Source organism: Schistocerca cancellata, chromosome 2 (assembly GCF_023864275.1).
Source record: "Schistocerca cancellata isolate TAMUIC-IGC-003103 chromosome 2, iqSchCanc2.1, whole genome shotgun sequence".
Taxonomy (NCBI): Eukaryota; Metazoa; Arthropoda; class Insecta; order Orthoptera; family Acrididae; genus Schistocerca; species Schistocerca cancellata.
This window is the reverse complement of record NC_064627.1, coordinates 334,477,361-334,533,699: the sequence shown is the minus strand read 5'-3', so window position 1 is coordinate 334,533,699 and position 56,339 is coordinate 334,477,361. Positions and strand designations below refer to the sequence as shown.

The 56,339-nt window shown below is 40.3% G+C and overlaps 1 protein-coding gene across 1 annotated transcript; it reads right to left on the bottom strand.

Moving 5' to 3' along the window:
- Nucleotides 1–14,885: 14,885 nt before the first annotated feature.
- Nucleotides 14,886–56,082, bottom strand: LOC126145525 (probable rRNA-processing protein EBP2 homolog). Its single transcript, XM_049915564.1, has 6 exons — nucleotides 55,886–56,082; nucleotides 55,713–55,799; nucleotides 55,482–55,589; nucleotides 37,994–38,233; nucleotides 20,035–20,294; nucleotides 14,886–15,186 (listed from the first exon to the last, which is right to left on the bottom strand). Exons 1-6 carry the CDS (start codon nucleotides 55,934–55,936, stop codon nucleotides 14,994–14,996), a joined length of 939 nt encoding a protein of 312 aa, XP_049771521.1. The 5' UTR covers nucleotides 55,937–56,082; the 3' UTR covers nucleotides 14,886–14,993.
- Nucleotides 56,083–56,339: the final 257 nt, after the last annotated feature.

Below are 56,339 nucleotides of genomic sequence, written 5' to 3'. Positions count from 1 at the left end.
CATTATTTGTTCTATTTCTTTCAGGAAGTCTTCAGTTTTAGACAACAGCACCTGATGAGTATAAATAGCAGTTACAGAATACAACATATAGATTATATTCTAAGTCGCATACGGATCTTGGTTTGTCAGGAAACACTTCCCAGTTTCTATTTAATGCTTCGTACAGACCTGTTTTCTGATCTTGTGAGATAATGAGTGTTATTTATGATTTTGTAGTGTTCATCTTACTTGTGATTAACCTAACACACATGGTAGTTTTCACATCAGCTACCTTTTTCATTTTTGTCAGTCATGGTTAACATGTGCAATGATTGGTGTTGTGACACACAGTCATTGAGCTTTTTTTGGTTAAATTTTTGAGTGTAATATAAACATAACCCCCTGTAAATTACACAATAGGCATTTGTCCAAATTTTCATTGCCAAACTAAGAGTGGGAAATGGTAAAATGGGGTATCAAATTGTCCAGCATGAGATCTAAAAAACAAACAAATAAATAAATACATAAATATTAGTTTCATTTGCTTGAAAGAAATCAGGACGATTATGAAAAAACTTATTGACTTGTGTGCTGCTACCACTGTTAACTAAGTACCACAAAGTTAAACCTTTCAAGGTCTAACTGTTTTGTACAGGAAAATTTGCATTGGTGTGATATTTAATTGTCAAAATGGCCTCCTTCAGTCCAAGCACAACTTCCAGGAGATTTCAAAACAAAAAGACACTATGAAAGCAATTTTGTTAATGTCTCTGTGGTAACAACTCTGTGTTGTTGCAGCTATGTTGGTAACTATTGTTTCTCCTAAAGCCATCACTACATCACAGTTGAAAGCTGGCAATTGTATTGTCAGGGATGATCTTACAGACTTGGTTATATAATGTCTCAAGCATCGCCATAACATGTTCTCTGCAGCTCAGCCCATCATGTGTCCTGAAGCAATTCTTTCCAACCCACTGGCATTAATTTCAGTGACTTCCCAAATTTGTGAAAGTGACTGTTAGATCAAATTCTAAGCTGCAAAGGTCTCAAAGGTAATGTATATATTTATTTACTGTGTGACAAATAATTCAAATATGTTATTGCCTCCGTTCGGCCCTCCAGTTATCTGATAACAATTTTGAACTTGTTTTTGTAGTACATTAAAATACACACACCATCATTTGTGAGTGCCAGCAGGCAAGAACAGCTGTTTTAAGGTATGTAGCAAAATACTGTTTACGGTTATGAGATGATTGTTTATCTTCTATAATAATTATGGTTGATCACCAGTTGTAATCATGTTCATTGCATATTTAGCTAGAGATGGATCCATCTACAACTGGGCTGCCAGTAACAATGAAACAAAGATGTAGTACACCATTAGACGAGGGACTATGCTACTACCTAAAGTACTATCTAAATGAAAGTGGCTCCAATGACTAAGACATCTCACCTGCATCTGACGATGATCCAGTTTACAATCTCCAAGGTTTGAGATCCTCTTCAGATTTAAATGTAAGGGGTTATCACTCCTATTTTGACGAGGTTCATGATAATGTATGTAACTCTAATCATGTTTATGGCATTGATGAAAATAATATCCCAATTTGGAAATCAACTGGACAAAATGTAACGTATAATTTGTAATTAGGATTTGAAAATTAATATTTCCACTAATTTTGACATCCCTTCTGATGTTTACAAAATATTGGTAACTTAAGGTATTTAAGAATACAGTGTTGGAAATCAAACGCATATTCAACACGGAAGATGCCCAAAACACCAAGCAAAAAAGACGTCAACTGGCCAAGTTGTTAGATAAAAATATGCTTATCAGTGGAACAACATGCCCAAGTAGAGCAAGACTACCCAAGGATTTGTGGAGAAGCAGCTTAAAAAGGGGTAAATAAGTGGAGCAGAGAACAATAATGGAGTCAAAATTATTTACTGGGTGGATAAAATGAGAGTTCTAATGATTTCAACAGTTCCTGGATATATTGACGTTTTAGAGGACACTGGGAGAAAGAACAGAAAAGGATAAGTTATAATGAAATCAAAGGCTGTGCTGGAGTACAAGATAAAAAAAGGCACTGACCCCAGTGACTAGATGTCTTCGTATTATCCACCATTGAGAAAGGAGCTGAAATGGTGTGAAAAAGTTCTATGGAACTTCTACTAGGAACCTCTGCAGTAAATGCTTCAATTCTGCTTTAAAAAGAACTTCGAGGAAAGAATGTCATTTTGAATTTTCAAACAGTCCATTGCCTTACTTTTCCATGGAAATCTGCCTGTGCCACTCTTCCATGAAGCAAGCAAGCCCATACTTTGGAGGAAATTGAGACACTGGCAAGAAAATTTCAGCAACACTGCATGCTGTGTTACAAAAGGATCTTCACTCAGGACAGCAAACAAGCAATGAACAACAAGGCCAAGAAAAGTTACAGCCTTCTGCAATGACTGTCCAGGACAATCTGAAACGTGCATCAGTTGTTTCAATGAAAACCACATCCACGAATGACTTTCAGATTGTAATGTTTCAACGGTGCAAAGGTTATGTTAATAACTATTTTTTGTATTGTTTGTACAACTTCTGTGCATGTTTTGCAAATGAATTAGTATGGTAAAATGTCCTTCAACAACAAAAAACAAAACCAAGAAAGACATTTTAAGATTCCAACTGTTAAAGAGTGCAACGTTTATGTGAAAATGATTTTTTTGTGTTGTTTCCTATAGGATATGCATTTACCAAATAAATCTGTATAGTAAAAATGTCAAAAACTGTTTTGTGGTCATTTCGGGGCCTTTCTGGCCACTACTGCAGCAGTTTACGCAGCAATATGTCCCCTTCAGTACAGACAGCCCAGCACGCAACTACATGGTGAAGTGATGTCATACAGAGGTATACTTACACTGGAGGCATTCAGAACACTGATGACCCAAGGTGTATTTCAGTGACATTTTTGTCAGGTCACCTGTGGGCTGATACGCAATATAGGTGGTACATTCCTCCCAGGGAATGTGTTAATAATACTAGAACATCAAGAAAAAAATGGTCAAATGTTTTATGAAATAACTTCTCTAAAAGCAAGAAATAAAACATATCAAGAGATGCCTTTGCTGTGTCTTTGAATGCTGCTCAAAATCATGTACTTTATCGGAAAAACTGAGTGAGCAAGAATAATGATGGCATCAGCACTTGTAAGGGAGATGTTATTCTTTGCACCACAATCATTCTCTTTTCTGATACAGGTATTTTAAGGATTCTCTATTGGAACATTTTTGAGACTGAAAAACTGTACAATTTTTTTCACCCTCAGGTGTATATCATAGAAATATGTCAAAGCTACACAACAGTAGTCTGCACAGTCTACATAATCCACCAGACAAATATCCTCCTGTACTACTTAAAATTGTACAATTCTAAATTAAACATTCAACCAGCACCTTAGTTATTGTACAATATCAGAGAATCATTCAAAGGTGCAGCAAATGTTTCTTTGATGGTTTTATGTGATGTATTGTGACATTTTTCCCCAAGATGAAAAGTTAATGTAGCATTTCAGGAAAAAAATTCCCTTAAATACACATTAAAACATAAGGAGAATATCCTAATGCACAAATACAGTAATTCAGGAGTATATGCAGTAAGCTGTCGGAGCATGTACATTGGCCGAACTGGAAAAACACTGCAATTTCAATTACAGACATATGTGTATTATTGCCTAGTTGAACCTAGAAATTTTCTTGAGTGTCACAGTCGAACTTGCTATAATTCACAATTTTTGTGAAAGAGTTGCTTGGTATAGGCTATCTCTTATGTTCTGTAGGATACTGTTTTTTGAAGAGGGTCATTTGGATTTTGTCACATTTGCAGCCAGAGAACAAAAACTGGAATTTAGTTTCTCAAACATCTGAAACTTCAACCTTCACAGTGTCATGAAACCTGTGCTCACTTGGTATTTTAGAATCAGTTTGTTCAAGCAGAATGTGACAAAATCTGGACTAATTTTTATTACTTATTAGTCAACTTGCAACCGTAGAGAATTATAACATTTATTTGCCGTATTCTATGGACTGTCAGCCTCCCCCCCTGAACCATGGACCTTGCCGTTGGTGGGGAGGCTTGTGTGCCTCAACGGTACAGGTAACCGTACCGTAGGTGCAACCACAACAGAGGCATATCTGTTGAGAGGCCAGACAAACGTGTGGTTCCTGAAGAGGGGCAGCAGTCTGGATGATTGACTGATCTGGCCTTGTAACACTAACCAAAATGGCCTTGCTGTGCTGGTACTGCAAATGGCTGAAAGCAAGGGGAAACTACGGCTGTAATTTTTCCCGAGGGCATGCAGCTTTACTGTATGATTAAATGATGATGGCGTCCTCTTGGGTAAAATATTCTGGAGGTAAAATAGTCGCCCATTCGGATCTCCGGGCGGAGACTACTCAAGAGGACGTCGTTATCAGGAGAAAGAAAAGTGGCGTTCTACGGATCGGAGCGTGGAATGTCAGATCCCTTAATCGAGCAGGTAGGTTAGAAAATTTAAAAACGGAAATGGATAGGTTAAAGTTAGATATAGTGGGAATTAGTGAAGTTCGGTGGCAGGAGGAACAAGACTTTTGATCAGGTGAATACAAGGTTATAAATACAAAATCAAATAGTGGTAACACAGGAGTAGGTTTAATAATGAATAAAAAAAAATAGGAGTACAGGTAAGCTACTACAAACAGCATAGTGAACGCATTATTGTGGCCAAGATAGACACGAAGCCTACACCTACTGCAGTAGTACAAGTTTATATGCCAACTAGCTCTGCAGATGACGAAGAAATTGATGAAATGTATGATGAGATAAAAGAAATTATTCAGGAAGTGAAGGGAGACTAAAATTTAATAGTCATGGGTGACTGGAATTCAAGAATAGGAAAAGCGAGAGAAGGAAACATAGTAGGTGAATATGGATTGGGGCTAAGAAATGAAAGAGGAAGCCGCCTGGTAGAATTTTGTGCAGAGCATAACTTACCGTATTTACTCGAATCTAACCCGCACTTTTTTTCCGATTTTTGTAATCCAAAAAACTGCCTGCGGCTTAGAATCGAGTGCAAAGTAAGCAGAAGTTCTGAAAAATGTTGGTAGGTGCCGCCACAACTAACTTCTGCCGTCGAATATATGTAGCGCTACACAGGCATGCTTTGCAGGCACAAAGATAAATACTGGCGCAAAAACCTCTGCGTCAGTAAATAAATTTAAAAAAAGGTGGAAGACGAGCTTTTTCCTCCGCCCTGAGTTTCGACCACTGCATTTCCAGATATTATCCAACAAAGTAAATACAAATTCCGTATTGTTCATCTTCGAATGTAGCAGCATTTCAATGTCCTACGAAAATCTGACTGGCAAGACTGTTTGGGATGTTTGTCAATATGGCCAACTCTATGTTCTGAATTTTTTCCTAGCTGTGAGAAGAGATGGTTGCTAATAGGAACTTTTATGAATTGTGAATCACATGCAGTATTCTCTTCAACATAAGAATAATAGAAATATTAACATTTTGCCATGTATTCTTTCATGTTTGCTGCTGCCATCTCATTTAAAACCTGTCTGCCTAACAAACTACGAAACTAGAGTGAGACAACAGCAAACGCGGAAGAATATACATATCATGTCATGTTTATATTCATATTATTCTTATGCCTAATAGTGATACAGTCAGAAATGATGCACAGCAGTTGAATAGATTTTTAAATCTAAGATGATTAATTTCTGTGCAGAATGTAATGTACTAAAGAGGCGTCTGCAAAGATTTTCAAACGCAGAGAAATTTTCGCAAAACTCTCGTTCAGAACATCTTCTATCATACGCAGTCTATTATTTTGTTCTTGTTGATCATTATCAAAGAAAGCAGCAGTGTAAGTAACAACTTTTTTTTTTAATTGTAAGCGGCGTTAGCGTGCACAAAAGCAAGCCATGCCTCAAGCAGTGATATGTCCGATATGTTGTTAACACTCATTATCAGAATGCGACAAACAATGCATGACACAGTACAGTAATGCATTTTCAGCTTAGAGTGACGTAAACACCTATAACAAAGAGAACGGCACTTATCAGATCAAAGAAAAATAAGCAATCAATTCAAACTAGATAAGTATGTGAAAAAGGAAGGGTACCCGTATACATACGGACGGAGCGCATGACCCATAGCAATGGCTACCTGGTAAAGCTTACGACTTGAACCAAACTACTGTAGCTGTATCGTCATTCATTCGACCTAAATTGTGTTTCATATTACAATGGACGAACTTTGTTTCGATTTGGAGGTGGGGCCTAAGACTTTTCTCTCCCCTTGAATTTTGAGTCTGAAATTTCAGGTGCAGCTTAGATTCAGGAAATTTTTTTTTCCTTGATTTCGAGTCTCATTTTTCAGGTGCGGCTTAGATTCGAGTAAATACGGTAATCATAGCTAACACTTGGATCAAGGATCATGAAAGAAGATTGTATACATGGAAGAACCCTGGAGATACTAAAAGGTATCAGATACATTATATAATGGTAAGACAGAGATTTACGAACCGGGTTTTAAATTGGAAGACATTTTCAGGGGCAGATGTGGACTCTGATCACAATCTATTGGTTATGAACTGTAGGTTAAAACTGAAGAAATCGCAAAAAGGTGGGAATTTAAGGAGATGGGACCTGGATAAACTGACAAAACCAGAGATTGTACAGAGTTTCATGGAGAGCATAAGGGAACAATTGACAGGAATGGGGGAAAGAAACACTGTAGAAGAAGAATGGGTAGCTTTGAGGGATGAAATAGTGAAGGCAGCAGAGGATCAAATAGGTAAAAAGACGAGGGCTAGTAGAAACCCTTGGGTAACAGAAGAAATATTGAATTTAATTGATGAAAGGAGAAAATATAAAAATGCAGTAAATGAAGCAGCCAAAAAGGAATACAAACATCTCAAAAAAGATATCGACAGGAAGTGCAAAATGGCTAAGCAGGGATGGCTAGAGGACAAATGTATGGATGTAGAGGCTTATCTCACTAGGGGTAAGATAGATACTGCCTACAGGAAAATTAGAGAGACCTTTGGAGAAAGGAGAACCACTTGTATGAATATCAAGAGCTTTGACGGAAACCCAGTTCTAAGCAACGAAGGGAAAGCAGAAAGATGGAAGGGGTATATAGAGGGTCTATACAATGGCGATGTACTTGAGGACAGTATTATGGAAATGGAAGAGGATGTAGATGAAGATGAAATGGTAAATATGATACCGCGTGAAGAGTTTGACAGAGCACTGAATGACCTAAGTCGAAACAAGGCCCCCGGAGTAGACAACACTCCATTAGAACTACTGACAGCCTTGGGAGAGCCAGTCCTGACAAAACTCTACCATCTGGTGAGCAAGATGTATGAGACAGGCAAAATACCCTCAGACTTCAAGAAGAATATAATAATTCCAATCCCAAAGAAAGCACGTGTTGACAGACGTGAAAATTACCGAACTATCAGTTTAATAAGTCACAGCTGCAAAATACTAACATGAACTCTTTACAGACGAATGGAAAAACTGGTAGAAGCCGACCTCGGGGAAGAACAGTTTGGATTCCGTAGAAATGTTGGAACACTTGAGGCAATACTGACCCTATGACTTGTCTTAAAAGAAAGATTAAGGAAAGGCAAACCTACGTTTCTAGCATTTGTAGACTTAGAGAAAGCTTTTGACAATGTTGATTGGAATACTCTCTTTCGAATTCTGAAGGTGGCAGGGGTAAAATACAGGGAGCGAAAGGCTATTTACAATTTGTACAGAGGGCAGATGGCAGTTATAAAGAGTCGAGGGGTATGAAAGGGAAGCAGTGGTTGGGAAGGGAGTGAGACAGGGTTGTAGCCTATCCTCAATGTTATTCAATCTATATATTGAGCAAGCAATAAAGGAAACAAAAGAAAAGTTCAGAGTAGGTATTAAAATCCATGGAGAGGAAATAAAAACTTTGAGGTTCGCCGATGATATTGTAATTCTGTCAGAGACAACAAAGGACTTGGAAGAGCAGTTGAACGGAATGGACAGTGTCTTGAAAGGAGGGTGTAAGATGAACATCAACAAAAGCAAAGGAAAAGGAAGGCAAGGAAAGGGTTTCTGAAGAAGAAAAATTTGTTAACATCGAGTATAGATTTAAATGTCAAGAAGTCTTTTCTGAAAGTATTTGTATGGAGTGTAGCCACGTCTGGAAGTTTATTTATTTATTTTATTTATCGTATGATGTGTACATTGATTTACATTTATATACAATATTTTCAGGACTAAAATGTACAATCACAAGTTCGTACAATTTTACAGCTCTATGTCTAGTTCTTCAATCCACTTGACTGCTTCATCCGATGTACGGTGAATGTCCATTAAAGTTCCTCTGAAAGTACGATGAGGGCAGTCAGCAACAATGTGATGAATCGTCTGTGAGGGGGCACCACAGTCACAATTTGCAGAGCCAACCCATCCCCATTTGTGCAGTAGATAGCCACATCTGCCTTGTCCAGTTCGAATGCGGTTAATGATCCTCCACTGACGCCTTGGAAGATCAAATCCTTGCGTCTGCTTGGAAGGGTCCTCGACTAGATGTTTATTGGCTACTGAAGACTGTTCCCACTGGAGTTTCCATGAACTGTTAATGTTGAAAGCAGATCCTTCAAGGTCGAGTGCTGTGCGCCATGGTGGTTTCCTCGATTTCAAGCGTTGGTGTGTTCCTTGTACAATATCTTGATGGATGGGGAGCTGGGGGTTCTGCTGAATGTTTTTCCACGTCTTTAGGAGAGCTTCTGATCTTCTTAGGGCTGGAGGTGGGATATTGCTTAGAACAGGCAGCCACAGCGTGTTTGTGCTCCGAATACATCCTGTGATTAGTCGCATTGCCTGATTGAGTTGCACGTCTATCTTCTTAGTGTGAACACTGTTGATCCAGGTTGGGCAGCAATATTCAGCAACAGAATATGACAGAGCTAATGCTGTAGATCTCAGGACGTTAGTATTGGCTCCCCATGATGTACCAACAAGCTTCTGAAGAATATTATTTCTAGTTTTAACTTTAGCAGCCACATTTGATAAATGCTGCTTGAAAGACAGAGTTCTATCTAGTGTTAATCCCAGGTACTTTGGTGTACTACAGTATGGCAACACTTGGTCTCTGAATACAACTTCTGGTTTGTAATTTGACTGTCTGTTACGTAGGTGGAATGCAGATATAACTGTTCTCTGAGGATTTAGGTGGAGGCACCATTTCTTGAAATATTTGTCTAAGGCTTCCAGATCAGTGGATAAGATAGTTTCAGCATCAGCAAAATTGGAGCACTGAGTCACCAGACAAATATCATCAGCATATATGAATTTCCTTGAAGATGTTTCTGGTAAGTCGTGTATATACAAATTGAAAAGGAGGGGAGCCAGAACAGACCCTTGAGGTAAGCCGTCATTTAGTTTAAACATTCTGCTCCTATCATTATCTGAGTAGATCTGAAAGTACCTATTGCTTAGCATATTGTTGAGTAAGGCCGTGAGTTTACGACATGGGATAACACTCACAAATTTTAAAAGGAGTCCTTCTCGCCAAACAGTGTCGTAGGCAGCAGATAGATCCAAAAAGGCAGCCACACTTACTGATTTCTTCTCATACCCATTTTCAATGTGCGTAGTGAGAGATAGTACCTGATCGTTACAACTTCTCCCAGGTCTAAATCCTGCTTGCTCGATAGGAATATGATGGTTGATTGTTTCACAGATTCTGTTGTAGATCAGACGCTCAAGGAGTTTATAAGTGATACTTAAGAGTGCTATTGGACGATAGTTTTCCACTTTTGTGGGATCTTTATTTGGTTTCAGTATGGCTAATATTTTTGATTTCTTCATCAGATGTGGGATGTTTCCAGTTTGCAGGATGTTTGAAAGGAAGTTGGTCAACCATTTTACTGTAGCTGGTCCACAGTGAGCCAGGAATTCTGGGTATATTCCATCATATCCAGCTGCTTTTCCAAGTTTCATACTTTTGATTGCAGCTTTAGTTTCCTCTTCTTGAAATGGAGTAGAGAATTCGGAAGACTGTAGGGCTGCTCTTTTCTTGGTGTTCAGCTGTAGTTTGATATCCCTTTTGACTTGCTTGTCCTTTATATTCTTTGTAACTGACACAAGGTGTTTAGTGTAGTCATTCAAATTGATGGCATTTTTTGATCTTTTTGTTGTAGGGTTTGATGAGTCTAATTTCCTGATGATAGACCAGGCTTTTCTGCTAGAATGGGTGTAATCTAGGGACCCCACTGTTTCATGCCAGATCTTTCTTCGATTATCATCCAGGGACTGGAGGAGGCTTGTTGCATTGTCAGAGTTAGGATGGTCTTCATATTCTTTTAGTAACTCCTCACTCTCGGAACTCCAACCAGGGATATACTCTTTACGTGAAATGGAAGTGAAATGTGGACAATAAATAGTTTAGACAAAAAGAGAATAGAAGCTTTCGAAATGTGGTGCTACAGAAGAATGCTGAAGATTTGATGGGTAGATCACATAACTAATGAGGAGGTATTGAATAGAATTGGGGAGAAGAGGAGCTTGTGGCACAACGTGACTAGAAGAAGGGATCGGTTGGTAGGACATGTTCTGAGACATCGAGGGTTCACCAATCTGGTATAGGAGGGCAGCATGGAGGGTAAAAATCGTAGAGGGAGACCAAGAGATGAATACACTAAGCAGATTCAGAAGGATGTAGGCTGCAGTAGGTACTGGGAGATGAGGAAGCTTGCACAGAATAGAGTAGCATGGAGAGCTGCATCAAACTGGTCTCAGGACTGAAGACAACAACAACAACAACAACAGCATGGACTGTCAGATGCTACAGACTGTAAGACGCAATTTAAAAAATAAATAAATAAATAATTTACAATTATTATTATTGTTGTTAGATTGAAAAGTCAGACTAAAAAACATTCTTAGTTTATAAAACCAAACTGACCTTTAAAATTACTGGAAATTGTCATACTAACTTTCTCCTCCTACACCTCCTCCTCCTCCATTGTTGTCCTCTCCATATATAAGGTGGTCTTCACTGCCATCAAGAGCATTACTTATGCCACACTTCTTGGAAGATTTAACAATAATGTCTTCTCTCACACTAGATCATGATTGTTTTATCCATTGACACACTTGTTTGATTGTTGGTTGTTTTAAAGCTCCCTTCAGCATTAATTCAAGTTGGGTTTCATCCACATCTATTTGTTCCATTTCTCTCTCACACACACTTTAAATCGTTTGTTTATCGAGACATCAAGAGGTTGCAATTGTGAAGTAAGTAGTCCTGGAATAAATAGCAAGCTCTGTATTTCCTTGTCTCAGTTTCTCTTTCACAGAAGTTTTCAAATGACTACTAAACTGATCTAGCACAAGAAGAGAACTCTTCAATGAAGCACCTTTCCATCTCTCCCACACTCCATTAATCCATAATTTCATACCAGCATCGTCCATCCGACCCTGTCACGTACATCAACAACAACAACAACAACAACAACAACAACACCTGGCAGTATTTCAGAAGATTTTGGCATTGTTTTGTGCTTGAAAATGATCATTGAATTAAGTTCAGTATCATGAGCACAACATTAAAGGACAACAGTGTAGTGCATTTTTTCATGTCCACTTGTTTTTCATAGTTACATTTTAGCAACTTGCAAGGCAAGACTTTTTTTACCCAGCACATCAAATGTCAGAGGAGTTCTGTCCATATTCACTATTTGGCATAGTTCCACACTTCTTCATTCTCTTGTGACATTTTCTGAGATGTTTTGGTTTGCATGCTATGTCCATGACACTTCATAAACCTGTAGCACCAACCAACTCCACCCATAAAGCCTTTTAAGTTCCACTGCAGCACTAGCTTACGAGTGTCTATTTGCATCATTTTTGTATCCATTCCAATGCTATTTTTACGGTGTCCTTGAATCCATTTCAACTGTCATAATCCAGTTTTGGCCATTTTGCATTCATTCAGTCCTCTATCTGCACATTCAGTCTTCCCCATTTTTTTCAGTGCTTCTTTATCAGTCCACCAATTGTGAATGTTTTTTTTCTGTTGGTGAAGGGCCAAAATGCTGCTCAGTTGCTTCGTTTCCATGTTCTGCATTGTGCCGTTAATTTCAATTTATAGCCCACATCTCATGAATGTCTGCCCCCGGTAGCTGAGTGGTCAGCGCGACAGACTGTCAATCCTAAGGGCCCGGGTTCGATTCCTGGCTGGGTCAGAGATTTTCTCCGCTCAGGGACTAGTTGTTGTGTTGTCCTAATCATTGTCATTTCATCCCCATCGACGCACAAGTCGCCGAAGTGGCGTCAAATCGAAATACTTGCACCAGGCGAACGGTCTACCCGACGGGAGGCCGTCGTCACACGACTTTATTATTTATTATCACATTATAAAACCAGTTACTAACAAAATTGTACTGTTACCCATAAAACAAATCACTTTCAATTCAAGCCACTGGCACTGTAGACTGCAATGACGCAACACAGGTTAGACAGTGTTCTGGATTTTCTGATGGCAGGGCAGGAGGGAGACAGTGTTGGCAAGACAGTAAATCCCCACAACTCATATTCATCGCAATCAGTGCATTGCTACTGCCAGTGGAATGCAATATTGCCAAATAGAGACAGGTTTCCCTTGGCATTGAATATATGGCTAAATACTGGCTAAGACTTGCGGAAATTTTAAATCAGACACTGGATATTTTTATATTAATTTAGAGTATAAGGTGCACCTAAATTCTGGAGCCAATTTTTTGAAGAAAGAAGTGCATCAGAGTCCATAAAATACGGTAGTCATCATTATTTCAACTTATAAGATGTGGAAGCCTTTGAACAAGAACGGTTAATGAATAAATTGAATTATTCCTTTAAGTATTCATCCCATGCTGCCTGCTATTACTTGTTTTGGTCTATTATTTATTAGCGAAACAGCATATAGGGAGAATTTACAAGGTAAGGCCCTCTTTTGGGATGTGGTGCAGTTTGCATGGGGACTCAAAAGTCAGAACATGAAACTTCAAATTGGATATTATCATGAGTTATAGAAGACAGATAGACTCATGTGCAATTAACTGCATAACTATAGCATCCAGAAGCAGACACGGCAGTAGCAGAAGCACCAGTAACAGCAGCAAAAACCATATGACATCAGAGATACAATGCCAGAGTAGGTGTCCAATCACATAAGCACCAACAATGATAATTTACAATTGTTTTTCTTTTCAGAACCAAAACCAATCATGCAGGGCATTAAACAGCCACTTAGTTTGTTTGGGTCAGACAGGAAGGGGAGTTCAAATTCAGACAGAAAAGGAAGCAGTTAATGACACTGTAATTCTGATACAATAACAATTGACACTGTTGAATCGAAATGGGGCAACAGAGAGTAGAATAGAAATGGATATCAGGAAAATTCTGGATGAGAAAACTAACTGGGTTAAAATATGAAACAGGTAAATTAGATACAGTGATCAAATAACAGTAAGGTCAACAGTGTCAAAAATGTTTAAGGGGATGCTTTGATAAAATCAAAAAGTCAGAGATGGCATTCAAGGAGGAAGTAGGATGGGGCACTTTCTGATGTGCAAGCACTTAGTTGCATCGAAACATGGCAAAGTAAAGGTTAAATTGTTAGTAACTGTCCTGTGATTTTAAAGATAGTGACATGGAGTTTCTGAAAGATGATGCTGCACAGCTCTAGCAATGACGTGGACTTTGACCACAAAAAAAAAAATATTTTTTGGGAGTTCAGTGAGAGAATCAAAATATCTTAGTCTTTCTTTTTAAGTTGTACACAAACGACCTGACAAATATGAGCCGAATCAGTTTGCCATGTCTCAGGCCTTCCCCTCATGAGACACTATAGCTGAAAATATGGTAAAAATGTGCAAGATTTTTAGCATAGGTTTTCATATTACAGCTCAGGGCCCAAAGAGTTAACACAAAACCATCAATGTCCTGATCTTATGTCAGAATACGACAATAATTCATCCTCGAAGGAAAAGGTAATGCTACATCAACATCTGAATCCTCATGGTGTGTATTAACAAAGATACTTTCACATACAAAATGCTGCATCTTTAGGTGGAGATTATTGTGCTACACCTCAGTTGTGCTGCACATGCTGGACACTAGTTTTTTCTCACCACACTGTTTCACAAAACAACAGGAATAATGTAGCTAGTGTATTGCACTGTGACTTAAAAGGTGAAAGGATATTAGTAAATTGACACACTGCCTCCGTAAGTGTGTGATAACTGCCTTCCAAGATGCTGTATTAAACAATGAATCCTTTATTACTATGAAACTTCTAGCACTCAGCACAGTGCTTTAATAATCAAAATCTAAGCCCTCGACATGTCCCATATTAAGATGGAATAGAAATAGCTTAATTAACAAAGCTGCCAATCGTTACGACATAAGATTCACATTCAGGAGGAGGAGATTAAGTAGCCACCTGGGCATCCTGATCTGGGTTGCCCAAGTTTTCTTCGAAGTATTGTGAGGCAAATACCAGGATGGCTGCTTTCAAAAGACCATACCAGTTTCTTTCCTTGTTCAGTCTAATTTTCACTCACTTAAGGTTAATGACTTTTCTCCTACATTATGAATGGGGGCTAAAACTGTTTAGCAGTAGAAAAGATGAACATTAGAACTGAGCATAACACATGCAATTAGAAGTGTCACTGAAATTAATACCAGAATTTAATCCAACAAAAGAAACAAAAAAAGAACCCCCCCCCCCCCACACACACACACACACACACACACACACACACACACACTCTGTTCTCAGCAACCTGTAACAGCAATAGGATTGATCTGCAGATGGTAAGAACAAAAACAATGTATTTTTAATGTAAATAATCACTTTACTCATCAAACTGTCCTAGTCACAGCTTAAATACCAACAAAAAAAACTTAATATTTAATTGCAGTCAGTTGCTGTAACAGCATTTTCAGTTCTTTCTACGAGCTTTCTGTTTTATCCTTTTACTTTTCCCAGGTCTTGACTGTTTTTTCATTTTGTTTTTCTTCGATTTTCGGAATTCTGACATGTCAGCAAAACTGTCTTTTGTATTAGTCTTCGAGCCCCTTTTCTTCCCTCCAAATCCAAATTTCTTGTCCTTGTATTTCTTCTTAGCTTGTGCCCTGTTAAAATAAAATTTTAGTGTAAAACAATGTCACATTTAACTGTTTAAAATAGCAGCTACTTCTAGTTTCTCAATTTTGCAGTATTTAGCTCAAAAGTTACAGTTCCACAAACGAAGAAATTCACGTAACTGCTTATTTGTTTGTTTCTCCTATATGTTATTCCTTCCTCTCCCACATTTCATTATAATTACAGTCTTGAGATAACACAGTTGATTACTAATGTAAGTCACTGTCTCTCTAATGTAGTAAGAAAGTAAATTTTTAATGTTTTAACTGAAACTGTTCAAGTTTTGGGAAAATAAACACAATCTAGTTTGAACTGTAATGAAGTTAAAATGACTGTTGAAAAGTGTGAGAAAGACCTGAATTGCTCATTGCATACTCAATAAATTTTTTATTACACCATCCGCAGTGATAGAAATCACGCCAACTATGTTGCAGAATCATGATTATGGAACTCTGTACAGTGTGTAAAGTCCATAAATAATAAATTCAATCATAGTGATATTAAACGGATTCAGAGTCAGTTTTATAAGGTCACTGCAGTAGCTATCAGTATTCTTACACAACATCAAAATGATGGCTGGATATTTGACAAGGCACGCCTATGTGGTTCATCAAATACACACATAAATAAATACTCTAGCAAAAACTAAAATCTGTAGTTAATGATCCACATAAGTAAGTCCTCCCACAAATGCAGGTTTAATGAAAACAACTGACAAAAACACAACTACTGCATCATGCTTCAAACATTGCTGGTACAACAAATAAGCCTCAGCAAAGTTAGATAAGATCAGATTAATACTTGTTCCATAGATCAAGAATGTGAAATGTGTTGATTTATCAAAAGGTTTCTTTATATGCTGTAATTCAAGCTTTTATTTTATTTTTTTACTTGTAAGATAACTAATTTATATCTAAAAATTCATCTATTTAGGAGTAAGAGTTGTCATTCAGAAATTCTTTTAATTTGTTTTTAAATGTTGGTTGGCTATCAGTCAGACTTTTGATGCATAACTGGTAAATGATGAAAGATTTCTGTGGCAGTATTATTCACCCATTTCTGTGCCAAAGTTAGATTCAACCCAATGTAGTGAAGATCAACCTTTGTCTTACTGTTGTAGGTATACGCATTACTATTGCTTTTGAATTGGGATGGGTTATTAATACCGAATTTCATAAGAGAATATATATATTGCTATCTGGGCTCCAGCTATTATTCTGGTTACATGCTTTTGTGCAATGAATACTTTTTCCCTTAATGATGAATTACCCCAAAATAGGATACCATACAAAAGCAGTGAATGAAAATAGGCATAGTAAGCTAATTTACTTATATGTTTATCGCCAAAATTTGCAATAACCCTAAAAGCATAAGTAGATGATCTCAAATGTTTCAGCAGATCATAAATGTGTTTCTTCCAATTCAATCTCCAATCAATGCACTCCCCCAAAAAATTTGAATACTCCAGGTTAGCTACAGGCTTCTGTTCAAACTCTACATTTATTAATGGTGTTGTGCCATTTACTGCACAGAACCATATATACTGTGTTTTATCAAAACTTAATGAGAGTCCATTAGCAGAGAAACAATTATTTTCTGAAAGACATTATTTACAATTTCCTCTGCTAACTCTTGTTTGTTGGGTGTGATTACTACACTTTTAACATCAGCAAAAAGAACTAGCTTTGCATCTTCGTGAATATAGAGTGGCAAGTCATTGATATACGGTGTATTAGGAACAATAAGGGACCCAAGACTGAACCCTGTGTGACCCCATTGTTGATACCTCTCCAGTTTGGGAAATCTGTTGATTTTTGCACATATGTAAACTGTTTATTTCAACCTTTTGTACTCTTCCAGTTACATATGAATTAAACCATTTGTGTACTGTCCCACTCATACCATAATGCTTAAGTTTGTCTAGAAGAATTCCATGATTTACATGATCAAAAGTCTCTGTAAGATCAAAGAAAATTACAACTAGTGATGTTTGGTTATTCAGTGCATTTAATATTTGATCAACAAAAGCATATGTAACATCATCTGTTGAAAAGCCTTTCTGAAAACCAAACTGGCATTTTGTTGGTAATTTATTTTTACAAATATGTGAAGCTACCCCTCAATATTAATGATTACTTACTCTACTACATGAAAACAGAAAACAAATGTAAACTGTTACCAAATTAGAAGACTGTCATTAAAAAATACACTCCTGGAAATGGAAAAAAGAACACATTGACACCGGTGTGTCAGACCCACCATACTTGCTCCGGACACTGCGAGAGGGCTGTACAAGCAATGATCACACGCACGGCACAGCGGACACACCAGGAACCGCGGTGTTGGCCGTCGAATGGCGCTAGCTGCGCAGCATTTGTGCACCGCCGCCGTCAGTGTCAGCCAGTTTGCCGTGGCATACGGAGCTCCATCGCAGTCTTTAACACTGGTAGCATGCCGCGACAGCGTGGACGTGAACTGTATGTGCAGTTGACGGACTTTGAGCGAGGGCGTATAGTGGGCATGCGGGAGGCCGGGTGGACGTACCGCCGAATTGCTCAACACGTGGGGCGTGAGGTCTCCACAGTACATCGATGTTGTCGCCAGTGGTCGGCGGAAGGTGCACGTGCCCATCGACCTGGGACCGGACCGCAGCGACGCACAGATGCACGCCAAGACCGTAGGATCCTACGAAGTGCCGTAGGGGACTGCACCGCCACTTCCCAGCAAATTAGGGACACTGTTGCTCCTGGGGTATCGGCGAGGACCATTCGCAACCGTCTCCATCAAGCTGGGCTACGGTCCCGCACACCGTTAGGCCGTCTTCCGCTCACGCCCCAACATCGTGCAGCCCACCTCCAGTGGTGTCGCGACAGGCGTGAATGGAGGGACGAATGGAGACGTGTCGTCTTCAGCAATGAGAGTCGCTTCTGCCTTGGTGCCAATGATGGTCGTATGCGTGTTTGGCGCCGTGCAGGTGAGCGCCACAATTAGGACTGCATACGACCGAGGCACACAGGGCCAACACCCGGCATCATGGTGTGGGGAGCGATCTCCTACACTGGCCGTACACCACTGGTGATCGTCGAGGGGACACTGAATAGTGCACGGTACATCCAAACCGTCATCGAACCCATCGTTCTACCATTCCTAGACCGGCAAGGGAACTTGCTGTTCCAACAGGACAATGCATGTCCGCATGTATCCCGTGCCACCCAACGTGCTCTAGAAGGTGTAAGTCAACTACCCTGGCCAGCAAGATCTCCGGACCTGTCCCCCATTGAGCATGTTTGGGACTGGATGAAGTGTCGTCTCACGCGGTCTGCACGTCCAGCACGAACGCTGGTCCAACTGAGGCGCCAGGTGGAAATGGCATGGCAAGCCGTTCCACAGGACTACATCCAGCATCTCTACGATCGTCTCCATGGGAGAATAGCAGCCTGCATTGCTGCGAAAGGTGGATATACACTGTACTAGTGCCGACATTGTGCATGCTCTGTTGCCTGTGTCTATGTGCCTGTGGTTCTGTCAGTGTGATCATGTGATGTATCTGACCCCAGGAATGTGTCAATAAAGTTTCCCCTTCCTGGGACAATGAATTCACGGTGTTCTTATTTCAATTTCCAGGAGTGTATATGAATTACATAGTTCTGGGTGGTCTGCATAGCTACGAGAGACTTGTGCGTTCATCACGCATGAAACAGTGTGGCTGTATCAATAACCAGGCAGTAGGTTTTTCTGTATGAGCAACTAGGGAAGAGCAAACTGCTGTCCAGTTTTAACCTACTGAAAATAGATACAGCAGATAACCACAGATACGAAGAGGAGTGCAATCACTTTCCTTTCGGCAAGCCATTCAGACATGATGTATATTTCTTCCGTAAGAATCTTTCGGTCCGTATGTAATCTTAGTACACGTATCTAACATGATCAAATAGTTCATACGAGTACCCATTATTTGCAAAATCTGGAGCCTGTGGAATAGTATGTGGCCTAACACAGCATGAAATGAAGGTTCGAAAGTTGCATTCTCAAGCATTCAGCTGAGTTCAGGCATGTCAACATTAATACTGATACTGAGGCATAGATTTTAAAGTCAGCTTTGGATTTCACAGTGTGCATGTCTTTTTCAACTTTTGACTTGCAGTAAAACCCAGTAACAACAAATCCGTTTTTAATAAATTCCTGCATTTAACAAATATTTCCAATGGCTGGGGTGAAATTTCTGTTGTTGTTGTCCTCAGTCTGAAGACTGGTTTGATGCAGCTCTCCACAATATTTCAAAAAACTTTTATTCTCTTACTGTCTTAACACACTATTGTCATGTTGTCTTCTGTAAAAGACTGCATTTAGGACAAATACTTTGAAGAAGAGACTTCTTATTACATGTTGAAATGTTATTCTTTTTCAGAGGCACAATGAAACCCCATTTGGGGGTTTTCTGTGCAGAAAGTGTACACACAACCAGGGGAATTCCTGTGAAGTAATTATTAGTTAGGAACAGAGCCAGGAGTAAACAATTAAGTGTAAGTATGAAAGTTAATTAACATCAATGATTACTTTCAGTAGGGTTAAGTACCAAATAGTTGTGACATAATGAATCAACACCATAACGGGTGATAGCATACTGTTCGGAAGATGCATGGAACAGCAGCTGCAGTACTTAATACACATCATGTGAAACACAGCAATTATCTGCATTGATGTGTGGATGAATTGCACTCAAATTCAAAATCAAACAAAAGATCCACTATGTATCTAACACAATGCAACTCTCTCTTCTCTTTACAACATTTTATTGTTTAAAATATTATAACTACTTTAATAACAAAAAACCTTACCATTTATTTTTGCCATCGAACTTAGACCCTTGAGCATTCAACTTTCTCTGTTGTGGCTTTTTGTCATCCAAAAAGTCAAGATCCTGCCGCACCTTCTTGCGAAATTTCTTTACTTCCTCCAACATTTCTTTCTTTTCACTTGCTCTCTTTAGTTTACTCTGCACTTGAATTTGTTTCTGCATTTTACGCATTTGTCGTATTTGGCGAACTTTCTCACTGCGTTCAGCAGCATGTTGTTTTTTCTGAAGATGTTCCCGAACCTGTAACAGGAAGGCAGAACTGAGATATCATTCTTTATTCTTATCAAATTTTCAAGCTGTGTGAAACAAGTAACAAGAAAACTTAAACATTTCCATCAGTAGGCAATCATAGTGAGAAAGCATAAAATAATATAGCAGAAAAAACTGGAAGTTATTTATAGGCTTGCTAAGATGCCATGCTACAATTTAAATAATAAAATGGACTATTAATGATGATGAGTTACATCTCAACTAAGTATGAATGTCTTTTGAGGAGAGATGTAAATAAGAAGCCAACCTTTACAAGGGCTGATGTAAGAAGTTATCAAACTGTCAGTTTCATGACAATATTCATGAATACATAGCTTATATGGACTTTAAACAAGAACCAGGAGAGCAGAATAAGAATAATAATAATAATAATAATAATAATAATAATAATAATAATAATAATAATAATAAATCCCGTGGAGGCCCGGGAAAAGAATAGGCCTCCGGTATGTTCCGCCAGTCGTAAAAGGCGACGAAAAGAACAAACCACTAATAGGGCTAACCCCCCTTTTAGTGTGATTACTTGGTTCAGGACAGAACTAAGGAAGCCTCGGACAAGCGCCGTCATGGTCGGGGACGACACTTGAACCCTATGCCTGCCCACAAAGGTAACGACACTGCTAACCAACTGGAAAATGATTTAAATCCAAATAGAGGTGTTTTGCAGGATATGCTTCCTGGAACCACCCTAGAAGGAAAACAAAGACAGAGGATGAGATGGTCAGATGAAGTTAATCAACACCTCACGTTCTGTTATTACCAAGCAACAAACCTAGGAACCAACACAACTGGATACAGATCACAAGTATACACAACATTTATTACCAGATACCCAGAATTAAAATTTTTAACAGAACGACAACTAGCTGATCAGATCCGTGTAATAATCAAAAATAACAGGATACCCCAGTCAGAACTACAAAACATCAAACAACAAGTACAACAAATACTGGAACAAAATAATGTGCAACCAGAAGAAGAAGAAAATACAGTAATGAACTCAAACATCCCAGAGCAAACAAACAAAGACCAACACGCATCAATTAAACAATCAGAGGAAAACGAAATCTTAAGACAGCCACCAGAACAAGCACAAATAGAACACGAAGTGACACACATGTTAGATATAGAAGAGAAATTTCAACTAACATATACATAGAATACAAAGACACAAATACAGACATTAGACCATTCTTGCATAGACCGCCAAATAACCCACAAGTCGAAACAACAATAAAAACTATCAACACAATCATACACAGCAAAATAAATGAAAACACAACTATGGAAGAGTTACAACTACTGGTTTATATATGGTTTATATAGGAGCACTCACTACACTAAATATACACACTAGGCAGAGATCAGAACCAACCAACACACAGAAGAAACCCACAAAACCAGCATGGCAACACAGGCTACAGATCAGAATAGAAAAAACTGAGAAAAGACATTGGACAGCTAACACAATTTATAAGAAATGAAATGTCAGGAAAAAAACGAAAGAAGGTTAGGTAAAATCTCACAACAAGAAGCGATAGAGCAATTAGATGAAAAGAAGCAAAAATTACAAGCAATGGCCAAACGACTTAGAAGATACAAAAAAAGTGAAAATAGAAGGAAACAAAATCAAACATTCAACACAAACCAAAAGAAATTTTACCAGACAATAGATAACACACACATTAAAATAGACAATCCACCAAGCATAACAGACATGGAACACTTCTGGAACAACATATGGTCAAACCCGGTACAACATAACAGGCATGCACGGTGGATACAAGCAGAAACAGACACATACAAGATGATACCGCGAATGCCTGAAGTGATAATTTTGCAACATGAAGTCACCCAAGCAATTAATTCTACTCACAATTGGAAAGCCCATGGAAAAGATAAAATACCAAATTCTGGCTAAAGAAGTTCACCTCAACACATTCACATCTAACTAAATTATTTAACATATGAATATAATAGAGGGAAACATTCCACGTGGGAAAAATTTATCTAAAAACAAAGATGATGTGAATGAGATTCTCACTCTGCAGCGGAGTGTGCGCTGATATGAAACTTCCTGGCAGATTAAAACTGTGTGCCCGACCGAGACTCGAACTCGGGACCTTTGCCTATCGCGTGCAAGTGCTCTACCATCTGAGCTACCTAAGCACAACTCACGCCCGCTACTCACAGCTTTACTTCTGCCAGTATCTCGTCTCCTACCTTCCAAACTTTACAGAAGCTCTTCTGCGAAACTTGCAGAACTAGCACTCCTGAAAGAAAGGATACTGCGGAGATATGGCTTAGCCACAGCCTGGGGAATGTTTCCAGAATGAGATTCTCACTCTCTGCAGCGGAGTGTGCGCTGATATGAAACTTCCTGGCAGATTAAAACTGTGTGCCTGACCGAGACTCGAACTCTGGACCTTTGCCTATCGCAGGCAAGTGCTCTACCATCTGAGCTACCGAAGCACGACTCACGCCCGCTACTCACAGCTTTACTTCTGCCAGTATCTCGTCTCCTACCTTCCAAACTTTACAGAAGCTGCTTGTGTCTGTGTATGTGCGGATGGATGTGTGTGTGTGTGTGTGTGTGTGTGTGTGTGTGTGTGTGTGTGTGTGTGTGTGTGTGTGTGTGTGTGTGCGCGCGCTCGAGTGTATACCTGTACTTTTTCCCCCTAAGGTGAGTCTTTCCGCTCCCGGGATTGGAATGACTCCTTACCCTCTCTCTTAAAACCCACATCCTTTCGTCTTTCCCTCTCCTTCCCTCTTTCCTGACGAAGCAGCCGTTGGTTGTGAAAGCTAGAATTTTGTGTGTTTGTTTGTGTGTCTATCGACCTCCCAGCGCTTTTGTTTGGTAAGTCTCATTATCTTTGTTTTTAGATATAAATTATTTAACAGTTACGTTGCAGACCCGTACACATTCCCTGATTCACTTACACATGGAATAACTTATCTGAAACCTAAAGATCAAGCAGACACAGCAAACCCAGCTAAATATCGCCCCATAACATGCCTACCAACAATATACAAAATATTAACTTCAGTCATCACACAGAAATTAATGACACATACAACACAGAACAAAATTATAAATGAAGAACAAAAAGGCTGTTGCAAAGGAGCACGAGGATGTAAAGAGCAACTGATAATAGATGCAGAGGTGACATATCAAGCTAAAACTAAACAAAGGTGCTACACTATGCATACATTGATTACCAAAAAGCTTTTCATAGTGTACCCCACTCATGGTTACTACAAATATTGGAAATATACAAAGTAGATCCTAAATTGATACAGTTCCTAAACATAGTAATGAAAAATTGGAAAACCACACTTAATATACAAACAAATTCAAATAATATCACATCACAGCCAATACAGATTAAGCGTGGAATATACCAAGGAGACTCATTAAGTCCTTTCTGGTTCTGCCTTGCTCTAAACCCACTATCCAACATGCTAAATAATACAAATTATGGATACAATATTACTGGAACATACCAACATAAAATCACACATTTGCTACACATGGATGATCTAAAACTACTGGCAGCAACGAATCAACAACTCAACCAATTACTAAAGATAACAGAAGTATTCAGCAATGATATAAATATGGCTTTTGGAACAGACAAATGTAAGAAAAATAGCATAGTCAAGGGAAAACACACTACACAAGAAGATTACATATCGGATAGCCACAGCAACTGCATAGAAGCGATGGAAAAAACAGATGCCTATAAATATCTAGGATACAGACAAAAAATAGGAATAGCTAATACAAATATTAAAGAAGAACTAAAAGAAAAATATAGACAAAGACTAACAAAAATACTGAAAACAGAATTGACAGCAAGAAACAAGACAAAAGCTATAAATACTTATGCTATACCAATATTGACCTACTCATTTGGAGTAGTGAAATGGAGTAACACAGACCTAGAAGCACTCAATACACTTACACGATCACAGTGCCACAAATATAGAATACATAACATACATTCAGCAACTGAAAGATTCACATTAAGCAGAAAGGAAGGAGGAAGGGGATTTATAGACATAAAAAACCTACATTATGGACAGGTAGACAATTTAAGAAAATTCTTTCTAGAACGAGCAGAATCTAGCAAAATACACAAAGCAATCACTCATATAAATACATCGGCTACACCACTGCAATTTCACAACCACTTCTACAACCCTTTAGATCACATAACATCAACAGATACGAAGAAAGTAAATTGGAAAAAGAAAACACTACATGGCAAGCTCCCGTATCATCTAACAGAGCCACACATCGATCAAGACGCATCCAACACATGGCTAAGAAAAGGCAATATATACAGTGAGACGGAAGGATTCATGATTGCAATACAGGATCAAACAATAAACACCAGATATTACAGCAAGCATATTATTAAAGATCCCAATACCACAACAGATAAATGCAGACTTTGCAAACAACAAATAGAAACAGTAGATCACATCACAAGCGGGTGTACAATACTAGCAAATACAGAATACCCCAGAAGACATGACAATGTAGCAAAAATAATACATCAACAGCTTGCCTTACAACATAAACTTATAAAACAACACGTTCCCACATACAAGTATGCACCACAAAATGTACTGGAGAATGATGAATACAAATTATACTGGAACAGAACCATTATAACAGATAAAACAACACCACATAACAAACCTGACATCATACTCACCAATAAAAAGAAGAAATTAACACAACTAATCAAAATATCCATACCCAATACAACAAATATACAAAAGAAAACAGGAGAAAAAAATTGAAAAATACATCCAACTGGCTGAGGAAGTCAAGGACATGTGGCATCAGGATAAAGTTGACATTATACCAATTATACTATCAACTACAGGAGTCATACCTCACAATATCCACCAGTACATCAATGCAATACAGCTACATCCAAACTAATATAAACAACTACAGAAATCCGTAATTATTGATACATGTTCAATCACCCGAAAGTTCCTAAATGCAATATAACATATACCGTACAGTTAAAAGGAAGTCACGCTTGATCAAGGTCCGCGTCACTTTCCATTTTTGACCAGACATAACGTCTGAGAAAAGAAAGAAAGAAAATAATAATAAATTAAGAAAACCTCACTTTTAGTGACAGACAGTAAATGAGAATTTAATGATTAACCTAATAATAACTTGTCATTAGGTATGTGTATGAAGGATACATAATTGTGAAAAGCATATGCACAGACAAGACTAATATGGCAGTACATGATACATAAGCATTTCTGTAGTGTCTGAGCAATCCTGTGGCCAGTTCTGCCAGCTGCCACTTAACAACTGAGGGCCTGGAGACCTGAATACGCCCTTATAGAGATGCTACCCACATCAGCTGTCAGAGGTGTGGTGCACATGCAAGGTGGACTTTATGACAGCAGTAAGGGACCTGGCTGCCACTGGCGGACATCACAAGTAGTTGCGGGCATGTCATTTGAATGTCAATACACACTATGCTTCCCATAGTGGCCCAACTTCGTCCACTGTGATCAGTAGATGTAGTAACTGGCAGGTTACTATACTCCTACTTCCTTGTGGAGAGAAAGACCAGGTGGTGCCATCCATGATGCTGTGACTGAAGAGACATCCATGGCGTCCACAGCTGTGCCTGGTGTGGCAGCCAAAAAGTGCAAGAAGTTACCAATCCACTTGGACCAGCACACACAGATGAAACTATTGTGAACAGAACCCTGCTGCCTGCAAACCCTGGGGCAACCAGTGGACAGGACCAGCGATGGGGATGGGAGCCATCTCGATGTAAGGGTCTATGATGAGTGATGTCGGTACAAGCAGTGAAGATGACAGAACAGAGAGGAGAGGCTCTGGAAATGGAGACCTGGTTTCCATCCTCACTGATGGTTGTATCTGTTCAGTTCAGTGGCTTCAGGAAGCCATCGGTGCTGACAAAACCCTTGGCGGGTGGGCACGACCACACCTGCTTGACACCAGGAGTGGACGGGGCAGACAAAGAACTAAGCAACAGGACTAGGGCCCAAGGAGAGGGCCTTGCGCCCATTCTGGGACGCAACTGGTTCCGTTGGTGTGCCAAGAGTCAATCTATGGCTGTAGATAATGGCCGGGATCCAGTAACGGTGCCATCCATACACCCTGGCCCATACTGGTGTGCCACACGCAAAAGTTGACAAAACCAGGGCTGTTTGGGAACGCCTGCCCGGCAGCGAGACGTTGCACAGTGTCCACTGCTGAAGGCCATGCAGAAACTCACGTGGACTCTTGGCTCCAATTGGCTTTCATTCTAAGAGAACTTCCTACCTGGGAAATTTTCTACATATTTGCACATCTGTTTCTTGAACATTCAGAAAGGCATTCGGCCTAGTCTTTCGAATGCAGATGGCAGGGAGATGCTGGCACATGGCAAATGCCACTGCATGTCCTTTTAAGGCTGCACCACGAACTGACGACTACTGTCTGAAATCTGGGTGCAAGGCAAGCCTTATGCAGAGACTTTCTTCAACAGGGACATGACAGTCATATCTGCTGCCACAGACGGACAATGAATGAAATAAGGAAAACGAAAAAAAAGCAACATCTGCTTACAACCAGGAAGTGTCTACAGAGGACCACCAAAATCAACGTTGACTCGCAAGCTATGGCAAAAAAGCAGTGCATGGTACTGTCTGCTGACATGAACACTTGCAGTTGGCTGCGACAAGATGTTCCACCTCCTAACTAATGCCCAGCCAAAACGATTGTCGGTGTGCCAATGTTTTGTGCAAGAGGCCCCCAGCGACACTGATATAATAAGCAGATGATCTCCTGCCACCATAGTCACTAGAAGTACAACACAAGAAATAAACCTTTCTGTTGACAGGAGAATAATACCATCCAACAGGGAGTGCAATGGTGCAATTCATAAAAATTCCGGAGGTGGTTCAATGCCCGACTTGACTGTCTGCCATGTACATCATCTCCATATCTAGTGGAAAACAAAGCAGTTACTACTGGTCAAACAAGGGGTCAGGGCCCATGAGAAGCCAGGACAAAGCATCCACATTCACATGTTGCAATATGGGATGAAAATTGATCCCACAATTGTAAGGGGGCAAGAACAGAGACCAACACTGAAGACGATGAGTGGCTTTGTCCAGTATGGATGCAGCCAGGCTAAAAAGGGAAACCAAGGGCTTATGGGCAATAATTAAATTAAATTTTTTAAGGCACAGACAATAGCAGCAGCTTCTTTCTCCACCTGAGAATAATGTTGCCGAGCTGAGGTGTGTGTTTCTGACACACAAAGGCAACAGGCTGTTCAGACCATCTGAACAGTGACAGGCCAGGACTGCCCCAGCCCGTACTGGGATGTGTCCGGGGTAACTACCAGACATTTGCCAGGTTGAAATGTTGCACTGAGCGAAGACGATCCTTCATCTGCACAAAAACATCCTCCTAGAGTGCAGACCAAACAAAATGAGCATTTTTCTGAAATAGCAGATGCAAGTGGTGAGACATAGAAACCACTCTTGTAATAAACTTGCTATAGTATGCCACTTTATCAAGTAATGCCTGAAGTTCATGTAGATTAGATGGACAAAGCAAAGCCATAATGGAGTGAAATGTTGTTCCAATGGGCGCATGCCTTGCCAGGACATTTCATGATCCATATATACAATGGAAGGCTGGACAAGTAAAGACTTTGTGAGATTACATTTGAGGCCCGCAGCCTGTACACCCGTAAACAAAGAATGTAGGTTAAACAGGTGATTCTCCATGGTAGTACATGTCGTGCCAATATCAAGATAGTTAATGCAATGAGGAACACTTCTCTCTAACCTGGTCTAAGAAACACTGGCACACTAGCTACCCAAAACATCAGCTGTTGATACTAACAGAGGCTGAAAGGCATATTAACCACAACTAACTGTTTTGATGCATCATCCAACGGAATTTGAAGATAGGCTTAGGCCAAGTTTATTTTCAAAAAGAAGTGACTCCTACCAACTTTGTGAGCAAGTTCTCTGGCAAAGCATGGGATAAGTTTCTATGACTGCAACTGCATTAATAGTGACCTTGAAGTTGCCACAGACCTGAATCTGACCGGACAGCTGCTTTACAATAACTAAAGGTGTGCACACTGTATTAATTACGTGCAATGACATTAAGCAATCCATTGGGTGATTGGTTGGTGGGGACAATGGGGGAAGAGGGGTGCAAATAGCACAGTCATTGGCCACACTATTCGAAGTGACAGAAACAACGCAAACAGCACAGCTCACTCAATGGGAACGGAAAATGGGCAAAGAGGCAAAAGGAGTCAAGGCAGCAGGAAGAATAAAGAAAAGGAGATTGGGAGCAGGGGGGCAGTGCTGGGGGCACCGGCACTACTGCTGACCCATCCATATCCCCACGTCATATCACGAGTGCGACCCAACAGGGATGACACCACGGGAAGAAGACGCAAGAAAAGGAGAAGCAAAACAGCACAAAAGACCACACAAAACATTCAAAAAAAGGGGATGAGGGTCGTCAGCATGAAGGTAAGGAAAAAGGCCTCCCAAACCAACACCAATGCTAACTGTGGGACTCCAATTCTGGAAGGACATTCAGGTACTTAAATCTGGGAGGACAAACCACTTTCATGGAGAAAACTGTAAGACTGACATAGCCTTGCTAGGGTTGTCTGCTAACACCTGTGACAAAGAGAGTGGGAGGGTGTATTTAGTGTGAAGGGCCAAAAGGCAGGGACAGTCTAGCAAAATATAGATCACCATCAGGGGAGGGGGGCACAGCAACAGAGGGAGGCAGGGAGGGGCGGGTCACAGCAGCTGACTACGGAGTAAAAAACCATGGGTCAACCTGGTATGGCCAATACAAAGACTGCAGAGGATGGTAGATTCCTGCAAAGAAAGGAAGGAAGAATACCACATGGTGGGAGTCTCCTTAACTGTACCAATTTTACTGAATGGGGTTGTCTACCCCCCCCCCCCCCCCCCCCATCAGTTTGCCCATGACTGACCAAAATGGAATCTGATGTGATGCTGAAAATCCACCCCCAGAGGGGGCAAGGAGAGTTACGGGAGGGGGGGGGGGGGGGCCTCATTACCCAGGATATCCACATGGATGGGAACCCAAAGGAAATCAACCAAAAAAGCAGTATAGTCAAGACTGGCAAGATGGTCGCGGTTGGTAGAGACCAAGGGACGGCAAGGAAAACACAGGGCAATAGCCTGAAGGCTACTCACCGAACCATACATAACAAAATTTGGGTGAGGGAGGACCAATTAATAAAGCAGAGGGCCTGGCAAATGCACGTCAGTTCCATAGTAAGTACCCCACAAGTGGCAGGAAAGAGATGGTGTTCCATGCCAACAGAAGATGTGAAGGGATACCCCCTTGTGATCAACAGACTTAGAGATCTGTAAAAAACAATAGAATCCTGAATCTTCCATAAGAGTGTTGGAACAAATAACAGAACAGCATCAGAGTTTGTTTTGTTTTGTTTCGTTTTAGGGCGCAAAAAACAACTGAGGTCATAAGCACCCAAGTCGAAACTATAGAATGCAAACACAGAGACAAAGGAAACGACTATATGTCAGTCCCAATGGACATAATAGGAGACATCTAAACAAGGCACATGAAAAAAACCACCATACAAAAATGGAGATCCAAAACTAATTTTCCTGAATAAAGGTGTCCAACAAGGCTGAACTCACACGCACCTTGAAAACTCGATCTCGTAACGGCAGGCGCCCACAGAAGCGCCAAGTGTATAGAGTACGGAGGATACCAGTTCTCCAGCAGGTGTCGTAGGCCTTCTCCAAATCGAAAAACACGGCCACAGTCTGGGGTTTCCACAGAAAACTATTCATGACATGGGTGGACAAAGTAACAAGATGGTCAACAGCAGAACACTGCGCTCTAAATCCACACTGTGCATTCGTGAGTAAATGGCGAGACTCAAGCCACCACACCAGCTGGGCATGAATCATATGGTCCATTACCTTGCAATCGCAGCTGGTAAGAGAGATGGGGTGGTTGCTAAAAGGAAGGTTTTTGTCCTTACAGGGTTTAGGGATGGGTATGACAGTGGCATCACGCGAACATCCAGGAAATGTGCCCTCAGCCCAGTTGCGGTTGTATGTGTTAAGCAGAAAGTGCTTGCCTGCAAGAGAGAGGTGCTGCAACATTTGAATATGGATAGCATCTGGCCCTAGGGCAGAGGAATGGGATAAACTGATAGCATGATAAACTGATAGCATGATCTAGCTCCCTCATAGTGAAGGCGGCATTGTAGCACTCACGATTCAGAGAAGAGAAGGGTATCACCCAAGCCACCTCCACTCTTTTCCGATGGATAAAGGCAGGGTGATAGTGGGAAGAACTTGGAAACTTCTGCAAAATGGTAGCCCAAGGTGTTGGAGATAGCAACAGGAACCACGATGACATCGGCACGCACTGTCAGGTCAGAAATGGGGAGGAGTAGTAGTAGTAGTAGTAGTAGTAGTAGTAGAAGGGTTTTGTGGGCGCACGACAGCAAGGTCTTCAGCGCCTGTTCAGTATCATAGTGAGACGGGTGTCAAGAAAAAAACTCAGAACATTTACATCGAACGGAACATAAAACACGGGGAACAATCAGTGAAAAATATGCGCTCACCCACACCGAACCGTGGGATGAAGCAGGGTGTCAGCAGTAAAACACGGACAACACAGGAAGAAAAAGGTAGAGGGAGCTAAAACAATGGAGCAGATGGAAGTGGCTGGCTGACCGCAAGGAAAAAGGGAGGAGTCAGCCACTCTGCAATACACTAAAACCGCCAGCCTAAAAGTTTAGGCCAGAGTCCAGACACATCACAAAACTTAAAAACCCTAGACACACAAGTCTCATCGTTAGCTAAAACACAGGGCAGATCCCCATCAACTTGTGCCTCTGCCCTTGCATCACGGTATAAAACGCAGCCTGTTAAAATGTGCCGGACAGAGATGTGCACACCACAAGCATCACAAAACGGAGGATCCTCCCGCCGTAATAAATAGCTATGCGTCAGAGGACAGTGCCTGATCCGAAGACGTGTGAGGGCCACCTCTTCCTGCCTGAGCAGCCGGCAGGAGGAACGCCACGGCCGAGTGGTTGACTTTACCGACCGCAGTTTATTGGTCGTCACCGCCAGCCATGGAACTGGGGAACTGGATCTTGGTCCCAGAGAGCCGTCTTAGGTTGGCCCACATGACAGACGTGGTTTTGGAACTGTTAAAAGAACTAATGAATGAAATCCAACTAGCTCTTTTGCTATCCCGAAGAACTCTACAATACTTTGCACATATCTGTTTATAATGAATGCAGTTCTCCAGTGTAGGGTGGCAGTTAAAAACTGTGGAAAGCACATCTCTATGCGCGAATTGCTTCGCGGCGTGCCTCAGCCCACCAAGGGACTGGGACAAGACATGGTAAAGAGGAAGTGTGAGGAATGGAATGTTCTGCAGCAGTAAGGATAACGGTGGTGAGATAGTCCACCTGGTCATCACAACTGAGGAAATCTTGTTCTGCGAAGGTCACCAGAGAGGTATAATGCTGCCAGTCACAGCCTTAGTAAGCTGCCGTTTGGGAACGCATGTGGATGGGGTAGGAGTCAGCAGACGCAGAGCACAAGGGGAAAGGTGGCTCGAGTAGGTGTCAGAAAGAACGGACCACTCAAGACGATGGGCAAGCTGGGCAGTGCAAAAGGAGAGGTCCAAATGGGAATAGGTGTGCGAGGAGTCAGAAAGGAAAGTGGGAGCACCAGTGTTAAGGCAGAAGAGATTAAGTTGGTTAAGAATGTCAGCCAAGAGGGCAACCTCTCTGGCAGGTCCTGGGAGAACTCCAAAGGGGATGATGTGCATTAAAGTCACCGAGTAGCAAAAATGATGGAGGTAGCTGCCCAATATGCTGAAGGAAGTCTGCCCTGGTGACATTGAAGGATGGAGGTACTTAAATGGTACAAAGGGAGAAAGTCAGGTGGGGAAGGAAGAGGCGAACAGCAACAGCTTGAAGACAAGTAGTCAGGGAGATGGACTACCTATGAAGGTCATCCCAGATAAGCAGCACGATGCCCCCATGAGATGAGATGCCAACCTCAGGGGGAAGGTCAAAATGAATTGGTAAGTAATGTGGAAGCTCAAAGCGGTCTTGAGGGTGCAATTTCATTTCCTGAAGGCAGAGTACAAGGGGATGCTGTGATGCTAGAAGCAGCCGTAAATCCTCTATGTGGGACTGAAGGCCGCGAACGTACCATTGGAGGGCAGTCATGAGGAGCAAGAAATGTAGGGGTGTCAACTCAGTGTCTGCCGACGGACAGCCGGTGGAGAATTGCTACTACAGGGCACAGAAGGAGGAGGATCCTGCTCCATGGGGTCCACAGAAGCATCGGCATGCTTGGGCGGTCGGTCAGTGGAATCCAACGATGAAAAACGGTTGGTGGTGCGCACTGGGTGAGACAGAGGCTGGCCGGGCTGAGTGACCACGTGGCAACACTGTCGAGCAGGAGAGCAGGATCTTTAAGTTGGTGAAGGGGAAGACTGTTTGTCTTTAGTGGACTTCTTCAAGCCCTTCTGGTTTGCGGAAGACTTGAGTGTAGTTTGGCTGGAGGGACAGAGGAAGTCTTCTCTGGAGTACTCCTTCTGGCCTTTCCTGCCTGCCGGTTGTGTAGTGGGAAGCTTCGCCCCTTTAGGTGTAGCCACATCCCTCATGGAGCAACGGGTAACAAGAACTGAACTATAACTGCCACAAGGGAGAACACAGGGTTTGCGACTAGCCAGTAATTTGTGAGCTAGGGTAAGGCACTTTTTTCTTTACCCGAATCTCTTGAATAGCCCGCTTACCTAGAAACATGGTACAATCCCAGGAGGAGGCGACGTGGCCGCCATTACAGTTGACACAGTAGGGAGAGGTGGACATTTGCCCTCGTGTGCATCCCTGCCACAGGTTACACATTTGGCCAGGTGTTGACAAGACATTCTAGTGTGATTGAACCGATGACACTGGTAACAGCGCATCGGAATCAGAATTTAGGGCCGGACTGTAATGATTTTGTAGTCTGCTTTAATCTTGAACAGCAACACCATCCTACCAAAGGCGAGGGATAGAATGTGGGAGGGCACCAAGGAGGAATCGACCTTTTTCATTACACAATGTACGGCAATGACACCCTGATCAGAGAGGTAAGATTGTGTTTCAGCCTTGGTTAGACCGTCAAGCAGCCAGGTGTAAATTACACCATGGGCAGAATTCAAAGTTGTACGTGCCTTGAAACAAACAGGGTAGCAGTGGAGAAACGAGGCAGCAAGTAGTAGTTGTGCTTGAGCATCAGAAGCTGTCTCTTGCCAGGATTTCACAGGACCAGCAATGGCATCAACACCTTTCTGAACAATAAACGGATTGACCGTGGCAAAGGACTGACCGTCCTCAGTACGTGATGCCACAAGGAACCGTGGTGCAGTGGGAAGGGTCTTCGAATCAGTAGCCTCATTATGTTTACGTTTCGTCAACATTGATGCAGAGGATGAGTGACTCATCGCGAGGAAATTGCCCACGATTGTCAGCGTCTCCATTGGCATGCTCCTTCCCCTTCACAAGGGGGCATACCTGCCTTAGGTGATTGTTCACACCTCAGGTCACATCTCCCGAAAACCTGATGGAGGGACCAATGGGCAATCTGGGAAGGTTGCAGCTCAGGTAATCACCCCTTCCTGGGCCTGGCCTGTACCAGGGGGTACATGCAAACCCTACCTGTCGACCTGGGGCTGGAAATTATGTGTTACCTAGTCACCTTTTAAGCGTCAGATGCATGGGCCGGCCTTCCGGAACACACAGGGAGGAAGAAGAAAAAAAGAGGATCCTCAAATGCCGAAGCGGAGGAACGAGAGGATAAGGGAAACAAAGAAATGAAAAATGAGCCAAAAAGAAAGTTGAGACTGTACACACGTCAGTAACAGAATGCAGAACATTCCCAATAATACCCCAGACATGTTCCTGAAGGGAGGGGAAAAAGGGAAGCAAGAGGATGGACATGCAGCACAGAAGGGAAAAAGCGCTGCAACGGCTGGGGCCCTGTGGTAGCCAAGCACAAACCCGTCAAATAGTGGCTAGCCCGCTGAGGGAGGGAGGAGGGGAGGGGGGGTTGGAACTCAATGGGGTTGGAACCACCAGAGTGGCATAGGCTTTTGAACTCCAGGAGAGATCCATCCGAATCTGGTGAGAGAGAAAGGGGGAACAGGATGAAGAGGGAAGATCGAAATCACAGCAGAGAGAAGCACGATGAAGCCCAACCAGTAAATCCACTGCAGGGCAGACAGTGGACGGATGACATCCGGAAGCCTTGGAGGGTGGGGGGGGGGGGGGGGGGGGGGGGGGGGGGGGGGGGATAGGAGGGTAAGGAAAGAGCTTATAGCAATGGAAAAGAGAAAAGATAATGAGGAGGTGGGACCGCTGAACCAAAAGTGGCAGGATCCCAGCACCAACCAGAAGATTACTGACAGGGCTAGAAACGGTGTGGAAGGAGCAACTGAGCCATAAACTTGACAGCCGTAGTTCAGACGGGACAGAATTAAGGCCCAATAAAGGCGACCAAGGGATGTGGGCAAGGAGGCAAAGGGTACTGAGTTTATGGAAACAAACAATCTTCAGAAGACAGACATGGGGCAACCAAGTAAGCATGTTGTCAAAAAGAAGATCCAAGAAACGAAATTGGCAGACCATTGTCAGGTGTTGGGCATCAAGGTAGAGTTCCGGATCAAGATGGACCGTAGTATGGAGATGGATACAACCAGCTGTGATTTAAGGAAAGAGAACTGAAAACCATGTGAGAGAGTCCATGCAGAATAGTGCTGGAAGGCATTGAGTGGGTACCAGCCTAGACACATAGAGAGCAAGAGTGACGAACAGCCCAACGGAGACCACAAGTGCAATAATAGTGACGAGAAAATGAAGGATACTTAATACAAAACCCTTTGTCATGCCATTCTCCTGGATCTACAGAGAGCTGAGAAAGGGGCCAACCTGAACTTGGAACAAGTGTTGGGGCAGGAACTGGCAAATAAAAATAGGGAGGGGCACTGAAGACACCACTGACTGAGTGCAAGTAAAATGTGACTGCACCGAACTGTGCCTTAGGCCTTATGAAGATCAAAGAAAACTTCAAGAACATGGTGACACTGAGAAAATGCCTGCTGAATAGAAGTTTCCAACTCAAGCAGTAGATCAGTTTGGGACTGTTCCCCCAAAAGCTGCCCGGTTAGGAAGACAAAAGATCCAAGATTCGAGAACCCAACAAAGCTGACAGGCCACCATCTGTTCAAATAACTTGCAGGGACTGATTGGTCAGTGCCTATTAAGGGAGATGGATCCTTACTGGGCTTAAGGACAGACCCACAAAACTGTCCCTCCACTGAGGATCGAAAACACATTGGAGCCAAATATACTTAAGGTGAGGTTTACTATCTTTCGGTTCAAAAAAATCTATTTTTTTAAATTGGATTTTTGGATCCATAAAAGTGTTTAGAATCCATCCCTGAAACGGTTTTTCTGAATATGGAATGGAAATATGTGTTATTCGCAGTTGAACAAAAAAATGCACCTGCCTGAAATCGGCCTTTTTCACACACCAGTTTTTTTTTTCTTTCAGAGGACGAGTTAGTGTACCGGTGCTTGGGAGGAAACACACAAAATTCAAACGAAAGTTTGAACTTGTGTGTTTGGAAGTTAGCCCCCAAGTATTTGCATTCTGTTGAGAAGACTGTGGAGATCGCGACTTTCCTGGCAGTGAGCAGCTACAACGAAGGGTATTCAGCAATTTTGAAGACCATGACAATGATGGATGTCACCCTGGGACTATTCAACGCAGTTCGCCAATCATTCGGACGACCACCAGATTCAAGCAGCCGAAAACCGCTTGTTACCAGCCATACGAGCGGCTCAGGAACAGCGCAGGATGGCCCAGATCGAGCAGAATGCCCTCTATGAGGAAGAGGAAGGACTAGTTTATGAACCCAGAATAGCAGACTGAACATAAGTTGCATAATATTGCATTTATATGTAGACAAAACTTCAAACGTGTTTTTCTCAAAATAACTTTTTTTTTATCGCGCAGTATGGTAACTTCAAATCTACTGAACCGATTGGTATGATTCTTTGTTTCCGACGAAGCTAACTACATTTTATAGGAGTTGTACCACTTTTATTCCGATCCATCAACTATAAATATTTTTGCTTGGCTGACAAAGTTGAAAAATCAATGAAAAAACCCCCTTTTTTTTCAAATGGCCACCATTTCGTTTGTTATGGTGCAAATAACTTGAGTGAGGTACAATTCCTAAAGAGTCTTATATACTTCGCTAACATCAACTCAATTTTGATTTCAGACGAGTTGGCTGACCTGTGACATACCGTGCGTGGAGGTCTACATCGAAATTTTGTTTCATTCTGACGGCACTTCCGTCTTTGCTCTTTGACATCTCCGGTCGAAAAAATTCCAGTTTGTAGAGGAAATATCAATAAACATTTTACCAAATTTGACATTCATATCTACAACACATCCCTTAGAAAAAAATTCTCAAAGAACATGCTTTTTTCGGGCCAAAGATAGTAAACCTCCCCTTAAACACCTGGTTGATATACTGTCATTAAGGTGGACTGAGATGTTGGAACAATTGGTTACAGATGGAATCGGACCAAGAGCTGAATTGTGGAAAGAGGAGGGGGCCAGAAAAAGTTTCCATTCAATAAAACATTCACTACAGGATTCCACTTTACAAGGGATAAAAGTGGGAAGTTTCAGCCTGCTGTTTCTGGAGGAGACAGGCAGCCAGGTATGAGGCTGACACTGATGCAATCACAGAATGGTTTGCAAGGTGATGCATGAGAACCATGATCTATTGGACAAAGGCCGCCCACGAGAGCAAGGACCAGGATGGAAGACAGTCGGTCATTGGCAAACTTGGAGGATGCGTAGCGTACCTCACACCCGTCACGAAGGGATAGAAGAAACTAGAGAGATGGCAAAGCATTCCCAACATGCCTGCTTGCTCTGTATGATGAAGTAATGGGCTTTGTGGCAAAGGTGTTTAAAGGTAATAAGACCAGCAGAGGATGGGTGCCGCTTAAAGCATTGCAAGGCGCAATGGTGATCTTGGTTGGGGTGGCAATAGCTGTGCACCACCATGGGACCGGGTGGCAGTGAAAGGAGTCAATCGAGTAGGGTACAGCAATTCTGACCATGTGAATATTATTATCAGACATGTCATAGACAACTTCATCAATACACAATAGAATCTGAAAAAGAAGGGGTAAAAATGACACAGTGGTATGTAGAGACCAATCAGCACAACTGAAAGCCCAAGAAAGTGGTCTGTGGTGACAGACTGACCTGCAGCATAGCCCAAACTATAGGGTACACTGAAAGGTGATAATCTGGTTGTGAGTTGGCAAAGCCAATTAATGTGCATATGATACCTTATTTGTGGTGACATTATGATCTGTAGTGTTGCTAGAGGTCTAGGTTAGGTTCAAAGGTGACAGTTTGGTTGTAATTTTGCAAAGCATATCAAATGCTTCAGTTAATCCTATAAATTTTCACACAGCTTAAATTCAGTGCATTTAAGTAATTATGCAACATACCTTTTGCATGTGCTCATCCGATTTCGCCATCTGTGCAAAGTAGTCATCAGGTCTCTTCACTGGTATACCAAGGTCTTTGAGTCTAGGAAGAGCCTCTATAACTGCAGCTTGAGCCTGTCTATGAAAATTCATTTCACGTTTGAAGTCATTCACAACTGGGTCATCTGCAGGGTCTAGTGGCTTTGTCCCCTTCTTAGTGTTTTTCAGTTTGTTTGCACGCACAGTCTGCGTCTCTTCCAGCTGCAACCAAGAAATAGCCAATTATCTCATCATTAAATCAAGTCACAGCACTTAAATGAACATTTGATAAAGGAAGGATGAACTGATAGAAAAATATGATTCATATAGCAAAATAATTGAAATTTTGTGTCAAACCTAGCTTTCAACCATATCTCCTGCTTATTGCCAATAGTTGGCTTAGCCGATTACACCATTCAGACACACCTGCAAGACAAACTCAAACTTTCTGTATCACTAATGTTCAGACTATTATTTTTTAACAACACAATTACCTCATAGAGACAGAACAATACCAGCAATGGATTGATTTTTGGCAAGACTGAATTGTACCAATGATATGATAGAAGACACATCACGATATGATGAAAATGAATAGCTCGAAGAAATACACACAAACTATTAGAGTTTTCTCTAAGAAGATAGAACACTGGTCAGCCATGGCCTTAATGAAGGAACCAACACTGGGCTTGCCCGAAGTGACTTCGGAAAATAGCATAAAATCTAAATTAGGATGACCAGACAGAGCATGCTCCATCTTCCCAAATATGAGGTCAGCATCTTAACAACAGTACTGCCCCATTTAACTATACTGTAAAATGTTCTTCAATACTAATAACAGTCTCACTATTCATCACTGCACATGTCAACAAACCCCACTAATAACACTGGGATCACCAACTTGGGGCAACACCCCTTGCATTAACTCCAGTCCGTTTGGGAAAAGGATTCCAATCCACTCAGAGAACTAACTTTAGGACTGTCAACATACCACTATTTCCCATTGAAGAAAGCTGAATGTGCACCATATTCCAGACCTACCCACCTCATAAAAATCAGATGAGATCATCAGGGACTGAATATGGGCCATTCTTGTCAGTACTTAACAACCTGGAGGACCCACCAGAGATGTGATGCATGTGCAAAGTGATGGACAGTAAGCTACAGTTCAATGTGTATTTAACATTAAATGTACAGAGGAATTTATTAAAAATAAAGGTATTAGAACTGCTAGAGGATGTAACTGAAGCAAGGACAGCAAGCTAGCCATAATGTTTTAGAGTTGTCGAAGTAGTTTAAACCACACTCCCCATCCTGCAGTGTTGCCACATTGTGTACTTAGGCTTTCTTGCAAACTATGGGTCACATGACTTCTGAGAAAGATTGATTGTATTTTAAACAGTGCTACATCGTGTGGTGAAAAGTTCTTGTACAATTCTTAACATCAACTGCACCATCTCATATTCTCCCCCCCCTCCCTCCCTCCCTCTCCCTCTCTCTCTCTCTCTCTCTCCCTCTCTCTCTCTCTCTCTCCCCCCCTCTCCATCTCCCAAACAACACACACACACACACACACACACACACACACACACACACACACACGCTTACATGCATGGGTGTGCACATGCACATACCCACTTGCCTCTAACATTTGCAAACTTCAAAATTTTAAAAGTGTCTCAAAATATTTTAGGAAAGACGTTTACGAGCCAACAAGAGCTGCTGATAAAATAAACATTTATCTGCTACTAGTTTTGACTGAAACAATCCTCATGAGGCAACATAAAATTATTTACAGCAGCCTGTATCCTATCATTTTTACTGTGGCATCTATAAAAGTAAAGTGCATTAATACAGTTAAATAAGCTAAGTAGATTGTCTACATTCAGGTTTACTCTGCTACGCAGAGTGCACTCTCCACACTCAAAATATCAACTATTATTCAGTGACTACTGCAGATAAGATTTCTTCTTTGCGCAGAACATTTTTATATGGAGGATAAAAGTAAAATGCAACACACAGGCTGTGGATAAGAAAGATGATGAGACTTACCAAACAAAAGCACTGGCAGGTCGATAGACACACAAACAAACACACAAAATTCAAGCTTTCGCAACCAACGGAAGGAGAGGGAAAGACGAAAGGATTTGGGTTTTAAGGGAGAGGTTAAGGAGTCATTCCAATCCCGGGAGCGAAAAGACTTACCTTAGGGGGAAAAAAGGACAGGTAAACATTCGCGCGCACACACACACGCACACACACACACACACACACACACACATTCTCCTCGACTGACATCTCTGCCCAAACTCTTTGCCTTTACAAATGTCTGCTTGTGTCTGTGTATATGCGGATGGATGTGTGTGTGTGTGTGTGTGTGTGTGTGTGTGTGTGTGTGTGTGTGTGTGTGTGTGTGTGTGTGTGTGTGCGCGCGCGCGAGTGTTTACCTGTCCTTTTTTCCCCCTAAGGTAAGTCTTTCCACTCCCGGGATTAGAATGACTCCTTACCCTCTCCCTTAAAACCCAAATCCTTTTGTCTTTCCTCTCCTTCCCTCTTTCCTGATGAGGCAACCGTTGGTTGCGAAAGCTTGAATTTTGTGTGTCTGTCGACCTGCCACTTTCATTTGGTAAGTCACATCATCTTTGTTTTTAGGTATATATATATATATATATATATATATATATATATATATATGTGACACAATTATCCACCCATCTACATTCTAAAGGCTCAATATGGTAATGGAAAGTCCTTAGTGGAATATAAATAATGGAAAGAGTAAAGGTAACAACTTGTCAAATAGTTCACATGCACAGCAAGGCAGCTACATTGTCCCAGCTGACTATGTTGTGCTGGCACAGCAGGTCAACTGAGGTGACAGGTTGTGTCGGGCAGACTGTACAAGTGGAGAAATGGGACAGAGAGCAGGGAGCGATGGTTGGAGAAGGCTGGCTGACAGCTGAAATGGAGAGGCCAGCAGGCACTAATCTACTTAACTGCACTCTTCACATAGGCTTCAAATGCTTGTTGTTGTGCCTGCCAATGACCTTAGCTTACACCTATCTCAAAGTGGTAATACACCACCCACCCAGTCTACAAAATATCATAGGTCTTTTATGTCGCATCTACTTCTAACCCCTAGCCACATTGGTCATGGCCATGTATGATACCCTGACCCAAGACCATCTAACACACGCACCACCTACTCTCACAGTCTACTTCTTCTCCATTTCATCTCCTCCCCACACTGACTTCTTCACATCATCATGCACTGAGAACAACTCCCTTTCCTGTACCAGAATGAGCTCACTGGTGCCACATTCTCACCCTGTGGTCCTGCTGCCTCTCCCTGGCAGTTATCAACCACCCTTTCCCAAGCTCCCTTCCACCAGACACAACCCCAGACATGCTGCAGTGCCATCATAATGCAGTCAGTTGTGCAAATGAAACACTGCAGGTGTATGCTTACCCCACAGCTCTGAATGATTTGTGTGAAAGTTAGCAATGTTCTCAATCTGGTTTACATGCCTCTTGATGACCGAATGGTGAGTTGTTATCTTTACACAGGAGGTTCTACTGTGGTTCACTGGAAAGACACACTAAATACTGTATTTTGTTCACAAAATTTATGTTTGCTGAAATGGGTCAATCTTCATCATGACAAAGAGTATTTACATAGACAGAATAAAATAACTTTGTGATTAACAGATTGCAGCGGCTGGATGCAATGTTTTAGTGTACAGCAAGCCATGCATAAAAAGACTCAGATACATTGAAACTCACGACATACTTAGTATTTGGCACTAAATAAAGAGCAGAGATTGGCTGGCAGCTGGCCCTAACCATTCAGATTGTACTAATAGTAATCATAAAGTACTTTAATCAATATGTAATAGTATATGTGTCTACTGGTATGTTTAAGCTGGTCTGTGTTATAAATCTTAGGTTCCAAAGTCTTAAGAATAACTTAAATGGATGACACAGAGGATCACGAATTCCTTCCAACTTGCCATGAAACCACTGCACTATATCTGGTACTGAAATTGGAGGCCTCTTACCAGAACACTAAATCAATTTCACAGTACATAATAATAAATTTAAGGCAAGCCATTCCAGCTTGAGTAGCCACACACAAGCAACAGGACAAGTGAGTGAGTGCAGAAGTTGGCAAACAGCTGATACACGGGCAGTCAACTATCCAGCCCACAACATATGCAATCCTACTGCCTTGAGTGAGTGCCTGTGGGTAGGGATGGTCAAATAACTCAACTTGTGCTGAATCTGGTATGAAAATGGTGCAGTAGCATCACCTGGCAGGTAGCTTAACCACCTGTGCCTGTCCTCAGGCAAGCTGACACTCTCAGTCACTTGGGGAGCAATGGAACAGCCTAATATAAGGAAATGGTAAAGAATCCGTATGATATTATAAAATAATTTGTCAAAGACTGTTAGATCAAACATACTGTATGAGACATCCAGCTACTCATTTGAGGGCATATATGTATGAGCAGAATGTGTCATCACAAATATGCTTCCAGGCAGGATGAGCATTCAAAGAGAATTGAGAGAGCCCAAAATGGTACAAGATTGTAAGGGCTCACAAGTTCAGGAATTCTGCCAATAATCCAGGAATCACACCAGCCCATATCCCTTTGTTGATGTTATTGTGAAGTGAAAAAGTCGCGGAAGCACTAAATGCAATCAACACTACGGCAGATGAGAGATACAAGTGTGTTGGGGTTGTTATGAACCTCAGGTAATGTGGTGATGTAGTTTATGACTATTCTTCCTTGTCCGAACTTTGTCCACCAATTTTGGTCAATGTAGCCAAGTATTCACACAAGATTTTAGAAAACTGCATATTCTCCATATTGTGTTAACAAATTACAAAGAGACCTTTTCAGTGTTAGCATTATTATGCTCCTATCCAGAAAAGCATTACACTGTTCTTTCTTGAAAATCAGGTAGGCTTCCTGGACTGTCCTGTTCAAAACCATAACCACTGAAGATGTGAGCAACGATTGACAGTATCATGACACGTGGAAGAAAATTCGAACAAAACTTAATAGCAACCCCTCCTTTACAAATAAATGCTAATAGGGAAACACAATATTCCATGCAGCTAGTTACATGTCTGTCATCTTTGACATAATCAGCAATGAATATCCACAAAGTTTCAACCACCTAATTTAAAGATACATACTACAACAGATGTCAACTGTCAATATTGATGACACCTGGGGAATTTAAAAAGAAATTACTTGAACAAATGCAATCTACTTCTTGGGGGAAAAAAAACTCTAGTTAAGAAGAAGTTGGCAAGATGGTACAACACTGGACTTAAGTTCAGGAGGATGGTGGTTGTAACGGAACATATTAAAGGCTTTACTGTACCGAAGTATGCGATACCCTCCAAATTCAACCAGTTTAACGAGTATTTATGATTATAGAAAAGTTATTGTGTATGTTAACAATGATTGCGTAACATGTCTCCATAAACAGTCAACCCATTAAATTATACTGAATAACTAACCCACACAAAAGTTAATATCACTTGATCACTGATACAGCAAATGTCATCATGTAAAAACACTGAGTTCATCTTAAATAATTAATATGAAGTACGAAAAATAGTGTACAACTTAGGTATTTTGGATCTCCTTAAATAAAAATCACCCAGTGAAACCTATTTGTTCACTAGGAGCGGGTTCACTTAGTATTCACGAAATCAATCCTGTTTTAGACGAAAACCAATGTATTTCTTAATAATTCATGTTAATTACTTATTTATGCAAATTAGAGAAGTCAATTGACAAACTTCTAGAAAACGGACTTTTTGTAACAAAGAATTATTCTGTCAAGTCAACAAATCTGTCTGTCATTTTAATAACATGTTAAATTATGTCACTCGATGCAAATTAATAACTTTTCTGCACAAATTATGATAACAGATGTACATGTGACTTGTAAACTATATCTCTTTTTAGTAGTTCTTTGACAATGTTATAAATACGAGCAGCAAGAAGGGTCGAAAGGCAGTCGGAATGTCACTTTGGTACAGTGTGTTAGTGTGTTATTGTTTGAGGTGGATAAACAATGCAAAGAACATGTAAAGGAAGTTGTGTTGTGTCATAGTCTTTGGTGGACAGTGGAATTAAGATGGCCACCAGAGAAATAAATATTTGAAGTTTACATATTTGTTGGTTTCGTTCATCCTTTATCATCAAAAGCACATAAAACAAAACACGGGACCTCATGTTTTTAACCCTAGACAACCAGATTTAGAGCCAGCATCAACATCGAGACACAGCAGCGATCCAGCAAGCAGCAGTGATTACTACAATGCATTGTAATGGCGCCAACCTAACATCAAGTGCTAACAAGCTCCGTAAATGGGAGTGAAATAGTGCGATTATAGCAATTAGCAATATCTACGACCAGGCGACCATTACATGGTTCAAATCCCCAATCAGCTAAATCATTTAAAGAAAATGCTGGGATGGTTTCTTTGAAAGGGTGCACAGACAGTTTCCTTCCCTGTCTTTCCCTACTCTGAGCTCACTCCCCTTTTCTAATGATATCATCATTGTGATGCTAAACCCTAATATTCCTTCCTACTTGGATTAGAGAGATTAAGAGTATACATAGAGATCTTAAGTTAGATTCGATAAGTGAATGGAAAACAAGAGATACTAATAATGTAATTAAGTACTCTCTAGCATAAACTGTAAAATATATTATGTATGTAAACATCTGGACTGCCAATACTTGGTTTAAACACCATCGACAAACATTATACAACGGAAAGCTCCAGGTGATACTGGCATATATCAAATAGACTTTGTTATAATCAGAGATTCAAAAACAGGACTAAAATGACAAAAACCTTTCCAGGTGCAGATGCTGATACAGATCATAATTTACTTGTAGCAGATATTAGGACAACATTAAAGAACAGATAACAAATAGGCTGTTGAGAAACGAAGAACAAGAACTTCAAGAAAGAGTACAGTCAATATGTCAAAAATGAACTGGAAAATGTAAGGAGAAGTGCCGAAGTCACTGAAGAGCGGAATATCATCAGAATACAATGCTCAAAGTATTAGAAAGAGAAACTGGAGAGGTGAAAATAAGAAGACATAAGAAAGACTGGACAACAGGAAGGAAGTATGTTGGATAAAAAGGATGAGCACAGGAAATGGAAAAATGACAGTTCTGAAGAAGACAGTACAGAAAACTGAACAATTAACTAATGGAACCGAGCGAGGTGGCGCAGTGGTTAGCACACTGGACTCGCATTCGGGAGGACGATGGTTCAATCCCGCGTCCGGCCATCCTGATTTAGGTTTTCCGTGATTTCCCTAAATCGCTCCAGGAAATGCCGGGATGGTTCCTTTGAAAGGGCATCGCCGACTTCCTTCCCTAATCCGATAAGACCGATGACCTCGTAGTTTGGTCTCTTCCCTCAAAACAACCCAACCCCAACCCAACTAATCAAGCTAACTGACCAGGCTAGAGAGGATTGGAAGAGGCAACAATGTGAGGAAATAGGAGAACTGGAAAGAAAAGGAAAATTGGAGTAAATGTACAAATCAGTAAAATTCTCAACAAAAAGAGAAGTAAGGAAAATAAGCAAACATGAAATGTTAAACTTTGGAAGAAGGCAGTACATATAGACAAGGAGAAGTAAGTTTGGATGGTTTATGTGGAAGAGTTATATGGCACCCAGGCTGATAATACCAGTCTGGTTTTGCAAGATGAAAGGGACCACAATAAAGAAGACCGAGGTCATAAGACACTGAAATGGGAATTTGAGAAAGCAATCATGGAGCTCAGGGAAAAGAAAACATTGGGCTTTGAGATACCATCCAGGCAATGAGAATCTTATGTAAAAATTCAATAGCTAGATCGACTGATATAGTAAACAGAATTATGAAACAGGAATTTGGGCTCACTATCTACTTAAGGGCACAGAGTACTTCCATATTTTGTGAAAACAGCACAGACGCTCTATATGATCGCCGAACTGTAAGGGCAGCAGTGGAAGATCGTACAACTACCACAGCACAGATAAGAGGGCTTGTGAGCCCAGATGTGCCAACACGAACCGTTGTGAGCCAGTTATTAGCAGAGGTATTATGGGCACACACACTTCTAGTCCTCCTTCCACTCACATCACAGCACTGATGTTCACAGCTCAACTGGTGCCATCAGAGAATCACTTGGAGCTTTGTCTCTTAGACTACATTAATTCAAGATGTGATGGCCCTACTTCAAGCCTTATGGTCTGGGGTACAGTAAGCTACAGCTCTTTTTCACTTTTCGTGTTTCTGGAGTGGACACTAACCAGCACTCAGTACATGTGGAATGTTATTAGACACATTCTTTTGTCATTCTTGCAGCAGGAAGGTGACGTGTTGTTCCAAAAGGAAGATGCTCAACCACACACTGCCCATGAAACTCAATGTGTTCTGAAAGATGTGCAGCAACTTCCCTGGCCAGCATGATCCACAGACTTGTTTGCAATTGAGCACATGTCGGATATGATGGGACAAGAAATGATTTGTGCAATTCATCAACAAAGAACTCTTACAGAACTACATGAACAGGCCAGGCAGGTGTGACATAATGTAGCCCAGGAGAGTATTCACCATCTATACAATACCAAAGTCAGTGCCTGCACTGCCACCCATAGAGGCTGCACGACATATTAATATGGATGTCTCAGCATCAGTTGATACCTGGTACCTCAGTGCTATTGATCTGTAAATGTGATCATTTCATGTACTCCAAATGCACTGCTGCAAAAATAAATCCTGAGCGCAACGAAAACCTCCAAATGGGTGTACAACATTTTTACCAGCAGTGTACAATTTACACAAATGAATATATAATTGCTTAAATGAAATTACATTGGCTTATAAATAGAATTCTATTTTAATTCATCATTGTGTGTAAAATTCTGAGGTATATTGAAACAATTTCATAACCAGATATTGATATCTAAGAATCTTTTTTTATAATGGAAGTGGCAAAATATGAAGACTGTGACAGTTTATATTGCCTGAAAGTAAATGAACAACAAACTAGTAGGAAGGGTCTAAGAAACGTTACAAACAGCATCACTTACGACACAAAAATCTGTATCACTGGACTGCTTTGTAAACCAGTTACCCTTAAATTTTCTTTTATTGAATTTCCTGTTCTGTGACTGACAGCATTTATTGCACACTAATGAACATCTATACTCGCAAAAATCTGAAGTACTTAGGCAACAAACTTTCTGTAGGACATAAGCAAAACACTTCACCAATACAAAAATAAAAAGAAACAAAGCTTTGATAATTTACAGATGCTGGAAACTGGTAGTGTTACAAACGTACAGAATACATCCCACACAGAATCACTGGAAGCGAAAATGTTGGAGATGTTTTGCAAAATAGTAATGGTTTTCACTAATTTAAATGATGGGGGAAAGGCAGTGCATACAGCCACGACTCCATTTTTTTAATTATTTTAAACTCAGTAAAGTATATAACTATGTAATCAGGGAAGACAACAGAATTTCATAAAGTAATAAAAATTTTTGATTTTTCTATCATCCGAAAGTACCACGTGTCCTTAAAGACCATTCTAGCACCTTTACCCAAAAATTGCAAAGTGAAAGAATACAAAGACTATAAGACAATCAGCTTTATCAGTCATATTACAAAGTCTAACAAGAGTCATATAAAGGAGAACTGAAAAGGAAGCTGAGGAAAATACTGGGGAAGACCAATTTGGTTTCAGAAAGAGTCAAGGAACAGGAGATGCTATGGGCCATTCCACATCAAATCACCCAGGTCATGTTGCCCATCATCTTATATTTTCATGAAACTTTGCACATTTCCTTATACTTATAATACGAGAGGCTGCCTCATGAAAGTACAGACCCAAAAGTTATAAATTTAATTGAAATCTTTTGATTACAATGGCTAACTTTATTTAGGGTGTCAAATTAGCATTTTTAAATAACAATTATTATAGCCACACTAATGTTAATTTAAAAAGTACATGTTCAGCAGTGGAGATCCCTGAAACTATCAATGAAACTTCTTAAGAGAATCTCTGTTTTTAATCCACTGTGACAAATTAATATTCTGTTAACTTCATGTCCTTTTCATTAAAGTAATACATTCTGCCTAATGATGTTGATTTAGGTACACCAACAGCACATAAGATGTTTTCCAAAGACACAAAAAAAGAGTCTTCCTTCTCAGGCCAAACGAATGACACTGCTGGTCCAGTTGGGTGGAGAAAAAGTAGTTCAACATCTCCTCCTTCGTCATAGACATTTCTGGTGAAGGCAAAGTACTACCTGTCATCATATACAGCTGCTACAAAAGAATCTTGTTGAGGACAGGTTCATGTCCATCGTGAGACATTTTCACTCAATGAAAAAATGAAGTAAGGCTTTTCAGAAGTTACTCTTCTAATCTCTAAAGAATCACAATATAATGGTTTGTAATGCTGAAAATTCCCAGTACCAGGTATTGTGCGGGTTGTCGAAAATCTCTTCTCGAGGTTCTTGCATAGATCTACATTGACTTCCTCTAAGAAGTGAGAAAAACATTTGTTAATATTAGCTTTGCAGAAATCATAAACACCTGATGCAGTTGTTATTCGTGCGTCATCCGCTAGTTGAAGGCTAGCTCTTCTCAATATACGTTTTCAGAGTTGCCATAAGTTATCCTAAGTGTAATTCCCTGATTTCCAGATAAGTTTTGGCATTTTTCCCTGACAAATTTGTAGATCTCAAGGGTAAGTAAAGACATAAGTTGACAAAAAAAAATATGACCACTTCTGTATTTCTCCTACATGTGAGAAAAAAAATCTTGAGTACTAACATCAACATCTTTCTTAATGAACTGTTTTTAGATGGAGAAAGCGAGCCAAATGCTTATGTGTTTGATTAAGGCGACTGTTGTTATTTTATTTCAATAAAACGAAAGATCTGGTGACAAAAATAAGCATTTCCTTGGAGTCGCAAGACAGATTTGAAATACCATCACTGATTTCAGAAATAACCTCTGGAAAAAGTAGGCCTCCTGAAAGAAGTTTACAAGGCAGGGAAGAGTTGCGCAAACCAATACTATAGGTGACTGCCAACAGAATTTTGGTTCTACTACGTTTGTTATTGTCAGTTATTACCCACTGTGTTATGTCTATTATTTTACAGGTGTAGTGTGATTTTTCTTTTGAGAAATGTATGAGTACACAGTGTAAAAACCGCCAGCAACTGCCACACTTTTCTTCTTCTTATCGTCCATATGTTGTAATATATAAACTACTTTCGAAGTGCTAAGCTGTACTACTATAAATAAAATTTCCACAAAACACCACACAGTACATTGTACTTGCAGTGTGACAGTCGCAATTCCTGAAATCCATCGTCTGTGGCCTTTGGCTTGCCAAGGAGCAGCTTGGTCCTGGATCAATGAATAAACCATGACAATCCGCCACATTATGCTAAACAAAAAACAGACCCAGCCTGTGGGCATATCGGTGAGACTAGATCCAATGGGCAGGGCCTGCATTAGTGGGAAACGATGGGCTTCAGATCGGCAGGCCCGATCCATTAGATATACCTGCAGAAATGGACTGCGGTTTTGGTTCATCATGGAAATCCACTCTCATGACCAGCTATTCACTTGTCACAGATGACATATTGACAATGTGAGACTGTGGTGATCAATCCATGCAACAGGTAACTTGCACAAATATTCAGAGAATCAATACTAATGAGGATAGGTAGCAACCTCACCGTAAAGATGATCGCTGAGCCACAGACAGGCACATAGAAAAGACAATTGCTATCTCACAACTAAATTTTCAGCCATAGGCTTTGTCAGAAAATGAGAGCACACACACACATTCACACAATCACAACTCATGCACACATGACTGCCATCTCCAGCTGCTGATCAACAATATCTGATAATCAGATCCAAACAAACCACCCCTCACACCTCCCAGCATCTCGGCAGCTGCTAGGCTAATAGCAAGAAGTGGTGGTAGCACTGACTGAAAGCTGAGGGCAGTTGTAGGAAGGAGAGAAGCAGTAAGAATGAGAGAGTACGGAAGCAGCACACATTCTCAGCTGCACCCAGCCAGCAATGATGCATGACATCTCAGTAAACAATCCATTTCATCTACAGAGACATAAACAAGATTTTTTCCCCCCCCCGAGTTTTTTTTTTTTCAAATCTCAATAATATTTTGATGATTTCCCTGGCACATTTGTAGTTTCACAGTACTTCCTTATTTCAGAACTTGTGGCAACTCTCTCTCTACAGTTCCTCCCAAACTATCACACACAGATTTGTCATGGCTAGTGGCAAAAAGGGAATGCCCAGCAGCAATAGAAAAATCGTTTTTGCGCTCACAGAAATTTTTAAAGCTTTTTCTATTCTTAAGCTGAGCTGCATATCCATCGGGGACTAATGCACTTTCTTCACTTGTGGGCATTGTTCTGCCAGCCACTTAACCATTTATTTATGGACAGCATATACAAATTCTACACCATGCTCCATATAACCACTTATAAAGCAGTGGTTCAGTATTACCAATTTACGTTCTCCATTTACAACTAAACATATACAGGATGGATTGTACAGCTGCTGCTTGTCCAGTGGCAACTCTGAATTTCATTCTAAATTACAAAACTGTAGTTTTAGTTTTCAGCCAAGTCCATTGCCAGAATTGTTTTTTCTGGGGTTAGATTTTCTTTCAATTTTTTCAATGATTTTGACTGACACTTAGATATAAATGAGTGCGGTTTAAGTGCCTGTAATTTTGTTACCAAGTCTATGTATTCACCAACAGTTGCACACTGCTTTACCAATTACGAAACTTAGAAAGACCAATGTTAATGTTTGAATTCTCCCATTTAAAACAAGAGTACAGTTCTCTTAAGTTGCAAAGGGTGAGTCATTTTTGCATATACAAATTCTTCTGAATGCTGTGTCTTTTGCTCCTGGTAACATTCAAATATATTCATCATTTTAGTACAGATCTTTAAAACTTCATCAGCAATAACTCTCTCCCTTTTTGGTTTACGAATTGATAAAAATACTCATTTCTGTTTTCAGTTTCCTTGCTTGTCAAACCACATATTCACTAACATTAAATTATGACATTATGTTTTCTTTTGTCGAAGAGGGTGGATGCAAAGTTAAAATTTGGATTTTTTTCAGGTAGTCTTAAACTAGCCACTTTTTCTTTCATTAACACCACCATGGCATCAAAATCTTTGGCTTTCTTAACAATTTCACCATCAAATTTTCCTTCTCCACGTTCAGAATCTTCAATACTGCAAACCTTTCTTTCCAAAACATGGTTCACCTTTTCTAGCTTCTTTTTGCCATATGAAGCATTGCTATGATTTGGAATGGAGTGAAGTTTTAGCTCCACAAATGTAAAGTTTTATTTGCTTCCTGATCTTTTAGTACTGATTCGTGAAATGTCATCTCAGGTCATCTGCATCACTTTCATTTCTATCACTGATTTCAGTTTTCTGTTCACAAATCTTACATGTTGTGCAAAGTTTTTAGCCTGGTTTTGTATAGATTCTTTTAGCACTTAATGTTTTAGACAAAGACAAGCAAACTGACATCAAAGATTTTTTAACTGTTTGTGCGTTTTGAAAGTATCACACGTTCTTTGATTAATTTCAAAAACTTTTAAGTTATAGTATCTATGGCATCCACAAATAGTAGCACTTTCTTGATCTTGCCGAAAGTTTATATTTGATTGCAGCAATATTAAATCTCATTTGTCTTCACTCAGCTCTTCTATTTTTTGTAATTTTTACTCTGGCATAAGTTGTCAAATGACAAGGTGTTTTTGTAATTTTTCGATAGTGCATGAATTCACACGGTAAACTGCAATTAACTGAGCACTAAGTCACTTAAAACATACTTTATAGAAGTGGCATGATAGGACTGCACCACACACCTGTGTCTCGGAAAGACAAAAAGCAACTGAGGCCAAATAGACAAACTGTTGGAAGCCAGTTATTCTCAACAATGAATGTCACCAATTGTTGCGATGTTTTCATGCCTATACAGGTTTCAAAAAAGCTACTGCTGTCGAAGAACACTTTTTAATCACTGTAAGCAGGGATTGGCTGAACATATAAATCATATATAGTATAGTTTTTAAATACTTACTGAAGTAGTCAAATGAAAGGAAATAAATTTTCACATTTAAAGTCAGCTTGCCTGACTACAATGAGTTATACTTAAATAGGCTAATTTGATACCCTTGCATCTGAGGCAGTGAGTCTATGAACTTGCTTAAAATGACCCTTTTCCGTCATAGTGGAAAGTATTCTGATTTCAACTGTGTGTGTCTATTAGCAGAAGGTCCATCAAAATTTTTATTTTATTAGAAATCTTACAATCTAGATGATTATTTAAGACCAAAATCAGGTTCCCAGCAGGTTGGAGAAACGTGAGAAGCATTTTTCTATATCCTCACAATTTTTCTGAAATCGAAAATTGACAGGTATTATATTATTTTTTTAATTTTCTTTGTAACTTTATTGCTTAAACAATTACATGTCTGTTATGTATGTGCTTCTCTTAACTTAAAAAAAAATAGTTCAAAATCAAAAGCTTCATAAACACCTCAGTTATGGGCATTTATGTAGGTATGTACCATTTTGCGCTGACATTCTTGCAGAGCCCAGTTATCAAATATGTCACTGCATTTAAAATCAGACATAAAATAAAGTTGTAGTCTGAGACCAAAAAGATTTTGCAGAAGTTCATATGTTCTAAGTATAAGCCAATGTGCAAATTTTTGTGTAAATCTTAAGTAGAGGTTACAAATCATTGAATTATTGCGTGTTTTGATGTGAAATGACCCTATATATTGTCTGAGAACTATTGGACAAAGAATACTAGAAATGAACAAAGAGGTGTATATTTGTTTTACTGAGTGGGAGAAGGCTTACAGCTGGAATATAATGCTGAGAATTTTAAAAGTTGTGCATAGACTGGAGAGAAAAGTTTAATTAGGGAGATGTATACAAAAGTAACAGTAAGAGTATGGAACGAAGAGACTGAAGAGATCAACACTGGAAAGAGAGTACAGCAAAGATGCTCACAGTCGCCATAAGCTGTTCAATATACACAGAGGGGATCTGATAGGTCAGGCACATGAGGCTGCAAGATACACTGTAATTGGGGGAGAAATGAGAACGACTATAAAATATGTGGATGATCAAGTGGTGCTGGCAGATTCAGAAGAGGAGCTCCAGATGATTGAGAGTATTGTAAGAAGAGGCAAGGCATCTGGAATGAAGACGTAAAAGGGAAAAAACAAAGGTGATGAGAATAAGCAAGAAGGAAGCTTCAATTAACATATTCATAGACGGAAAAAAAGATAGAACAAGTAAAATCTTTCTGTGTCTGGGAAGTTTAGTGGCATGGAAAGGAAGCTGTACAGAAAAAGTAAGGAGGATATATATGGGAAAGACAGCATTTGAAAAGGTGAAAGGTGCAGTAGTTACTACTATCTAGAAGAATTCCAATTGAACTGAGAAAAGGTTTGCTAAATTCATGTCTGAAAGGTTGCGTTATACAGCAGTGAATCATGCACATTTAAAAAGAAAGACTAAAGATACTTAGAAAGTTTTCAAATGTGGTTATGGAGAAGAGTGCTTAAGGTAAAGTGGACTGGCAGGCTTAAGACTCATGAAGTAAATAGGAAAAGTACAAAAATTATTGGAAGTCATCATAAACAGAAAAAAGAGCAAGACTGGGACATATACTGGTACTGCTTAGGAATTGTCTACAATGAAGAATTAGAGAGAAAAGTTGAAGGGATAAAAGGAGGAGGTAGAAAGATAATTGGTTGATGGATGACATTTGAAGAGGACGCACATACAAACCATTGAAGGAAGATGCTCACAACAGGACACAATGTAAAGCCTCTAGTTGAAACCTGTCATAGACAGATACACTAAAGTAGATGTAGAAGAAGAAGAAGAAGAAGAAGAAGAAGAAGAAATGCAGGTCGACAACACTTAGTGACATACTTACTCAGACACAGACTACACACTTACTGAGAGATGGGTGCAAAATGAGAATTTCTAAACTGATATTTAAATCTAATTATAACAAAATATCTCAACTGCATTGAAGTACTTTTAGTTTATGTGTAAGATATATCATAGAGTGTGTGAAAGTAGAATTAGGCCTACTATTAGTTGCAGATGACACATGATAGAAAACACTATCTAAATACGCTATTTTGTCGAAAGTCGACATGTTAAGAAACGTGGCTGTTGTACTTAAGGTTTATAATTTATATAAAAAACAGCTACCAACCACATGTACATGTGGCTGGTAGCTGTTTTTTATATAAATTATAAAACTATCTACATATGTCATCTTATTAAGTAATTGTTTGACAAGACCTGTATTTTAAGATCAGAGGTATCTTACATGCAATGTTCAGTAGTATGTTTCAGTGACAATATATCGTAATGTTCATATAATATTATGATTGCATTGCATGAACAGTTACTACCAACAACAAACCCATGTATTTCATTTAAAAAATTCCTTAAATGCTGATCACATATATGTATAGATAAGTAGATTACAAAATATAGTCACTGAAATACACAAAGAGAACATTACCAATAAGATACTGCTGATGATGGACAATGTCCAAAACTAGTCCAGTGTAACAAAATACTACCACAAAGCACATTTTGTCAAACAGTTAATTAATAAGAAGGCATATTTACACATTTTACAAGCTGCAGTGCACCAAATATGTACAAGACAAAGAAAGTACGCCTATTCCACACAAGACTAACAGTCAAACAATGAACAAATGGGGAGCTAACATATAGTGAAAAAATATGCAAACTTTAAAACTTCTTATAAAAAGAGAGATTCCCAACCAGCTGATCAAATCCCACAAATCGCTATAAATCAACCCTATGTGGGTGCCATCAGAATTAAAGTCAATATTGACATAATGTTTTTACTGTCAGGCAACATCAAGAGCAACTCCCTAGCTAGTGAACAATGTAGGTATACCAGAAGATATCAGTTAACCGGTATGTCTACTTCTGATGTGTACTGGTTGTGCTGAGACAGTTATTGAAAAGACTAAATAATAAATGCAAGACCTCTCTAATGATTTAGTAAATGTCAGACAGAAAATACACAGCAACACCAGCCAAACATTATTACTAATCACTGAATTGGTTACACTAAATTAATTACAGTTCATTATAATTTTACAAAGAATCCACTTCAGGCTCATATCTTCTTCAAGATGGCAAAATTCATACGGGCTACACCCTACTACTATAGCCCACACAAAAACTTTGATGTCATGGACAAAACAGAACCGGAAGAAAGATTTAAAGCAGCCAATGAAACAATTTGTTGTCAAACAAAATTACCTTCGCTACTAACTCTGGTGCGAGTGGGGCATGACCAGTAACAAGGTCAAGCCGTTCAATCCATGGAAGGCCCAATCGAAATCCTGACAAGCACTTTTTAAGTTCTGCCTGAAAAAAAGGAAGAGTAAATATGGTACTGACAACAATGCCATTATGAAAATACAAAAAGGACAACGAATGTATGTCGGCAATACTTTGGCTTTGAAGAAATGGCTAAGAAAATATACTCACCACATTATTTTTAAAAGTTTTCTTTTCTACCTCTGCTACAGCATTCAGGCCAGGCTTCAACACGCCCTTCTCGAAGGCTTCCTGGAGCTGAAATTAAATGGACAAAAACTATAAAATACGCTATGGAACTAGCTTGATAACAGACGTAATAATCTATATTCTTTACACCACACCTGAGAATCGGAGTCGTAGTCTATTTCAGCGTCTGACTCTATATCAGACATGATGCACACAAAGATTATCTCCGTACACAATTCATACACATCTCTTAAACACAGATATATTCCACAAACTACGAGACACAAGCAATCAAATCAACCATGTGCCGTGTGCGTATACAAACATTGCTTGGTATTTGGTAACATCTCTGGTACCATCACAGCAGGGCCGCCAACTTGTTTTATTATCGTTTTTTGTCTAGACATGGATCTAATGTGGTCTCGCTGCAACAGACATGGGGTCACACCAACGACGTTAGGGATTATACCAATTCACACTGGACGTCACGTCGTGTAAAAATATTCCACAAGGCATTTCAAATGGAGGCATCACACACATACCGTCATGTCACGTGAAGGTTTCCCGGGAAGAAGGTTTCGACGGTGTAGTTTCATTTCACTTTTCTTT

What these genes read in the sequence shown, in the direction of transcription:
- LOC126145525 (XM_049915564.1), bottom strand. Translation starts at nt 55,936, where the DNA reads ATGTCTGATATAGAGTCAGACGCTGAAATAGACTACGACTCCGATTCT. An exon ending in AAACTTTTAAAAATAATGTG is followed by an intron (nt 55,590 to 55,712) that starts GTGAGTATATTT and finishes CCTTTTTTTCAG; the next exon opens with GCAGAACTTAAAAAGTGCTT. An exon ending in CACCAGAGTTAGTAGCGAAG is followed by an intron (nt 38,234 to 55,481) that starts GTAATTTTGTTT and finishes TCTTGGTTGCAG; the next exon opens with CTGGAAGAGACGCAGACTGT.